The sequence below is a fragment of the Myodes glareolus genome, chromosome 1, assembly GCF_982192425.1.
Source record: "Myodes glareolus chromosome 1, mMyoGla1.1, whole genome shotgun sequence".
Taxonomy (NCBI): Eukaryota; Metazoa; Chordata; class Mammalia; order Rodentia; family Cricetidae; genus Myodes; species Myodes glareolus.
In genome coordinates, this window is record NC_142026.1 from 4,166,768 (window position 1) to 4,238,856 (window position 72,089).

At 40.1% G+C, this 72,089-nt stretch overlaps 1 pseudogene; it reads left to right on the forward strand.

Annotated features, from left to right (window-relative positions):
- The first annotated feature begins 39,719 nt into the window (after positions 1 to 39,719).
- Positions 39,720 to 40,790, forward strand: LOC146896202 (heterogeneous nuclear ribonucleoproteins C1/C2 pseudogene; annotated as a pseudogene).
- Positions 40,791 to 72,089: the final 31,299 nt, after the last annotated feature.

Genomic DNA, 72,089 nt, shown 5'->3' on the forward strand with positions numbered 1-72,089 from the left:
TCTCCAGCGTAGGAAATAAGAGCTCTTTGTTGCTTTGGCCCAGTGACTTTTTGCTAAGCAATGACTACAGCAGTATAAATCTAACGCAAGGATGCAGATGTGGCTATTACTGCTGATAATCTTAAAGGCAGCAATTCTCGCCTGTAATCAAGAAATCCTGGGCTCCAGCCCTTGGCTGTTGATGACAATGAAGTGGTTTTGTGATGGATTCAATTCTGCCACTGTGGTTCTTTTTCTTTAGATTTCCAAGCTACACCTTCAGATATCAAAACAATGCTAACTGCTAACTGCTTTGCATCTATATTTTATGACTTTTTTGAGTATTTTCATTAATATTTTATTATGAACTTATGAGTTTTAGTTTAATTATATATTTTGTAAGGCTTTCAGCATTCTTGAATGTGACTTTCTCACGTACTGAGAAGATTTTGAAGCTGTACTCTCCCAGACTTTTAGCCGGTGAGGAGAAGTGTGCGACATTCCTTAACCATGACAACTCATGTATTAAATGCACTTTACAGTTTACATAGCATTTTGTAGATCTCATCCTACTTTATTCTAGCAACATCTCTGAGCATAAACCTAGACTTGGGTTAAGACGAGTTTGGCATAGACTCTAAGTGAACGCTGGAATCACACAAACCTCTAGATTATACAGTGAAAACCTTTCAGAGACACTGTTCTGGTTTGGTTTCCTATTGCTTTGATAAAATATCCTGATAAAAAGAAATTTATACTTCTAGTACTAATTTTTGTTCTACTTTCATTTCTGTAATACAATACTCTGATAGAAAACAAGTTAGGAGAGAAAAAAGTTTGGCCACCTTGCAATTCCAGCTTCCAGCCCATCGTTGTAGGGAAGTCAAGGCAGAAGCGTGGGGCAGGTAGACACCCCACAGCTGGAGCAGAAGGGGCTAAGTGCAGCTGTGCTCAGACTCAAGCTAGTTTTCTCTGCTCTCACACAGCCCAGCATCTCCAACTATGCAGTGCTATTCCTGACTTTCAGGCCAGTTCTTCCCACATCAACTAGGTCAATCCAGACAATCCCCACTGGACAAGAAGATCTAGATAATTCTTTACTGAAACACCTTCCCAGGTGAGGCTAATTTTATCAAGTTGGCAACACTCTCACAGGTATCTTAAAGATTAAAAAAGAAGCGAATCAAAAACCAACTTCAAAACTGCAAGGATTAACCTATTTGGGTAACAAAGAATCTCCCTCTTTACTTTGTCCCTTCATTGCCTGCTTGGGATTTACAGACCTAATGTTACAACTATGAAAATGAAGATCCATCACATCTTCGTTTATTCTGGAAGTTCAAGTCTGAGTCCTTCAAGCTCCATGAAACAATGTCTAGTCCCACAATCAAAAACAAGACAGGGGTGTTAAGTGCTGAGTTTAGAAAATAGTCAATGATAAGAGATACATTTCTTAAGGACTTGGGAACGTGAAGTGAAGAGATATGACTTTACAAGCATACAAAGCTCTCTGTGGCCTTTCAGTCCATTCCCTCAAAAGGGAATTTCTTCTGGTTTGATGGTTTGTTGTGATAACACGATGATCAAAAGGAAGCTAGGAAGGGAAGGACTGAACGCAGTTTACTTACACCGTAGCTCACATCATCAGGGGACTTCAGGAAGAAACTCAAGCAAGAACCGAAACAGAAACCAAGACAACCCTACTCCACCAATTAGCAATAAGAAATGACCCATTCCCCACCCCGGGACACACATGCCCAGGCCAATGGGATACAGAGACTTCTTCTATTAAATTGCCGCCTTCTCAGGTGACTTGAGGTTGACAATAAAAACTAATCAAGGAAGAAGCTAAGTTTAAGATTTTTGTTTTGTTTTGTTTTTGGCTTTGGGAATGAGCACAGAACAATGCTGGTGATGTCTGGAAATTTTTTGTGGCAACTGTTATGCTCAGTTTATGGAGTCCCCCCAAAACCAACTAGGAGACCTGTTATCATTTACAAAGAGGTAGGAGATCTGAGGCCTGTCCCAAGAGGGGCAGTGGTCCCCCAAGGAGAACTGGAGGTCTTGGCTGGTGAGAGACCACAGCAGGTGAGAGATAAACAGTAACCATGCAGAGGGAGCTAGGGTATTATAGGCCCATATTTCTATAAGGTATGGCAGCCAGGCTCTCAAGCCATAGTTCACAACTGAAGTGGTCACATAACCTTCCAGACAGGCTGTTGCTACCCTAACAAAAGATCAAGATGGTGTTTTGCTCCTTTCTTTGTAATTTGGAGGATGCCTGAATAGAGATGCTAATTCAAGCCTAGATGACTGAGTTAGCATACTGACCAGGAAGACTGACAGCAAGCACACAGGTAGATGTGGATGTGACTAAAAGCCATTCACCTGGTTACCTAGGAGACAGAATGCTAATGAATTTCCCCTCAGTTTATGTTTAAGGTTGTTTGGAGAATAAAGCAGAGGCATTTTCAGAATGTAAACTCAGGATTTCATGAGGGATCACGGAAAATCTTCCTCTCGATAAAGCCATGTGAGATATATGTCTTTATTCCTGCACCTCCATGCCGGTCCAGAGAAATAATTTATGGTCTGGTCTGCCACCGGACCACAACATAATGGTGTCCAACATGGGGCTGATCTGTGAACCCCCCTGCAACAAAACAAAACAAAACAAAAACAGGAAGAAGTACAGGGGAGAATGTGAGGAACCCATGAGGGACCCATGAGAAAAAAGTTTCACCACAGGTTTATACATGAGTAATGAGTTTTCAGAAATAGATTTTAAAGAAGTATAGAGAAGAAGGATAAAATTTAAATCAGGAGTAAAAATTTGTATATAATGAGTTATATATAAATATGGGATAAGAAAAAAGTATTCAGTTATATATGTTGATAGCTAAAAGACGTTAGAGTGGAGCAGAAACAATGGCAGAGATATTTAGAATCTGTAAACATGATAGATGCAGAAATACAACTTTTATTGCTTGCTAAACAGATAGGAGAAGTGAAGGAATCGCCTAGGTTACCGCGAGATTGAGGCACCAAGTGAAGATGCAGTAGCAGCCAAATCTAACCCAGCTGTGGGGAAAGGCAAGGAGGAGCAGGAGCAGAGTTCAGAGAGTGAATTTAACCCCACACAGTCAGCAGCCAGGGGAGAACAGAGGAGAGGATTCAGAAATTCTCTTATTTTATGATTACAAGTTAGAATAAAAAAGATAGTTAAAAATCATTACAGCTATGCCCACCAGAGCTTGTGATGGCAGGTCGCAAAGGCAGAGAGACTGTGTCCTGCCTCCTGCCATGCGGTTTGGCTTCAGCCAGAAGCTGAAAGACAGGTTTGCATAAAAGGTAGCCTCAGAGAACTGCAGCTTCCGGACAATTGAAAAATAAACAAGCAGGTTAATTATGCTTCTTTTACATTCCACAGTCTTGCTTCTTTGTCAAAAGACTGCTGATTGTAAGCATGTGAATTCATATCCAAGGCGAATTGATATCAATTCCTTTGATCTTCATATCCGGTTTTAATTTTTTTTTCAGGACTGTGGTCCTGTAGTAAAGTTCTAATGTCAGAGATGGTGATGCATTCAGAAGTTCCTTGATTGTATAGGATTTTAATATTGTTTAGGCTATTTTGAGTTTTTATCTTTCTTATAAAGTTGAGGATTGTTCTTTCGAGGTCTGTAAAGAATTTTGTTATAATTTTAATGAGCGTTTGCATTAAATCTGTAGATTGATTTCAGTAAGATTGTCATTTTTACTATGTTCTATTTTCCCTAGAAAAAAAGAGATCTTTCCATTTTCTGATGTGTTAAATTTCTTTCTTAAAAGATTTAAAGTTCTTATCGTACAGGTTTTTCCATTTGTGTGGTTAGAGTTACTCCAAGATATTTTATGGTATTTATGGCTATTGTAAAGGATGATGTCTCTCATTTATCATTGGTGTAAAAAAAGGAGCATTTTGGGTTGTTTTCAGTTTCTGTCTATGACGAAGTAATTCTGCTGTAAACATAGTTGAGCACATGTCTTTATGGTATGGTTGAGCATCTTTTGTACATAGGTTCAAAAGGGGTATTGCTGAGTTTTAAGGTAGATTGTTGCCTAATTTTCTGAGAATTCATCATACTAGTGTTCTGGTTTTGCTGCGGGATCCCGGTGGCAGACAGTGGGACCTGGGAAGGTGCAAGTTCCCGGGCGAGTGGTGTAGGCAGGCGGTAGGTGGGAGACACAGATGTTGCCAGTCTCTGGGGCTGCTGGGTCCCAAAAGTACTGTGCATGAGACCACATGCAGGTCTCCATGTGACTGCGGCTGGCAGGCGAGAGAGATAAAGATGGATAAACATACCATACAGAGTAAAATTAGACATTTATTAAATGGGTTATGGAGGGGAAGGAAAAATGGGAGGAGAGAGAGAGAGAGAGAGAGAGAGAGAGAGAGAGAGAGAGAGAGAGAGAGAGAAGAAAAGAAAAGAGAGAGAAGGGAACAGAGAGAGAGCCAAGATGGCAAGGGAGGGAGAGAGGCTGCCGGGAGTGGGCGTGGCTTGTTTCTTAAAGAGACAGCATTACAACTAGGGTCCAAAGCAGCTGTACCACTTTGCACTTTCACCAGCAGTGGAGGTTTTTTGTTTTTTGTTTTCCTTTACCCCACATTCTCTTCAGTATAAGTTGTTAGCAGTATTTTGAATCTTGGTCATTCTTACAAGAATAAAATGAAATCTCAGAGTTTTGATTTGCATTTCTCTAATGGCTAAAGGATGTTATGCTTGAGCATCTTTTGAGTGTCTTTCAGTCATTTTAAGTTCATCTGTTGAGAGTTTTCAGTTTAGGTCTGTACCACATAATTTTATTGGATTATTTGTTCTATTGATTACTAACTTCCTGAGTTCTTTTTATGTTTTTAAAGTCGATTAATAATAATATCTTTTCCCATTCTATAGGCTGATATTGTGTCTTGTTGACTATGTCCTTCATTATACAGAAGTTTCTCAGTGCAGGAGATCTCATTAATTGTTTCTCTCAATGTTTGTGCCACTGAGGCTGTGTTTGAGATGTACCAATGCAATCATGTACTTCTAATTTTTTCTTCTGTGAGGTTCAATATGGTTGGTTTTATGTTGAAGTCTTTGATTAATTTAAACTTCAGTTGTGTGCATAGAGATAAACGTGGATCTGTTTTCATTCTTCTACATGTTGATGTCTAATTAGGCCAGCATCATTAGTGGAATATGCTTTCTTCCAGTTTCCTATTAGCTAGGCAGATTTGCAACTTAAGAGGAGGACAGTTTACAAACTTTTAATTAGATATACAATGGTTAAAACCTTAGTTATAATATTCTTATGGGAGATATTGAGCAATGAGCCAATTTTCAATAGAGAGCTTATAGAAGTTGCCAAACAGGTACTCAAGCAGGTGAAGTATGGATCATTCAGGTAGAGTATACAATAATCAGCAAGTAGAATATATTAATTATGATTCAGCTATAGCAGGTATGTGTATTAAGTACAAAACCTACTCTACAACAGTTTTATAAAAAAAAAAACCAAAATGCTTTTAATGACTGCACCTTACCAGTTTTGCCAGTTAAGATATTAAACTTTTAATTTAAAATAGTAGCTTGTCTAATACAAAAAAACAGGATGAAATCTAGGAGACAGTTTAGCAGAGAATTGACTGTTATCGATATTTCTTATATTAAACAATAGATTAATTGATAATTTTAAGATAGTGACTCTTGGACAATTTTGTTTGCTCAATTCAAAAGCCAGAGTAGTAATCTTTTCCCAGATGATTGTTGTGTGATTCACACAACTATAATTTGCTAATATTATAGCTTAAGATTCCTTAAAGAATGTTATACTAAGTTTTACAAATGGCTCTTCCAATGGAAGAGCTGCACATATGGTTAATAATAAAAAAAATTATGGAACATGACATTGCTCCTTAAAAACAACTTAAGAGAAAAAAAGATGTAGACTCACAGACAGATCTGCCATGATGGCACCAAGGTGACCTTGCTAAGGCAAGGTACAAAAGCCCTTGCAAAGAATTATAAAAAGACCTGGCCTATATTAATTTGGGGTTGAGGATGTGTTTGTTCTTTATTCACAAAAAGAAAATAAAGCTGGATGAGGAGATTGCATATACAGTAAAGGAGTGGCAGACCTGATGATATCTTAGCTGCAAATGCCCCATAGAGGAGTTCACGAGAGAAGTTGGAGAGGAATCCATGGTCCAGTCTTCCCCGCCCCCACAGAGAGGAGTGCCTGATCCTGGACCTGCTACCACCACTCTACACTGCAAGGTGCCATGCTGTGCTGAGGAACAGTTGCTGAGCTGCTTCCAGGCTGGGGACACAGACCCAGGGGCTCTGCTGAGACGACCTGACCACAGTGACTACAGTTTTCTGCAGTTTAAATCTTGTTTGCTTTGGAGCTGAATATCTGACTATTTTAATCTTTGAGACTCATTTTGATTAAAATATTGAACCTAAGAACTAAAATCTAAGTTTTCCCCCTTCAGAAAAGAAAGACTCAAACTAATAAATGACTGAAAGCCCTCTTCACTTAAGAAGGGGGCAGACTAAGGGCTTAACTGCTACTCAGAGACTGAAACTGGTATTCCTCTTACCCATCACAAGAGCTTTTCTTGTCTTTTGATTAATGTGGATTTAAGAAAATTGTGATATTTTTGATTGTTGATTTATTGTTAAATATGGTATTGACCTGATAGTGTTTAATTGTGGATTTATTGTTAATAATGGTATTGACCTGATAATATATGTAACTGGTTATAAATGTTGAAAAAGGTTTACACACCCTGTAAATGTTTGGGTTTAATGCATATTTTAAAAATTTTAGATTTTGATACAATGTAGAGAATTTAAGAGGTACTCTAAATTAGCTAAAAAACATTTTCAACTCATGCAATCCTCTTCTCCTTTAAATAGGAGCCGATAGTCTTTAGGAGGCCAGCAGATTACAATGAGACTGAGTCCTGTGTAAAAGCAAAGAGCCTTTATTCTCACACAAGTTTGCACATTCAGACTCTCCAGTGTATTGGAGCGATTGGAGAGTCCAGAGCTCAGTTAGAATTGGGTTTTTATAGTAGCAAATGTGGGGGTGAGGGATTTCTAAAGTTCAGGACCTCTAATTGACTGACATTTGTCTAGGGGTGTCCTGATGAAAGTCCATGGGTGTGTGCTCTCAGGTGATCTACAATGGTTAAACATTAGGAATTTCCTTTGGATGGTCTGTTCCTGGGTGGTCTCTGTTTGTGGTCTTTCTTGGAATCAGGTATTGCCTTAGGGTGAACTACTGAGACTCAGGCCTCTATTGAGCTTGTCATGGCTGGGTCCTACAGCAACCATTCCTCAGCTTGTTATGTCATACCACCTTTGGGAGCAACCATGGAAACTTAGACAATAAATAAACGTCTGAAATTAAATGACAACATAGTCTGAGGTACTATTTAGTGATAGGTAACCTATCACTAAACACAAAGGGATGTGACGTTGGCTCCAAATGAACTAGATAGCCTTGAATAAGGAGGGTGCCAGCAGCTCACTCATTCCACGATGCTTGTTCCTTGACCCAAATGGAGCTTTTTCAGCTACAGAGTTGTGTGACAAAGCTGTGTTGTTGCATTCTCAGAGGTGAAAAGAGATGCTGCAAAGTGTCTGGAAGATATCCAGATGGTTGAAAACTAATTCTAAAATCAGCTTTTTATGAGTTAGAAAAAATAAATTTGACAATACAGCATGGATAATTCCTAGTCCTAACCAGTAATTGAAGATAGGGCACCTACCAATAAATCTAAGAATAATTTGCAGGAGCTAAGTCAATGAAAGTAAAATCTACTGAAGGAGACTGGAATAAATGGAGGGTTATGCACTATTCCTGGATGGAAGTCATTAAAATGTTAAAGTTTGATTCTTCCCAAATTAGTCCTAAATTCATCATGATTCTAATCAAAATTCTACTTATTTTTATGGAATCTAACAAGCATGCTCTAAATTTTCATGGAAATGAATAGGGACAAAAATAACTAATACTTAAGCAAAAAGGAACAAAGAGGTATTGCTTGGACAGATTGGGGACCATACTATAACTATAATGATTAAAATGGTGTGATTTTTAGCACATAAAATTATTTTTAAAATCAGTGAGACAGCAGCACTACAGAAAGAAAATCACGTCTCTATTAGAATTTAGTACATGACAAAGGAGGTATTAATCCGTGTAAATTATGACTGTATTCAACAATTAGTCATAGGCATCTCAAGAACTGTAACTTAAACAAGCAGCGAATAATTTTCTTCTTGTAACAGCAAGTCAAGGATCTAAGTCCTGGGTTGAGTAAAGCCTTGGGTGATTCATTCTTTGTTCATTTTTCTAATCTAGCCCTTTGTCTAAATTCTGGCCTCAAGCACAGTGTGCCTATGCACCCTGCTGCTGCCTCTGTCTCCTTCAAGGACAAGCGCAAAAAGAAGAGCACTTATGTATTGCTTGTAGACCTCTTACGAAATCAAAGCAGGACTCAGACTTCCACTACCTATTCAGGGGTCAGAACTGTCCTGCTGCCCCTCGAGCAATGAGGAAGGATGAGATGGAGAGAGGTTGTGGAATTGATAATCTAAGCTTGGTCAAGCATAGTTGTGTGGAGGAACAAGTTTGAGAAACCTCTGACACAACATGGTGACTATTTCATTCTGGAAAGTTAATGAATATAGATTATATCTATCTATCTATCTATCTTCTATCTATCTATCTACTATATATATATATATATATATATATATATATATATATATATATATACTGTTAACACTAAAATACCCACAAGTATGTAAAGTAATTGAAAAGTTTCTACATCCCAATAAGTCTCTCCACTGTCACAATTATCCATACCAGACCAAATCAAACCAAATTAGAAAAAGCCCAGGTTTAATGGATACAGCACATGTTTGTTCTCTGCAGGGCAATTTAAATACCCTGTGGGAGCGGTCTTGAGCATCTCTGGGGAGGGGTCATCATTTGGCAGGCCTTCTCAGGGGCAGAGTCTGTACTGAGAAACCTCCCAGAGGAGGGGACTTGGAGGAGAACTTATACAGGAACATTCCAGACTTTGATAAATGGATACCAGGGGCTGGGGTGTGGCTTCTGTCTAAACATTCTAGGCTCTTTAGATATATGGATGCCAAGGGCTAGGGTGAAGCTTCCATCCAAACAGCAATGTATCTTTATTTGTTAATTGTAGCCATTCTTTAATATATATATATTATATATGTATATGTATGTATGTATTTCTAACAACATGCTATATATTATAAATATAAACAACTTTTTATTTAAGTATAGATAAAGTATTAAAAGAAAATGAAAGTTCGTGTAGATTTTCAGTTTGACACATTGCCATAATAAACAAAGTGTCTTTGTCTTTCTCATGGAAAGGAAAGGGAGCTTAACTGGGTGAGTACTTAGGAACATTTGGTCCAGAAGGTCAGATTCATAGATGTGTGATCAATGTAGTCATGGGGATTTCATGGTTGGTTTAATGCCCTTCTAGGGATTTCCTAAAAATCTTAGTACTTTATCTTTGTAAGTTTTATAATTAGGAGAAGTGAGGCACATGAAACTTATACACAATCCAAGGAGAGATGTACATTGTACACACTCACTAGTCCACACTGCTTCATTGGTTTGCGGTATTCACGACACTCGAATAGCAAAGAATTTTGGTGGACTCTTGGTGTATGGATGTCAGTGAGATTTAAAGCTAGTTGCGTCTAGGTATGAGCAAGTGTGAACACTGGAAACCTTGAGACTTTGCTTTCTAGTAAGCCAGAACTTAACTCCAAACAAGAAAAGAAGATGACAGTGCTGAAGGAAGGCAAATGGCCTCCAAGCTGCGCTACCGTTTCTTACTAACTTCATTCTTCTTAGCTCTAGGTCAGTGGTCCTGAACATGTGGCTTGCGACCCTTTGGGAAATTGAATGAGCCTTTACAGGAGTCACCACAGACCATTGGAGAACATAGATATTTACATTATGAATCATAACAGTAGCAAAATTACAGTTATGAAGTAGCAATGAAAATAATTTTATGTTTGGGGAGGTCACCTTAACATGAGGAACTGACCTAAAAGATCACATTAGGAAGGTTGAGGACCACTCTTCTTGGTAAATTTTAAGACTTTTCTATTATAATCCCATAAAGGAAGATAAAACATCCCAAGTTCAGTTTTCTTTATTGGCAGACTGTAAGGAAAGAGAGATGGTAAAGATGTTCATATATCAAAGTGTGAAATAAAAGCAGCTGCAGACGATAACGTGGGTTAGTGACAGGACACATGCATAGCATGTGTGAGGCCCAAGGTTCAACTCCCAGGATGCCATGTGGAGCTTCCACTCTTTTGGTAAGAATGAACTACATTTGAATACAGAAGTTTGGGCATGTAAATTGTGTGTACTTACAATTACTTTGTATGTAGCACAGAGTTATTAACATGTCAAGGACCATATCTATGATCAAAAAAGACTTGAGAGGCTCCTCAGCTATCCCTTTTGACTAAAGAAATCTCTGACAAATCAGTAGCTAACCATAAAGCTTTGCTCAAGGAATATAAGTATGAACAAAGTCTCAAGAGATCTGTACTAAAGCATCAAGCATATAGACATGCATAACAGAAGGTCCTCAAAGAGAGGGAGACATGTTGAGAAATAATAGCTGAAAACTACCCCAATTTGATTAAAAATATTAATGTATACATCCAAGAAGTTCAATAAATCCCACGCAGGAAAAACTCAGATTCTGAGGTGGACAGTGCAGCCAACCTATCTAAAGTCAAAGGAGAGCAGAGACAGCATGAGAGCGGCCACTCTTCGCAGCCAAGGAGCCCTGCATAAATGTGTTTAAACCGAGAAACCAGAAACAGTGAAAGATTATTTCAATAAAAATGTTCATATCGAAAAATCAGCTTTTAATTATTTCTTTATTTTTTTAGATTATAACATAATTACATCATTTCCTCCTTCCTTTTCCTCCATACATAACCTCCCATATACCATAACTACTCTTCCTTGTTCTTTTTCAACTTCATGGCCTTTTCTTTCATTATTATTGATACAAATGTGTATTATATGTAACTAGATACATTTCTACATCCGTAAGTGCCTCCTGCTCAGTCTCTATAATGTTACCTGTATCAATGTTGTCAGAGCTTGCCATTTGGTTTTGGAGACTCAACTGTGGGGGCTCTTCCCTGGGGAAGACTCTCCCACTCTCAACATTCCTTAGCTGCCTCTAGTTCTTTGCACAGGGTGAGGCCTCGTTGGTCTTTCCCCTGTCCATGTTAGCTCATTGTTGTTGTTCTTGTTTGGATTGTGTTTAGGTAATCATGCAAGTGAGAATTTGTGTGTAGCTTCTGACAATCATAGAACACAATCTCACTACAAACTCTGAGATTCTCGGGGTCTTACAGACTTTCTCTTCTACAATGATTCCTTAGGGGTGAGGGTTGCTTTGTAGATGTATCAGTTCGGACTGGGCCCCACATGACCACATTTTGATTGGTTGTGTTTGTTTGTAATGGTCTATTTCTGTTGCAAAGAGAATTTTCTTTGATGAGGGGTGAGTACTATACTTATGGTCATAAAGACAAATATTTAGAATGTAAGGATTGTACTTGTTTAGTAAAGTGGTGTTTGCAGAGTCTCCTCCAAGATCCATGACTTCACTAAGGTAGTTGGCTAGGTTTCTGGTACCAGGCATCGCTTCCCTCTTGCTGGTCTTAAGTTCAATTAGAGAGCTGCTGGTTACCGCTAAGATATGTGTATCACCATTGCAACCTTCAGGTTACTATGCTATGCTGGTCACTGTTGTCACCCATAGGCATCATAGCTGGATAGGACTGTTGGTTGCCTCCCTCCATTGGAAGCTTGTATGGTGCTCTCTGGTACCATGTAAGATAGTTCTTAAGTAGGAGGCTTTGACGTCAGTTCCAGCTCAGTGGCCTCGGGGGCCTGCATCTGAAGCCCAGTGTCTCCAGCAATAGGTACTTACTTTCCACATTTGGGAGGAGCCATAGAATTAGCAATATCCTGTACTATTTTAGGAGTCTCTTAGACAACCCTGACTAACAGCTTGAAAGAGGGCTCGTTGGCCCTGGTGATGGGGTTTTTGCTAGATGGTCTTTGCCTCTTGGAGGAAGCATTATTGGCCAAGATGGGAAAATTTCGTAAAAAGTTATAGGAAGCATACTGTTACATAACTACCTAAAAATAAAATAATAACTTCTTTTTCTCACCAAATCCAGCTGGACTGGGATTGAATGAGCATGGGATCAAACTGGACCCTCTGAATATGGCTGACAGTTGGGGCAGACTGAGAAGCCAATGATAATGGCTGTGGGATTTGTCTCTACTGCATGTACTGGCTTTTTGGGATCCTATTCTATTTGGATGCACACCTTCCTAAGCCTGGATGTAGTGGGGAGGACCATGGACTTCCCACAGGGCAGACAGAGTACCTTGCCCTCTCTCAGGACTGGTGGGGGAGGAGGAGGGTATGTGGAGGAGCAGGAGGGAAGTGGAGGAGGGGAGGAAGTGGAAATTTTGATTGGTATTATTTATAAAGTAATAAAATAAAAATGAAAACAAAAAATAAAATTATTCTTTTTTATTTTATGTGTATGGGTGCTTTGTTTGCATGTATGTTCATGTAACCCAATAAATTCAGTGACCACAGCAGACAGAAGAGAATGTCAGAGCCTCTGGAACTGAAGCTACACATGATAGTTAGCTGTCATGGAGGTACTTGGAACTGAACATGGGTACTCTGCAAAAGTAATAATGAAAGAAGAATTCTAGATTTTTTTAAAAAGTAAAAACTGAATATATAATTACCTCACTTTTGTAACTTTTCACTCATATATTAGTGAAGAAAAATTACATAAACCAATAAATTTGTGTAGATGAACATATAGATTATAATGGTGTATTTTTCATAACAATAACAGTAAAAGACACTTTATAGGAATGTAGTTTTTAATGTACTATTAAGATTAAGTTGTAATTAATCCAAACTAGACATTTTACAATTAAAATATTAATTGTAACTTTTAGGGTAACTACTAAGAAAATAATCCAAAAATATATGACAAAGAAAATGACAAGGAAATTTAAATGATACATAGATAATATTCATTTAATTCAGAAGAAGACAATAATGGAGTAAGAGAGGAATAAAAAGATGTCATATACATGGAGAACAGTTAAAAACAATGGGTTTAAGTCTTATTTTACCATTGATAGTAAGTGTGAATAATCATTTTGTTCAAAAAACAATGATCAACAAAAACATTTTTAAAATTGCATTATTTAACTATATATTATCTGTTAGAAACAGACTTTAGATTATGAGATATGAAAGATTGAAAATAAATTTTAAAAGTATGCCATATGTATTAGTATAAAGCCCTAGAATAACTATGCTTGCATCATACCAAGTACATTTGACAAAAAGTTAAAAGAAAACATTTTACAATGATAAAGAATCATTTTATATAGAATATATAATAATTAAAACCATATGCACCTAACATAGACTCAAAATACATGAGACAAAATTATTTCAGAATAGAAGGGAAGAAAACCACAACTCAGCAATAATAATAGAAGATTTCAATATGCCACTCCTGATAACGGATGACACTTGACAAATAACAAGATGGTAGAACGCTTGGGAAAAGTTTTGCCAGCCGTTCCCAACAGAGAGCGCTAGAACAGCCAACATCAGAAGCAACGCTTTCCTCTAGTGTTCCCAGAACAAAGTTCAGTATAGAACATAGAGTCGTCCATAGAACAAGTCTCAGCCAACTTCAAGTGATTTCAATATTACAGAGAACATTCCCTCAATTGCCATGGAATTAAGGTAGAAACAAACATAAAAAATGGAGAAAATGGGAGAAATTCCCAAATATCTGAAAATTCAGCATATATTCCCCAAAACTAACAGAGCAAAGAAAAAAAGCATGGAAAATTAGAAAATAGTTTGAGTCAAACAAAAATGAAAATATAGCCATCAAAAACATTTGGAAACCTTTCTCTCCCTAAGTTGTTTGAAACTTTAAGAATGCATCTAGGTATAATTTGAAAAACATCCATTTTTTTCTTTTTTAAGATTAAAAACGATTATGTGTATATATGTGTGTCAGTATGAGGGTATGTGGATGTAATTTAAGGTTCCAGTAGTGGCTGGAAGAGGGCACCAGATCCTCAGGAACAGTAGCTATAGGTGGTTGTCACTGCCCTATATGGTGCTGAAAATCAAATTTGGGTATAAGCAGTGTGTGTTCTTAACCTCAGAGCCATTTCTACAGCCGCTCTCACTCTCTTCTTAACTGCTTCCTGTAACTGTTCAAATCCAGAAGTCCCCAAAAGTTGAGAAAATTTGTCAGTCACACAAATAATCACTCAATAAAGCCCAGATTCAAATTCCTATATTGTGAGACCCATCAAATATTCCTTCTTCTTTGATCATACTTCACAACAAACAACGCTTTTTTTACTGCCACAAAGTACAGTTGCAAATTTATTTTATCAAATCCACCAGAACGTTAGCTCATAAAGTGTGAGGGCTTTCTCTTCGTTCTCAGGAAGCATTGCTATGGTGCTCTGAATAGCTAATTATGAAAACATATTAGGCATTCATTCCATCAAAGGCATCAGGCGGTAGAGATAAACGGTGAAACAGGCATTTTCTCTTCCAATGAGGAGGTGAGTCACAGTCTAATAGATGCTCAATAAATTCCTCACTGATTAAGCAAATGGATTGTGAAACCAGAACAGGCTTGTTCTGTCTAGTTAACAGCACAAGATTTACCTAAATACTTTAAAAAACATATTTAAAATTGTAACTTTTAGTGAAAGCTGAACAGACACCAACATTTCCAGCTATGTACTGAGATCTCTAATGGTCACTGGCAAACTTCTATTTTTCAGAACAAACATATCTGAAATCACATTCAATAAAACTTAACACCCAGGCCATTGCTTTTCACTGACAAATGAGATCACATGTTTCCAAGTTCATGGAAAAATAAACTTAAAAGAGAGTTTATTTGTAACATATTGATAGCAGTAGCTGCAGCAGCAGCAGCAGCAGCAGCAGCAGCAATGGCAGCAGCAATGGTAGCAGCAGCAGCAGCAGCAGGAATGGTAGCAGCAGCAGCAGCAGCAGCAGCAGCAGCAGCAGCAATGGTAGCAGCAATGGTAGCAGCATCAGCAGCAGCAGCAGCAATGGTAGCAGCAATGGTAGCAGCATCAGCAGCAGCAGCAGCAGCAGCAGCAGCAGCAGCAATGGTAGCAGCAATGGTAGCAGCATCAGCAGCAGCAGCAGCAGCAGCAGCAGCAGCAGCAGCAGCAATGGCAGCAGCAATGGTAGCAGCAGCAGCAGCAGCAGCAGCAGCAGCAGCAGCAGCAGCAGCAGCAGTAGCAGCAGTAGCAGCTGCAAGAAAACGCCTCCATAGCTTACAGGGTAAATTCAAAGATGGACATGTTCACATGAAGGAAGAAATTTACAGAAAATAGATCTGATATGGGAAGTTCTTCTGTATATGTGTTGCTTTTATTGGTTAATGAATTAAGTTGTTTTGGCCAGTGGCTTAGCAGAATAGAGCAAGGTGGGAGTTCCCAGCAGACAGAGGAGGAGAGAGTAGGCAGAGTCAGAGAGAAGCCATGTAGCCCCACCAGAGACAGACACCAGGGATGAAACTTTACCTGATAAGCCACATCCATGTGGCCATACACAGATTAATAGAAATGGGTGAATTTAGATATAAGAGTAAGCCAGAAATATGCTTAAGCTATTGGCCAAATAGTACTGCAAATAATTTAATTTCTGTGTGATTATTTCTGTTCTGGGCAGCTGGGAATGAACACATGGGAATGGACATCACTCTGCAGGAGAGATGAATCACGTCCATATATCTTTTAAACATCAGTGGAAACTAGAGCTTCTCTCTCTCTCTCTCTCTCTCTCTCTCTCTCTCTCTCTCTCTCTCCCACACACACACACACACACACAGAAGAAGTTGTGCTCAACGCAGCCAGGAAGCAAATGATTTGCTACATTGTGGCTATGATGGTGTTCTGAGGTGCAGCTTTGGGGAGACACTGTACATGGCTTAAGTCTAGATGCTTTATAGGCTTCTCTGTTTAAATAAAAAGACAATCTCAGAGATAAAAGTTGAAGCCTGGAGAGAAGGGTTCAAGAATCAATTCTGCATGCAGACAGGGTCTAAATAAGCATTTTATTGTCAATTATGGCTTCGGTCACTGAATTCAGATGTTTCCCAAATCCTTTTATTAAAGTTTTATTTCTATTTCTTTTATGTATATGAGTCTTTGCCTGCATGAATATGTGTGCACTACAGATGTACAATGCCCACACAGGTCAGTGTGGCATTAAGTCCCCCAGAGCGGGAGGTAAAGGCAGTTGTGATCATCCGTGTGGTTGCTGGAAACCAAACTTAGGGACAGTATGTGCTCAAACAGTGGAGCCGTCTCTCCAGTTCCATCAGGTCTTCATGTTGGTCTTGTTCATGTATCCTTAGTGACTGTTTATGCTGGATAGTTTTATGGCAAGTTGGCACATGCTGAAGTCACCTGAGAGAAGGGAATCTCAATGAAGAAAATGCCTACATAAGATGATCTGTATGCAAGTCTGTAAGACATTTTCTTAATTAGTGGTTGATATGGTATTGAAGGGTCCAACTCACTGTGGGTGGTACCATCCCTGGGCTGGTGTTCCTACGTTCTATAGAAAATCAGGCTGAGAAAGCTGTGAGAAACAAGTCAGTAAGCAGCACCCATCCATGGCCTTTATATCAGTTCCTGCCTTCAGGTTCCTGCCCTGTTTGAGTTCCTGTCCTGATTTCCTTTGATGATGAGCAGTCATGTGGAAGTGTAAGCCAAATAAACCTTTGCTGTGGGACAATGGTCGGTACCCTGTCACTTGTATTTTAAATAAACGCTTATTGGCCAGTAGCCAGGCAGGAAGCATAGGCAGGGTGACCAGGCAGGAAGTAAAGGTGGGGTAACAAGAATTCTGGGAAGAGAGAAGCTTCAGTTTGCAGTCGTCACTTGGACGGAAAGGAAGCCAGACACAGAGCAAGCAAGATGTGACTGCCTCGCTGATAAAGGTACCAAGCAACATGGCTAACACAGCTAACACAGGCAAGAATTATGGGCTAATATAAGCTGTAAGAATTAATCAACAAGAAGCTGGAGCTACTAGGCCAACCAGTTTATAATTAATGTAGACCTCTGTGTATTTCTTTGGGACTGAACAGCTGCAGGACCAGGTGGGACAGAAACCTCGGTCAACAAACCTTTTCCTTGCAAGTTGCTTTTTGGTCATAATATTTCATCACAGCAATGAGAACCCTAACTAAGACACTGTTTAAATCGGGAATATAGCAGTTACATTGCTAAGTTGAAAAAGAAAAAACAGACAAAGAAACAACCTCTCCAAATATTTTAGTAGGTTACTCTAGCTAAGATTTCGTCCTCATTCATGAAACTTACCTGTCAAGCTCTGCTGGCCTCCATGCTAGAAGAATGCTCTAGGGCAGTGGTTCTCAACCTGAGGGTTGAGGCCTCCTTAGGGTGAACGGCAGGGTCACATATCAGATCTTCTGCATTTCAGATATTTACGTTAAAATTCATAACAGTGGTAAAATTTCAGTTATGAAGTAGCAATGAAAATAATTTTGTGATTGGGGGTCACCACAGCATGAGGAACTGTTTAAAGGGTTGAAGAATTAGAAAGGCTGAGAAGCACTGCTCCAGGGGATTAAGCTCTTGGAATTCTGTGATCTGACCCAAAGCGATCAGATGAATTCTGATCACAACTTACTGGACATAAGTAGTCATGTGACCCCACTGACTTCAAGGTCAGAAAGTGCTGTCCTGCTGGGCACCAAGCACCAGAAAGGCAGAAATCCTCAGTGAACAGCAGGATGACCTTGGTGATAAGCAAGATGAAAATCCAGGCAGAATAGAAATCCCTGCAGCTTTAGTGGATCTGTGCCTCTGCACCATCAAGGCTGAGGCAGTAAACGTTTAACCCCTGGTGTGCGGCTGGACCATATCATCATGCTGCGGAGACTGATCGGATCACTTGATGGTTTTGCTCAGGCCTGTTGATTCAGCCTGTTATTCCTCTTTCAGCAGGCTGTTCAGAATCAGGGCTGGGAGCGCCACTGATTGCAGAGTCCACCATGCAGATGAGCTGGGGCTGAGCAATCAGCTCAAGTGGAAACTGCAGGAACAGCCACTCCTCAATAGACTCTTCCACAATGGGATGTGGCGTTTAATGTGATTTAATGCCTGTAAGGCAGGGCTGCCAGTGTGAACACCTTGAGGGGACAGATAGGCAGGTAGCAGAATTACCTGAAGAGGCCAGGGTAAGAAGCCAGAGCACTGGGTGGAAAGCAGAGCTCACAACATCACCTCACTAATGCAATGTCTCTGGGTTCTTACGTAAAACCTTGAATTTGAACAACCCCCCCAATAAAAGGAAAGTGCATTTTCAAAAATCATGCCATGAACTTAAAATTTCACCTTATGAACCAAATGAAGCATATCCATAAGCAGAATTCCGCCTACAGGCTACCAATTTGCACCCTCTGCTGAAAAGGTTTGAGTTATTAACATAGATCCCATGAGGCTGATTATTCCTGCCAAGCGCTGTGCTCACGCTTCAGGTAGCTGCCACAGGGTTAATGATGGAGGTGCATGCGCTGCTGCGGGCTGTGTGCGGATGCTCTGCCGCGTTTGGATTATCCAAATAGATGAAAGGAGGGCGTAAAGCTCACTTCGGTGAATAAACCTTTCAGAGAAACATCACTAAGAAATGTGAAGGCTTGCTTCCCTAACCACTCCCTCCTTCTAAATACTGGCCAGAGTGGAAAGGTCCACGCAAGACCAGACAGCACTCACAACGAAACCTCAGCTCCCCAGACTGCAGAGGGATGAGTTTTTTTCATTCAACGGACTTCTTTAGGGGTCAAGTTCAGCAACACGCGGGTAGAGCTCAGTGACTTCAGATTACAGACTTCGGGGCTAAATGCACGGGTTAGTATTTGATCTAATATGTCTCCTATAGGTCATGTTTTGAACACTTGTCCTCCAGTTGGTGGCCTTATTTGGGGATATGGTAGAACTTCCAGGTGGCAGATCCTGGAGATGATGGCAGTAGGTCTACGCTGCAGGAAGGCCTTGGAAGCATCCAGTCTGGCTCCTGGTCTACCTTGGTGTGAACAGCTTTTGCCTCTTGCTCCCACTGCCACACATGAGACATTGCACTGTGTTCTCTTTATTAGAATGGACAGAAATCTCCAAATCATGGGCCAAAACGAACCATTTTTTCCTTCCTGTCAGACATTTTTGGGCTTGGTGATGCAAATCTAACAAATACATACCCTTCACAAACTATGTGACTACAGTCAGGTTACACAATTCCTCTCTGTTCCATTTCTTTAAGAAAAAAAAATCACAGTAACATTTTAAACTAACTAATTTCGTGTATGTGGGAGGAGAGACACTCACATGCCTCTGGAGGGTGGAGGACAACTCTCTGCTTCGATCCCGTGGAATTCAGCAATGAACCCGAGTCCTGAACATTGGGCCAAGCACTGTTAGCCGCCAAGCCATCTCACCTTCTGGGTCACTTACCTTGACCCTAAATTTGCTGGGAGGATCAAAGATGCCAGCGATATAAGCAAAGAACTTTGAAGCATGACTGGCACAAAGCTAACATTGAGTAGAATTATTTAAGATTGTTCCATAACACTTATCTACGGACTCCAAGAATTCCTGCTTGTCTACTCTTGACTGAGAGAAAGCATTTTCGTGTTCTCCCAGCAGGCTCTGCCCCCCCGACAGCTATTTTCTGAGCACCACTCAGTGTCTTTCACACCAGAGGAATGTCCTTCAGTGCAGTCATACTTTGCCAGGATTGTCTTTCATTGCCGGGAACTTTCATTTCTATTTTACAATACAGTTCTGGTCAGTCTTTGGGGCACCCAAATTTTGCTCTTGTTTCCCACACCTTACTCCTCAGAAGATAACTTTAGAAACCTCTTGAGCACACAGCAATCACCGAGTGCAGTAAACAGTAAGTCCTTTGCAGGGGCCTTTTGGGTCCTGTGGCATGTTGGTCATCTGTAGCCATGGAAACAACTGATGAAGTGCACTGGCCATTGGAATGCTTTGAACTTGTGCTGCTAGGGGCCAAGTCTGCTAATCGCTTCTCACTAGCCTTTCCCCGGTCCTTTCAGAGAAAGTTTGAGCTGAGTGCATTGCTACAACTTTACCTTGCACGTTAATGATGCCATGCAGATGTTCACCTGAAGAGATTAGACTGGAATGTTGTGTGTGCCATTCAGGAGTTCTTAAAAGAAAGGTGGGTACCAATCTTTCGACTTTTCCTCTGTCATGATACCTTGATATGGGTACGATGGCTGGTGCATCAGCAGCTGTTATGAGTTGTGAGACTTATAGCAACAATTCTTTAAATATAGGCTGAGGAAACAGGAGGCTTGTCCAGAAAAATCCACTGGAGTCTCCTTTTTCTAATCACAAATATATTCTTTATGAATTCTTTACTACATTTGAACCAAACAATACTATGCAACAAAGTATATTTAGTAGCATATATAATATTCAAATTGTTTGCTACTAAACCAGATGGAAGTTGGTAAAAATATAAAATAGTGTTACTCCTCTCAATAATTTGTGCTGTAAAATACTATTATTTTTTATGCATCTATTTTTGTTCCCATGGTATGGATATAAATGATTTTAAATGAATTAAACATGTAGAAACATCTCAGTTTTAATTTCTAATGTGGAAAACTTCATAAGGAAAAGTTCTTTGTTGGACAGGCTTGGTAATTTTTAAATGGGAGAAGATAAAATGATCCTGAAATCAACAATCTTGAAAAGTGGCCTTTTCAAGTCCACTTATATAGAGTAAAAGTCCCATATATAGAGTATAAAAGTGCCACATTAATCTCAACGTCCTTTCTGTGTGAAAATTCTACACTTATGCAATATGCAGACCACATCCTTGGGATGTTCTCTTGTATAAAGTCTAGCTTACCCTTTTTAAGAGATACTTTCCTGCCTTCTGTGAACTGAAATGAGGTCATGGCTTAGAGCAAACAAAACAATTAGAGGCTAAAGTGATTTGTGAATCTTCCTTTGCTGAGGGCACCAGTTTGCACAGGACACTCATGTGTCCTTCCTGGCCTTTTATACCTGCACTGTCACAGAAGACTCGACGGTCAGCATCCACTTCCCTCTTCCTGACACCATACCTGGTTCTAAGGGAGCAGAATGAACCCCAGTGGAGTTGTCCTGCTGCAGCTAGGGTGGGAATGGGAGACTCTAGTGTTTCTGAGAATCAGGCCCCCTCACTTGGCTGCCAGGAGCTGCTTGGCAGAGTGCCCAAGATGGGGCTCTGGGGAGTGGGTGGAGTAGGGGCCAGCTCTGCTGCTGGTGAAGTTGGTCTCAGTCTCCTAGGCACCGCCTGTGTTTCCTGCACCACAAAAGAAACATAGGAATCCCAGCAGCTGGTCACTGCCGGGAAGTAAGGGACACAGATTCTAGTACTGTGGGAAAGGCAAGGGCAGCCGATGGAGTCCCTCCCGTTCTCAGCACAAGCCCAGAGAGGATGTGGTGATCAGAGCAAGAGCTTTCTGTGAGATGAGATCCCCTTTCTGTGCCCACAATGAGGGACAACGGGAAGCCATAGAAACCACACACAGCATAGCACCGTAGCATAAGACACTGTCGAGTGCTGCGGGCTTTCTGTCAGGGGGTGAACCTGCTGCATCTAAAATCCAGTTTGCTTCAGAATCTAAACCTGGTTTTGTGTTAATTGCTCAATAAAGCTGATCTGTATTTTGTCCTAGCTGCAAGTCATTTTTTAAAAAGTACTTCATATTTCAATTACAAGTCTTTTGAGAACAGTATGGCCATGTACTTCCTTTGAAAACACACCTTAAAATACATCACGTGACTGTGGTCCTCCAGTGAAGATTTCTTCTTTCTTTACACCTCCATAGAGAAATAGCTGCCTCTACTGTTCACTGTTGTGCCTCCACGACCTTCTGCTCTTATGCGGGGACAGGACAGACCATGCCCTTGCTTCTGGAATCTCTCCATCCTGGTTTGATCAAAGGAACAAATTCTGCTGAGAGACTCAAACAGTTTGGACAGAAGTTAATTTAGCAACACAAAGACTGTGTTCCTAAGAGAGATTGTGGCGGCTGTGCAGAAGAGGGAGCATCCCATTGGGTTCTGCATTATAGATTTCTAAAGATGTTTTTGTAGATATTTATGAGGTGGGTGGCATGTTCATGGAGTAAGGTAATACTTTTCCCCTCCAAAATCTTGGGGAACTGTACAGGATCTCCCTTTAGGATTTATCTTTTTATAATCTGCTAGAAAAGTCTATGGGAAGGAGAGATCAGAATCACAATGTATACAATATTGTAACAAAGTCAGGATCTTGTGATGATTTAGACTCTTGACCAATGCCCATGTGTGGGAAAGTGCTCTGAGACCTTGGCCTTATGGAGCAGAAACAATTAAGTACGACTTCAGTAATGTTTAACCACAAAGCAGCATTCTCACCAGGATACATAACTACCAAGACAGTTACCATTTTCCTTGTCTGCTTCATAGCTAACTCAGTATCTTGCTGCTTGCCAACAGTGAGAGGATAAACCATTCTTCCTCCACAGAAACCATTTTTACAAGGCCCTTCTCTTAGTCTAATGCCATAAGCAATTGTCCCAAAGAGATTAAGTTGTTATAAAGTAACAAGAACTCAGTGTTCAAGTGCAAGGGGTTTAACTGAATTCAGCTTATTTTGAGAAAGACCGCAGGAACTGAAGAATCATCAGTGTGCCTGAACTGCTCAGTTATGTGAATCTACTTTCAAAGTTTATCTGGGTGGCTGATTTCTTCTTAGGTCCCCACAGAAACTAGTCCTCATGTGAGTTAAAGACATCCCACCATGGGGCACAACCCTCAACGCTGAGGCCCACTTTCTTTTCTGCTCCAGCCTCTGAACTGAGTCTCAGATGGTAATGTGTGCTGTTCTGGGTTGTGTTGGTTTCTAACTGCTGGTTAGTTAGCTCCTTGTCAACTTGACAGAAGCTAGGTTCTTTTCAGAAGAGAGAATCTCAAATGAGAAAATACTTTCATATGATTGGCTTGTGGGCAAGTCTGTAGGGACAATTTCTTGCTTAATTATTAGTGTCAGAGAGCCCAGCCCACCGTGGGCACTACCACCCCTGGGCAGGCTGGCCTTGGCTGTATAAGACGATAACTGAACAAGCCCCAGGGGACAAAATGGGTAAACAGTGTTCTTCCATTTTCTGCTTTGGTTCCTGACTTCGGGTTCCTGCCCCAAATTTCTGCCTTGGCTTTTTTTCAGCGATACAGTAAGCTATAAGAAAACAAATCCCCTTCCTTCCCTAGGTAACTTTTGATGATGGCGTTTATCAGAGAAAAAAAAGGCAAAGCAAGACACTGACAATTCATCCCTCCCAGAGGGCCAGTAGTGTCCAGGCCATAAAGCATGTGTGTCGGTGAGGGAAGAAGGGCCAGGGTAGTCTCCAGCAAGAGGTATGGAGCTGTGTGAGTTATTTTACAAAGTCTTCATTGAGACCATATTTTGTATGTACATTTTTCTCTTCCCTTAAAAACAAACAAACAAAAAACAGAAATTATTTCTGGCCCAGGGTTAAATATTTTGAACTGGGATTTAAAAGATCGAGATAAAGTAAAAAGAGAATACTCTCAGGTTCCTGCTGAACCCTGGCCTCCTGCTCTTCTCAGCAGGACTGGTCCTTGATCCTTCTCCCAGAAAAGGCACTTCCAGAAGGGACTCCTTTTACTGCTAGACTCTCGGATCCATGCACAGTTCAATGTGTTGATCTCCATAGTTGCAGTCAGACCTGGAAGATATTAGTAACAGTGCTGCAGGCTAGATAAAGTTTGATATCAGACCAGAGGAACAGTTGGTGTAAGGGTGCCTGTGCTTCTCAAGTCTGGCAGACAACACAATTGCCGCACTGTGCATTAGATACTATCAGGAATAATTTCTGATTTCCTAGAAATGCTCCTGGAGAAGCAGAATAAGCCCAGTTTTGAAAAGTAATGTATGCAGGTGTGTGTAGGAGTGAGCAGTTGATGATGCCAGGAATTATTTTCAAACTATTATATATATGTATATATATATATATAATGTATGTAATACATATAATAGTTTGAAAAACATATATCACACACATACATACATGTATAATGTATAAATGAACCTTGGCTGTTGAAGATGGAAGTATAAAAATGAAATAATTTGTAAATCTACATAGTAAATAAAAAGATGTTCTATTTTCTCAAAATATTGTTTTTTATTTACAATAGCAACTTATTGTAGTTGTATTATAGTTTGCAGTTTTGTAGTTAGACTGCTTTAGCTATTACAAAAATGCTTATCCTTTGGCTATAGTAAATTTCAAACAGACTGAGATACAGAATGGATTTCTATCTAAATCTGATGATTGTGAATAATTAACCTTTGACCAGAATAGGAGCATGATGAGGTTAATTACAACTGTTAGCAGAGTGACATTCCAACTGCTCTGTATTCATGTACACAGTCCTGACATGGGCACTGGCAGTTGTCCCATCCACCCTATAGGTGAGCCCCAGGACTGAGCAGAGGTGCCTGTTCCCACACAACTTCCAGGCCATAGCATCTATGAACAGGACAACCAGTGTGGGCAACACAGGACAAAGAGCAAAGACTCAAAGAGAGACACAGCTAAGAGGGGAACAAAAGAAGTAGTGATCTCTTCAGCCAGTCATTGGAGAAAGGACATAAGGCAGGATTCAAAGGGCAACAGGTCAGCTAGGATGCTGGCAAGGAAGGTGTGGCACACTCAGCAGGTGGCAACGAAGAAAAGGTGGCCTAAGAAACCAGCAGTGGGGGAGCCACCTACTATGATACAACTACAAGAACCCTTCGCATCCCCTGGGACTAAGAGTGCCAAGCGGAAGGGTTGCCTCTGGAATCCAGAGAAAGTCTCTATGGTGGATGGTAGAAGATGAAGCTGTAGCTACCATAACAGATGACCTAATAGGTGACTCTCCTCCACTGCCTTCTGATTGTCTGTTGTGTGATATTTTCATTGTGTTTTGACTAATACAACTTACTTGGAGTCAGAGGGCAAAGCCAGCCACTAGCTGACCATAGAGGTTTGGAGGACTGAGGGCAGGTAGCGTACAGAAAGCAGTAAGGCAGGCGGAGGGAGGATCTCGGCCCATTTTGGGCTGAGTAACAGAAAAGGTAGGAAGTCACTGGTGGCCACTCCCCTGCTTTTCTGGTCTTTCAGGTTCTTACTCCCATATCTGACTTCCTATTTTTTTTATTGATAAACATTAATTAGATTAACACTTCAGTTGTCAAGCCTAAGGTAAAGAGAGGGACCAAAAAGTAAAACTGACGAGTCTAGGCACAAACAGGGCAGAGACAGTTATCATGAAAAACAGTATTCAGAAATGTACAGAGCTAGGGATGACCCTTGTAACAGGAAGAGGGAAAGAGGATGGGAAAGTTTCTATAGAACACTATAGAAAAGCAGAGGGCAAGCTAGGCAGAGGGAAGAGCATAATCCAAACAGAAAGCAGCCTCACATCTCAGAAATTCTTTATTGTGTGTGCATGCTCCCCCAACCCTAGATTTTGGTTTCTTGGAGGCAGCAATGGGGTTAGAGTCATATTAGAACATGGGAAAGTACTCAGGTAAAATATATAATGGTAGTTATTTATTGACTGATTCACAGACAGGGTAAAATTTGTATTTGTATTCTTTTTATCAGAGAAGCCTACTCCTATTAGAACTAGCTATGGCTAGCTCATCTTTGAATGAAGAGATCCAAGGTCAATTGCAAAGGCGTGTGTGTGTGTGTGTGTGTGTGTGTGTGTGTGTGTGTGCGCGCGTGCATGCGTGTGCGTGTGTGTGTGTTGCATGAATGTGAATGTTTAGTTTTGTGAGCTGATATGCCCACATGTGGAGGTCAGACCAGGGCAGTAAATGTCTTACTTTATTTTTTCCCTCTATTGCCTTAAGGCAGGATGTGTCAGCAAACAGGAAGCTCCCTGTTTTAGTTAGACTGACTGGCCAGCAAGCTCTCAGGATCTGTTCCTCAATGCTGAGTTATAGGCATAAGCAACCATGCCTGAGTTTTATGTGCATGTTGGGGATTTGAACATGGGTCTTCATGCTGGCAAAGCAAGTGCCCTTACTTACTGAATCAACTCCTTGGCCCCAAATAAAGTATTTTATGTAGTGATCTCAAATATGGTGGTTGTAGAACATCTTTCAGGAGTTAACATACTAATAGCTTTGATATACACTAATTAAGTAATGGCAAAAATTTATTCTGAATTTACATCTGTTTATAATTTATTAATGAAAGCATCTGCATTCATTTAAAATAGTCATATTATTACATAGTTATCGTAGGATGCTTGGAGTCCATATGAATCTCAGAACTCTTTACAATTCCAATTAGTTATAAATGACAGATACTCTACTCAAATTAGCATGAGCGAAAAGAGAATTAATTAATTAATTAAACATTTGAGAGTCGGCATGGGTTTAAAATAAGGCCTGAACCAGCCTTTCAGACAGTGTCGCCAGGTCCGTACATTTACTGGCTCCTCTGCCTGCAGCCTCTCAGGTGGCTTCTCCTGCTTTTGGTTGGCACTGGCCGTGACCCAGTTCAAAAATCATCCCCAACCACAGTAGTATTGAGGGAGGAAGAAACTGGACTGGTCAATGAAGATCAGGTGACGACCATATGAGGAAAAGTCGAGGTGAGGAGTATAATTAGAGATGGATAATTTAAAAAGCCAGGTAAATAGCGGCAAGTGGGTCCTGATGCAATCCAGAAACTGCAAACAATAATCTCCTTTCTCCTTCTTTTTCCTTAAGTCTCTATATATATTTCTTGAGTTGAGCTAGACAGGCTAGTGAACTACAAAGCCTAAGTCTACAATCTTTTACATGGTTGCTTTTTGCAGTGCTCACATATATCTTCAAAAAATAATAGACAGTTATTATAATTAGCACTTTACCTGTCCAGCATATATCATTTGGAAAATATTTACTGAATAATTAAAATGAGCCAGATAAAGTGGTGAATATGAACCTAACCTCTTAAGTGATTTTTGTTTTTACTTAGCAATATCTAGGATTTAATTCTAAAACATTAAATAACATTGCAATTACTAGAAAGAAGCAGCCATGTCTACAATTAATCTGTTGGTGTTACTGCTATTGCAGACAAAATAATTCAATTTTTATAAGGGAAAAGGTGATCTTTATGTCCATTTTAACAACTTTATGATCTTAGAAGAATTCTCCGTTATCCATAAAGTATTGAAGAGATTCTTTTTAGTGCTGAACAATTGTGTTGCATTCTATCACAGTCGGGAGGAAATCTTAAAACAAAGTGATTTCTTACAACTATGAATTGCATATTTTGTTCATAAGTTATAATATTTGAATTTTAAGGCCTTAATATATTTTTTGAATTTATAGAAAAGACTGTGCTGCTGACCTTTTTAATATTCTGTTCTCTCATTGGCTACCAGCCCCAACCTTTCTTCTATATTCCTAGCAATTGTTTGAGGAGGAGGAGGAGTGGAAATGCCAGCCAGTCAGAAACTAGAATATTGAAAAGGTCAGCATCATACAGCTTCCAGCTATAATTCATAAAGACATTAAACTTCCAATATTTCATCTCAGGACCAAGACTGTAATGAGAGCAGGAAATGGCACACCACTAATTCATCTTCATGACAAATATTGTAATGAGAAAGAAAATACAGAAACTACAAATATTTGGCTACCGATTTAAAAGTATCTTATATCCTTTATAACATAATGAGAGTAAATTTATCCTTCCTAAAGCTGAGTCCTCTCACTAAATACTGATTGCCTTTTAAATGAATAGAATTCGTTTGAGCTTATTGCAATTAGGCTTAATCCTCCAGAGAGCTACTAATATAACCAGGTTAGAGTAAATAAATATAAAATATTTTTATTACGGAAATATAAATGAACTGAAACTTTATTTTGTGTAATATTTCACTGTCATTAAAGTAGTTGAACTAATTACAATTTTCTTGTCATGTTAAATTGAGTTATTCAATTTTTACTTTGTTGTCAATGTAGCCCCCACAAAAAGTAGGGTTCTTTTGTGATGTTCTTCCATGTGATAGCAGTTTCACTGTATAACTATTAGGAACAGAAATAAGGACTAAGAGACTCAGGTACAGAGCGATCACAGGCAGCAAATCTGATACCTAGCAGGCCAGGAGTTAGAAACAGGTGAGGAAGGCTCTATCTGCATCTTGGGATCCGTGTCTCCTGGCAGTCAGAATGTTCTTTTGTGGTTGCAATTATGTTCCCTACATATCAGAAACGAAGGCATAGAGCATTCTCTCACATGTGTGTACTTAGGAAGAGTCTGAAACCCCTCAAGAGGGGTATAACATGATTAAAGAGGGGGAAAGAGTCAACAAAAGTGTCACCTTAGTTTATGAAAATCCCACCTATCTCATAAAAATTCATAAAACTACTACAGTGCCAACAGAGAAGCACGTTTAATCTCAGCACTTGGTAGGCAGAGGCAAGTGAATCTTTGTAAGGTTGTAGCCAGCTTTATCTACCTGGTTAGGCCAACACAGTGAGATGAGGCCTTGTATAAAAGGAAAAGAAAATAATGAAAAATAAAATCCTGGACTCAGTGAGTAAATCAGCTTGCTGTGCAAGATTGACAAAATGAATTTCGTACCTGGAGTTCACATGAAGGAGGAAGGAGAGAACCACTGGGACCTATATAGTGTACACAAATATATATTATATAACTAATATATAATATGTTTATGTTTGTTTTATATATAATCAACAACACAGAATGCACTTAGCTGTTCCCCACCTTGTAGCAGTCTTTCCAGTTTTTTTGGAGTATTGACTTTACTGAATAAACTATTGCTCTCACTATTTAAGCCTCTTGTCTAATTTTTTTTCTTCTAGGAGATAAGAACAAAGAGATACCTCATAACAAATCCATTCAGATCAGGTGAGAAGCCCACAGGCACTCAACATAATTATGCATTTTCATTGTTGCTGCTTTTTTCATGTGCCTCTGGGAAGTGGGAGGCAGGAACACCAGAGTCTCACAGAGATGCAGACACCAACTGAGATGTTTTGTTGCATAGAGAACCTGTAAAAGCATCAACAGGAAGAGAGAACAAGTGTGGCCAAAGACCAGCAACAGCAGAGATTTGCTATATCCCTCCAGGTAGAAGAGGAAGAGAGAGAGGGAGATGGAGAGGGAGAGGGAGAGGGAGAGGGAGAGGGAGAGGGAGAGGGGGGGTTGTCACCAGGTCCAGTAGTGCTGGGGCTCTGACCTCTCTGGCCTAGGAGCAGACAGCAGGAGTTCAATCACTTAGGTATAAAGCTGCAGAGAAGCATTGCTACAAGGTAGGCAGAGAACTGGGAAGGGATGCAGTATTTTGCTCATGCTGCCTGCCTAGAAAGTCTAGCGACTAGGCACCAGGTCAGCGTCCTCAGCCCAGAGCAGGATAGAAAAGGAAATGGAAGGGCAGGGATGCAGGTGAACAGGAAACAGGAGAAAAAGTGATGTGGAGATTGGCTGGAGGCCATGTTTAAAGACTCTCATAAGTAGAAGGAGATAAAAATGGGTGGAGCAGGAATAAGATGTAGAGTTGGAAGATAAAGGAAATGATAACCCAATAGAGACTGCAACTTTGTAGAATTTTAACAAAGCCTTTCTCTTTTTTCTGTTTGGGCAACATTCTTAAATGATGTTTAAAAAAGTATTAAATCTAATAAGCCCATTCAAGAACAGAGTAAATAGAGAATCTCCTAGAATGTTCATTTTGAAGTGGGAGGCGATGCTGACAGATTGTGAACTCCCCCACTTCATTCTATTTCTCAAAGCAACAACAAATATCTCCTGTAAAGTATGTCATTCAGTGGTCTTCGTTTCTCAGCCACATGGAGAGGGATCCAACTAGGGTGTTGAGTGACTTGTTAGCAAGAGTGTGATCACTGCCTGCCTTTTCCCATAGCTTATTTACTACTAACACATATCATCTTGTGGTGCTAATGAGAGCCTTTCACCCACTGGATCTTAGAGTGCTTTATGAACTAGAAATACAGGAGTAGCTAAAACAGAGCTCTCTCTGGGGTGGAATAAGACAGCTGTTTGCCTTGCAGAAATGCTATACAACAGCCTGAGTGCAAACCAGGGAAGGGTGCTCAATCTAATTGAAACTGCAAGAAGAATTTAAGTTGATGGACTAATAGCTAAGGCTGGCATGTGTTTAAAACAGGACTTGTTCTATTCCTTCCTGGCAGATTTTATTGAATAGACCCTGTTGTTTCCACTTAAGAGATGAGGAATCTGAACCTCACAGGCACAAACTGTACTTGAGAGAATGTGATTGCGTTGCATGCCTCCTGAGTTTCTGGTTGCTATTTATCTTTTGAGTCACATGGCAATCAGAACATTCAGCTACAAAGCAATAACTTAGGATGAATGTGAGAGAAAGGGCACACCCATGGTGTGCACATATTTTGCAGAAATTGGGCTACCCTGGGAAGGTCGCCATGTGATCTTGACTCAACTTGACTTTCCCTAGTTTGTGAACTCAGTCAAGTTACATGAGCTGGAGGTGACAGAGATGCATCACATTTTCATGCCTTTGAGAATCAGTGGATCCTGAGTCAATGAAACTTAAACTGATTAGTGTGCAGCGGGTTTCTCCTGTCCAACACTTCTTTCATGCAGGAACGTCACATTAATTGGTTCTTAATTGAACAACGTGCTTCCAATTTTCAAAACCCAGCAGTATATAAAATGGAAGATGCCAGACTCTTGCTTTGTGGAATAGGAAGTCAAAGGCACAGTGCACAGGGATTAACTCTCAAGCAGTTTGGAAGCTGATACAAACACTTCACAGGGCCTGGTGAGGCACAGCTCTTCAGGTTTTCAGGTTTACGTTGAAAGGCAGACTAAATCTGCTTGTTAGGAAGACAGTACAAACCTGAAGCACAAGAGGGTGATGAAAACTTCCCCAGCTCCTTGACTTCTGAAAACTGCTGAATGCAGCTGCATTCTGTGTATGGTTAATCACCCCATTCCCTCTTCAAATAAATAACCTGATCTTAACTTGTCTTCTTCAAACAAGATACCTTGGATGGTAATTGCTTGAGTCCTAGATAGGAAAGTTCCTTTTTCCTCAATTAAATATAGCCCAAAATGTCTGCATTCCACCTGAAATTGAAATTTTGTTTGTTCTTGTTTTTTCTTGGGAAATGTGCCATCTACAGGCAAGTTCATGTTTCTGTTTTGAAGAAATCTTAAACAGAGTCTGTGTTCTGAATTCATATGAGAAAAGCCAGAGATGGGGGTGGGGGTAGGAGTAGGCTCCTTGCAACATAAAGAAGTTGTCAAGTTTCTGAGTTTCGCTTGTCCACAAGTTTGTGGTCCTGTGAGTGGAGGGAGTTAAGCGGAGTTCTTTAGGACTGAAAGGCTGGTTATCTGTCTTCCTTGAATGTATCTGTGTCATGCTTGTTCATCTCACAAGTGAGAGAAAGGTTTTTATTTTTGTTGTTGCATGCTTAAACATGGAACATTCATCAAAGATGGACTTTTTCTTCCTCTTGAATCAGATACAGAAATTACAGCCTGTCTCCCCCTTGTATCATAAACTCTGGTTCCACATAGCACTTAGTAATTGATATTGCTATAGACAGATACTTCTCTGGGGATGCCCTGATCCCATGGTTACTATAAAAAAAGATAGAAGTGAGGAGAAAGACCATGAGGCAATGCCATTTTAACCACAGCATCTCTGATAATTCATGCCATGATGATAGTAACATACTTTAGATTCTAATACATCGAGATTGTGAGAAAATCCCCTTTATATCAATGATAAATCAGACACTAATATTGCTTCTCATTAGTAAAGAATCCTGTGGAATTACCTCTTTTGAAGACAGAATCTGGAATAAAGATCAACCAGAGGTGTGGGTAAGAAAAACATGGGAATGGATGTCAAGCTGTCGAACTCTGGCAATCCCCAGCTGTGAAGGCCACTGGCTCTCCATCCTTGTGGCAGTTTACCATGCTGATCACACATCTTCAGGCTAATTGCTCACATCCCATCAACATCCATCCTTTCTGCTTTAACAAGAACTCCTTAAACATCCCTGGGACTGAACTTGGCATGGGAGCAAGTATGGCAGCATTGCTTCCAAAATGATAAATGTTTCCCTGGGTATAAACTCAAGAATAAGCTAAACATTTGACAAAGAAGAATGCCTTTGGCAGCTCTGCTCAGTCTGTCTAAGAAACTGACACTATAGAGTACAGGAGCAAAGCCCAGGTAATGACAGCTACAAAAAGTTTCTGTAAGCACAGTAATCAGGCCTGTGTCAGCTGGCCCCTTCTTTCCTGATCTCGTGCCTGGACAGCTGGTAGAATCTGACCCATGAGATATTTTTCAACATCTAGGACAAATAGTCAGCAGGGCAGACACTTGCTGCTGCTGTGAGTGGTTAAAAGGAAGATGAAAAGGCAAGAAATGGTTTCCACCTTGAGGGGACCACTCATTGCATAAGGAATATTAAAACATGTAGGACTTCTTCCCATTGCTTATCCAGCAAGAATTTTGTCACTATTTTATGCAGGTGGCTTTGTTTGATTTAGCTCTGTAGTTATAAACCTTAGATCTGTGGTTAAGAACCCTTAGATCTGTGGTTAAGGAAGTTATGAGTTTGTTGTATCTGGGCTTCTTTGGGGGAATCAAAAGGATCCAATGATCTCTACTGAGTAACTGTTTCCACACCCCAATATTTTACCTATAACATAGAGGTATAAAACATCAGATAAGATTGTTACTATTCAATCTGGTAATCAACTCAACTTGCTCACTGACTTAGAAATTCTTCTTTCTTTGTGTTGGCCCCTGAAGGGATTATCACTGTGCTCTCCCCGAGGAGCACGCCAGTGAAGGAACAGGTCACATACATGTCACTTGCTGTAAGAAGGACAATGAACTTGACAAAATCAGGACAAAGAATGAAGGCCTTTCTAGAAGGACTCATCTCATGGGAGCTGCTGGCATTTGAGCCAGGCCTAAAAGAATGTGGGCATATAAACCGGGAAAGATGAAATGTTCACAATACAGATGGGAAATACTACAATGAAGAGGGTGTTAGGTGGAATGCTTAGTGGACTTGGCCACAGTGAGCTTGCCTGTACACGAACTGGAAAGTTGTTGACTGTCCTGCTTTAGTGTTTATAAAGTGTTTTTGTGCACTCAATTCTAAAGAAGTAGTGGAGGCAAAAAGGGAGACGAAAAGGCCTGGATTGATGTTCTAGTGCCTTGGGAGAACGACCCGAACCCGCTGTCTCAGTTATTTCTGCTATAAAATTAGTATAATTATAACACTTATCACAGAGGTTGGTCCTCTGAAGTCAATGAATTTACTTACCGCTATATAGAATAAGGCCTAGGATGTAGTTGGTATTTAACTGATATTATATTTTTATTGTCATTTTCACATGATGTTTTGCAGATAAAAATTGCTACTATTAGAAACCATACTAGAACCTGGAAAAGATCTCAAGTTCACACATAACTTTGACACCTTGTGTTTCATCCATAGTTCAGTGGTTCTCAAGGAGGGTGTGATGCACACACAAACACAAACACACCTTTTTAAAGTTATTATTTGGGTAGTTAACTGGCAGCTAGTGAGTAAAGGCCAACCATATGGCTAAACCATGTAGCACAGGAAAGTCACACACACACCCCAAACAAAGAAACACTCATCCCAGGATCTCAGTAGTGCTGTGGTTTTGAACCTGGGTACAAAACTGTCTCTTAAAGGGGTATTCATGTTTAAATACCTCAAAAGCATTTCTTTCTGAAGAAAATACCTTATGGAAAACAACCCTGGTGTGGGAGAATTGTCTGTATTCTGTCAATCATTTTAATAAAACGCTGATTGGCCAGGCAGGCAGTATAGGCGGGAAAGCCAGACAGGAAGTAGGGGTGGAGCAAAGAGACTGGGAGTATTCTGGAAGCAGAAGCTCCCTCCACCACTCCTGCGCAGACCACCAAAGAGGCAGCATGTAACTTGCCCCACTGGAAAAGGTACCAAGCCATATGGCTAACATAGATGAGAATAATGGGTTAATATAAGCTATAAGAGTTAACAAGAAACCTGAGCTAATGGGCCAATCAGTTTATAATCTTATGGAGTTCTGTGTGTGATTTTTCTTTGGGGTTTGCCAGCTGTGGGGTACTGGGTGGGACAGAAACCCCAACAAGCCGGCCCCTCATATTATACAACCCCAGCAAGGGGAAAGTAGTGGAGAGAGGGAAGAAGACTTGTTTATTGATGAGATGTACTGGGAGTTTTCCTCCTGAAAACAATGGGCGGCAAAATATGGAGGAAAAGGAGTCAGTCTGAAATTCTCCAAAGTGGTTTAGCAAAGGAGAAAACAAAACAAAGCAGCCACAAAAACTCACCCACAATGAGCAAATCAATCAATCAATCAATACATAACATATATTTGTTGCCTATTAGGTGCATCCAATCTTTTCATCTGATACAGTTCATACTGAGAACAGCGTAATATATTCTTTTAAATTGATAAATAATTTTGTGCAGTAAACAGTTTGTGTTGGGTCGCATTCACAGCTGCCCTTGGCTGCACATGGTCCAGGGGTCACAGGTTTTCCATGTGTAGAACTTTTAAAGCGCTCTCTCTCTCTCTCTCTCTCTCTCTCTCTCTCACACACACACACACACACACACACACACACACAGAGAGAGAGAGAGAGAGAGAGAGAGAGAGAGAGAGAGAGTCAAGAAGAAGTAAATTATCTACTTAACTATTGAATGTGTCCCTCTCTGCTAGTTAGTCACCATTCAATCTGTAAATGTTACTTCTTTCATCAACTGTGCTGTGATGATTTTTTCTCTTTACATGGACATTAGATCAGGTACTAAAACTCATTAGTTTCTACTATAAATAACCATGGACATCAAATACTTCATTGTTTGAATTAGTCACCGTAGTTTAGAGAAATGAAATCTAGTAGAAGCTGTGGTTTCACGGCTTCTGTAGGCCACTCTCATCTTCCACCAGTCTCAGTGCTATAACTCAATTTGCAAGCACATTAAGGATGTCTTGAAGCCCTGGCCTCCACAGCACCACCTCAGTGAACTGATTGACCTTGCTGCAGTGTTATAAACACAGAGGCATCTAAGAAATGCTGCCACTTAGAGCCTGGCAGTTCTGTTGTTCTGAGTCTTAGTGGGTAGAGCAGAAAAGCATTTTGCTTGTTCATCTCCCACCACCAGTCCTGGCTCTGCTGCTGGAAACACTGGAATGGCTGGTTTGTAATCACAATAAGAGCTATGAAAGCACCATGCATGTGATACTTTCCAACACATTTGAGTGCATTACCTTATTGTGTCCTCATACTTATACATTGAGCTTGGAGTGGCTGTTCTTCTAAAGTGATGTATCTGTACAGGAAAGAACACAACACTACATACAAATGTCAAACAAAAAGGGCTTCCAAGTTCAATGTCACTCAGCAGGGGGTGAACTAGTGTGGTATAAGGTCTTAGCCTGAGTTCCTTTTTGAAGCAGAACCTGAGACACAGATTTGACTTGGATTTCCTTGATAGACGATCCAAGGAGGGACTAGGAGAGGAGTTAAAACCAGACAGGAGTGGGAGACAAAAAGGAGTTTGGGGGAGTTTAGTCATGGTGGGGAGCTCTGGGAGACAGTGTGGACGGATCCCCCAGAAGATGCATTTTAGTTCTACTGCTATTACATAACCCTAATGATGGGTATTCTTTCCTTTCAGGGCGAGGGGGTAGTAACTTGAGCATTCTGTTCAAATGAGGGAAAATATCCCAGAGTTTCAGGAGCTTTTTCAGGACACTGAGGCATGTCATGACATCAGAACCCAAGGGCGCTGGTATCTTGTGTCTTCAAAATCACCCAATGCCACCTGCAGCATACAGTGCCAAACCTGCTCAATGAAAAGACAGAGGTGAGCTGTGCAGCCTTGCCTTCTCTCCAGTGTCTTCTCTGATGTAACCGTGCTTTTTATCCTTCAGTTACAATGGACCCCTCTCCTGTCAGCACTGAGGATTACACCTTTGCACGGATTCTTCTCACTTAGTGACAAGGCACCTTCCCTCTTCAGAGTCTCCTTTTAGATTACAGGTTTATACCAAGGCATATATGACTGGCAACTTAAAACATCTCACTTCTTAAGAGGCAAAGCAGGTTTGCACCCTGATTAACAGTGGTCTTCAAAGATAGTTCTAGGCCTGTGTATCTGGGTTGACCCATGTGACTTAAGACTTTTAATCAGCAGACAATTTTTAAAGATAGTAATTATAACCTTAGATTTTAACTAAAAATGGAAAATGCTTCTTCCAAGCTGCCCTGGTGAAGGACTTGGCAGAGTGGAGTCCAAGTTGCCCCACCCCCACCCACACACAAGGCATCTCTCTCCAGTTAGCGACACCCCTCTCATCCTTTCACGTAGTAGAGTCTAGTAGAGTCCTCATTCCAGCCATCCCCTGCTTCTCCAGGGTTTTGAATCTACGATGCATGATCTATAGCACACTGGAGAATGGAGAGACGATTCTTAGAGATCTCTGCCTTTGACTGCAACCCTCGATCAGTGCTCTGGAAACTATACTATCTAGCATGTAATTTTCTTAGCACTCTCCCAACCTCCCACCTTCATAAGACAGTATGATTTTTGAAAAGATCTTTGTATGAAAAATGGCCCCAACAATTATAGAAGCTTACATTTACTCTTCATTAAATTGTCCGAGCTAGTATTTGAACTTTAAATCCTCTAAAAGAGAAGCAAATCTGGGCTTGAAGTAGAAATGGCCAGAATAAAGAACAGGGAAGACATTTAGATAATCTCATCTGTGTGCGCGAAGTCACAGCTAGACCCAGCTTCCCATTGTCTCCAAGCTGGGAGCCACCTGTTCGTCGTGACTGTCTGACGGTCGGAATGAGAAGCCGAGTTTAATTAAGTTACATGTGTGGGAGGAACATGCTTTGCAGCAGAGTTAGATTATTAATGGACTCCTATATTGAATTGTTCACATTTTTGAAAGGCTAATTACAATATAATTTTAGTTTTGAAATATTGCTTTGCCGAGGGTGGGAGTTGTGTCATGTATTGTTAACTGCTAGTCTTTCCTTTCGGATCCTGAGGGAAATACTGGTTTGGCTATGATAGTCGTTAATACGAAGTTGTTATGTTTCTCATGTTTGATTGAATTTCCAGAAAAGAAAAATATGCCTCACAATTGTTAAATACGAAAGACTGTGGTGAAATTTCCTAGAGTTTTCCCGAACTTTCCTATGAATAATGTCAATGGTGGATACAGTTTTGGTAAGCAAAGTTTCACAGTTTTGGGTGTCGCTTGAGGCCCATGGTTTTGTCAGCCATCTAATTTCAACATCTCCTGGGGGGGAAATTACAATTTTGAAATCCATTTTACTCTTACCTGGTTATAAATGCTTAAGTAGGGTGCTAGTCGATTATAATGGGAATCACATGGTTTTTAGATTCACCTACCTAAGTTAGAGTTCTAGTATCCAAAGATGTGTTTGCTTTGTGTTCCAAACTGAGATCAACACACATGCCTTCGATTCCCAGGACTTCTAGTGAAATACCATGGTCTTTTCAGTGACATTTCAGTTTCACCAAACCAAAGAGCTTACGGAAAGGAAATGAACAGTGAGTAGCTACCACTTTCTACCACCCTAAGGAGCATGAGAGAAAGCTGTTATTCAAGCTTCACCTACTCAAAGCAGTCTTCCCCTGGACCAAGGCTAGTCTGGAGCTGGACCAGTGAGAGTTATCATCTCTCTCAGAGCGACTCAGAGGTCCAGCAACCCCATCACTAGGCCAACATTGCAACGGCCGGCTGCGCACCATGCAATAATTCAAGTCTCAATTTCCTGCTATTAAATGGTGTCATACTTGATTATACTAATCATTTTTTTTTCTGAAGGAAGTACTAGAACAAGAAAGGCCTTGTATGCGTAGAACGGTGGTTCTCAATCTGTGGGTCATGACCATCAGAAAAAACATATTTCTGCTGGTCTTAGAAATCCCCAACCATAAATTTATTTTTATTGCTACTTCATAACTGTAATTTTGCTACCAAGTCTCAGTTTCTAAAACCATTGGAAGTATGTGTTTTCTGATGGTCATGACCCACAGGTTGAGAACTGCTGGCCTAGCAGCTGACCAATTTCTCAGGTTAATTTTCTTGTTTGCCTACAGCCACAGTTTCTCCTTTCATGTGAGTAGAAAAACCGACATGTTCAGTGCCCAGCAATGAGCTGAAATCCTGACACATCATCCTTTGTGTGTTCAGTTCCGCCAAGTCCTATTACTATTGGATCAAATGAGGGACCCACAGAATTCAAAAGAACATGAGGTGATCTCTGCTCCTGTTCAAATCTAGAAGTGTCTGTGTATGTCTTTGAGCCTGTGGCAGGAGCCCAGTCTAGTTTCTTCTCATCTCCAGCATGTTCGAATAATACACGGTTGTTTTAATATATGGACAGCGCCGAGCTGTAATCTACTGCTATTTCACCCAACAATTGCAACTCTACAGTTGCCCACCTGCTTCCCTAGCAGTGGCCTGGCCGCTCAGGCCGCAGCCTGGCAGGAATCCTGTTCCCTGCAGACACTGGCTCTGTTGCTGTCTCTAAAAGTAGCTTTAATTAAACCTCTATCATTTTATTAATAAAGAAGACTCAACATTCAAAGGCTGGAGTAAAAACCTGAGAGCTCAGAGAGGCCAGGTTGTAACCTAACCTCCATGCTGGCCTCTCCGAAAGACTGATGCTTCCACTTTGCCAAGCCAAAATAAGCTGTGTCATTCCAAACACCACCCTACTACTTCCAGTGTCTCCCTTTCTCTCCCAATGCCCTCTGAGACTGTAAGATTACTTTTTGTCAACAACTTGCTAATACAGCCTCCTCAACCAAGGTTAATTTAATTTAATTAACACAAATGCACACTCAGGGTTCACAGTGTGATCAAATACCCCCCAACAATACCCTTCATCTGTCCCTACACCTAGCGTCACACTACTTCATCGCACATCTTCGCTCTAAGTTTAACCTAGATTTCTGCTATTAAGTCTAGGGGCTACTATCTTGAATGCCACAATCTCACATTTTGAAGTCCTGAAAGATCAAAACTCCTGTGGTCTAAAATCCCAAAAGATTCTTGAAAATATAATTCTAGAAAAAATCATTTAAACAATTCTTTAAAAGGCATTTTGTGAAGAGACGGAGACCATACAATATGTGCTGTCTACTTGTCTGTCTACTTCAGTGTCTTGGCGTAGAACTTCAGGAAGAGAGGCAGTCTTTTCTCTCTTTCCTTCCTCTTGTGATATTTTATTTTTAAATCTACAGGTACATTTTCAGCTTTCTGAGAAACCTTTTTATAAAAGGAGAAGGCCATCAATGTTACCAACAAGACAGATCCTCGATTCATGAGTCTCTATGTATTCATTGGGAATCTCAACACTCTAGCTGTGTTCAAGAAGTCTAATGTGGTGTCAGTCTTTTCAGAGTGTGGCAAAATTGTGGGTTGCTCTGCGCACAAGGGCTTTGACTTTGTCTACTATATTAATGAGAGAATGCTTGAGCTGCAGTAGCTAGAGAGAATGGCAGAATGATTGTTGCCCAGGGTTTAGATACTAAACTGACTACAGAGCAAAGTGTAAACCGAGGAAAACAAGTGTGAAATGACCTGCAGCAGAGATGTCCCAGTCGGTACCAGACAGTCAGTACACCCTTCTCCATCCCCTCTACCCTTTTCTTCACGTGACTTGGACTATGGCTTTCAATGAGTTTATTATGACAGAGTGTACAGGTATCACCACGTGTTCCTCCTCCTCCCATTGTTCAAACTGTGGTGCCTTCTGAATGACAGCATGTGTTGGCAAACACCTCATGAAGGGGCAAAAGTGGATTCAATTCAGAGAGAGGACAATGGGGAGCTTCTTCTAAGTCTGGAAAGCTGAAAGGTGATTACCTTCAAGGTGCTAAGAAGGAGCCGACTCAGATAAAACCAAAGTGGATTCTCTGCTGGAAAACCTGGAAATAAAAGAAAAAGAACAATACAAACAAGCAGCCTTGTCCTTCTTGTCCCCAAGAGACATGAAGATTGAAATGTGTGAAGAGGAACGGAGTAGCACGTCTACGAAGAAAGATGGGAGTGGCGTGAAGGTGGAGGCTGAGGCAGGTGTAGCGGACGCTTCTGAGGACAGTGACCTGCTGGATGATGACAACAATGAAGGTTGGGGATGACCAGCAGGAGTTGATCGAGGATGATGATAAAGAGGCTAAGGAAGAAGAAAGAAACAGCGCCAACAGACAGGATGACTCTTAAGCACACAGTGGAGTTTAGACTCTTGTCCCACTATTCATTTACTGGGCACTTGTGAGAGATCAAAGTAATGGCAGACCCTCCGCCTGGTATCTTCAACTCATTCTCACTGCCCCCCCATCCTTCCTGTGTTCATTCATTTATAACTGTCCTGTGCCTAGTTCCTTTTTTACTTCCTTTGTTGCTTCTAGGTAGTTTTGTTAAGTCTTATTCTGTAAGTTTTGCTTTTAATTTTGATAACTCTGGGATTTAATAATAAAGATGTATAGTTTTTACCAACTGTCTCCAAAATAGTCTCTTGCTATGCAGAGAATACAGTTCTGCCCATTAATATGGTTGCAGTATGAAGAAGAAAAGACATCCCACATTAGCTCAGAATTGAGTATAATAGAGGGTTATTTCTTTAGGGGTAGACTCACAGATCACAATTCTCTGTTGGAACTGAACCCCACAGCCAGAAAAGAGGCTGGATGCATGCTTTACACTTAGCATATATAGTATAAGAGGCCACACTCAAGTGGGCGGGTAACTTAAAGGCTACTTATAGTAGAAATTCCTGCAGTACCTTCCATTTTCCTTTAAATAAGAAAGTTCTAAGTCTAATATAAAGTTATATACAATAAGAACAAATATTAGGTATAATATATATATATATATATATATATAAAATTAGGTATAAAAATTACAACCAGCATAAACAATATCAAGCAAGAAACATGTAATAAATGTTTCAATAATTATCCTATTCTAATGAGTTTAAGTCTTATATAATAAATAACTTGGCCAAGTCATGAGAGGAAAGTCACTACAACTATCTAGTCTTCAACCCCAAAGAAGATCTGAGAAGGGAAATAACATTACTTGAGTAAGCAGGAAGTGCAATCAAGCAACGGAAAAAATGTGCAACAAATGACAGAGACAACTACAATCTGGGCAATCACCCAAAGTCTCATTTGTAACATTGAAGCAAGCAACTTTGGCTAAGACCTAGAGTAACTGACAGACCATTTTCAGAGGCAGAAAAGTTTTCAAAGCCACCTTACCCTGTCTTGGCAAGATTTGACAGTCTTTTTTCTTGTTATCTTGCTTGTCCTGTCCAGATAGCGTGCATCTTATCAGTGGTCAATGCACTGGTAGTTCCTTGCCCCAGGACCAGTTTTGTCAAGAAGAAAACAAGCTCTAAGTGGGTTGTCTTCAGTGCTCAACATTCTTTCGGGAATAGCTAGGCACTGCCAGGAGCAATTATGCCTTATGCCAACAGAACCCTAAATTATTTAAATGCCATATTCTACAGCTTTTAGAAGTGGTTGGAGATTACCTATCTATGCAGAATACAAACTCTGTATATCTAAAGAACCTGATTAGTCTAACTATAAGTATGACAAACATGGATGACTATTGACCTATGAATTTTAATACTTATATAACTTAAAGACTAAGACTTCATATTAGAATATTAAACAATCTTTAAAGAACTGTGCAACAAATGAGGACAATGATCTCAAAATGTAAGCAATGTTTAAGTATCTTGATTTCTACCTCTACTTGAAGTAGAAATGTATGTCGCAATATGATAAATATATTCTAAAATTGTATCAATATACAAAATGTCTTAGGCAGAGGTAGAAACATGTATGCATACAATATGACAAAATAACTTTGCCTAGATATACCAATATTGTAGACAAAATAGGAACATATTCAATATAATTTAAGCTTGTATGAATATACAAGAATATATACCAATGTAAATTGCCTGTCAATAATAGCTCAAAAGTGAGTATTAATGTGAGTAAGCTCACACTAATCTATTATTCCATCCAATTTCCTTTCTTTTTTTCAAAGAGATCCCTGATTCTACATAATTTCCCCAACCCCCAACTCTATACAAATTATAATCAGCCCCTAAATGATGTCCCTAACCCTGAGGACAAACTGTTGGGAGAGGGAATGTTGTCTTATAGAATTATTTCCAGCTCTCATGGGGGCAATTTTTTTTCTATGGGATCCTGTGAAAGTAAAATGATGGTTAAGTTCTGAGATTACTGTCTGGTATAATTGCAAATAGTCTCTGAGTATTTGGTATGGTTTTTCTGAGATTCCTATTTGGAGTTCTGGCCAGAATATTGTAAAAAAGTGCACCATTTCAGCTAACCAAGTTGGAACCATCTTGAGCAGCTGGTACCTAAAACAGGTCTTATAGTAGCGCTATCAGCATTATGACATCATATCAACCAGGTGGAGTTGTTGTTGTGGGACCCTATCTTCTTCCTGGAAAAGTGGAAGCTTACTGCATGAAAATTCATTGTTCATTGTGGAAAACTTAAACATTATTTATAAAGACATATACATACTTATATATTCAAAAAAGTATGATAGAGACAAAAATAGATATAAAAAGTAATTTTTTTCTAAATTCTTTCTTCTTTCTGTTCCATACCAGATGGCTCTTGACATGAGACAGAAACTAGGAATTTTTTTAACAACATGTGTGGATTTAGAGGACAGAGCCATTGTCCAGCTCCAAAGTCATTCATATATATATATATGTTTTGATCACCTGTCCTCACAAGTCATATTCCTTTTTCTTGATGATCCTTATTGGATAGTTATTTTTCCTTCTGTCGGCATCCAAACATCCAGGGTCTCTTGAATTTTTGAAGATACATATTTTTCTGTAAAGACAAGAGCAGAACCCTGCTCCAACCCTACATGGTTTCCTTACCATCTGCATGGGTGTCACCATTGTGGATGAACTGTCATTTGTCATTTCTCTTTCTCAAGAGATTTCTCTTTTTCAAAGTGAATCTTTACTAATTGTGATGGTATCCATAGTTTTTCTTCTCTTGCAGAAACAAGAGCAAAACATCTTACCCAACATAACACATCTCTTGGCTTCCATTGTGAGGTCAACACATCGTTGAAATACACTGGTTGATTTAATTCAGAAGACTTTTCTATTATCCAATGTCTCTCTGCTGTTGTTGTCCCTTTCTCATTAGCATTAAGAAAATTCAAGGTTAATAAAAAATTATGTAATCTATTTCTGGGATTTTCCATCCTTTTCTGTTTGTTAACATATCCTTTATAGTTAAGTTTGATCTTTCTACAGCTACCTGACTTGTAGGGTTGTCTGGTATACCTGCAATATGATTTATATTATAATAAGCAAAAAAATGTTTTGTTTTCTTAGAGACCTATGCTGAAGCATTATCTGTCTTTATTTGTGCAGGTATACCCATGATGGCCAGAAACTCTAATAAATGTGTGAATACTGAATCAGCCATTTCTGAGTTTAAGACAGTTGCCCACTAAAAACTTGAATAAGTGTCAATGGTCTGAGATAGATATTTTAATTTGGAAAATTTTGCAAAGTGGAACACATCCATCTGCCAGATTTCATTCCTTTGGATACTCTTTGGGTTAGTCCCTGCAGGTAACAGTATTTGGTTATAAAAAGAGTAAGTAGGACATCTCTTTATAATCTCCTTAGCTTGTTGCCATGTAACAGAAAACTCTTTCTTTAAACCTTTGCTATTGACGTGATGTTTCTTTTGGAATTATGAGACCTTCAACACATTTCCAATCAGTAATTATTTAATTTCTGCATTACCTTGTGCTAGAGGACCTGGCAGACCTGTATGGGATTGAATGTGTGTTGTATATATATGGGACAAAGCCTATTCCTGATCATGTCTTGAATCTGTATGAATAATGAAGTCAATTCTGTGTTGTAGGGTATAAATTCAGTGGTTTCAATATGCAAGACAACTCTTTCTGCATATTGTGAATCAGTAACTATATTGAGAGGTTCTTTAGAATCCCTTAGTACCACAGGAATAGCATCTAATTCTGCCTCTGGACAGAATTATAAGGGCTTTCTTCCACCTTACTTAAATCTTCTGATTTGTAACCTGCCTTCCCTGATTTATTTGTATTAGTATAAAATGTACAGGTTTCAGGTTTTGGAGCATCATTATACAATTCGAGAAAGAATTCAAGAAGTTCTCTTTATAAGGTTAAGTCTATCACTTTTGGGATAATTGCTATTAACTTCTCCCAAAAAATTAGCACAAGCTCTTTATCATGGTTCATTGCTTTCCCATAACTTTTTTTTACTTCATTAGTAGTAAAAGGCACTATGATCTGTGCTGGGTCTAAACCTACTAATTGACGAAGTCTCAATTTACCTTTTATAATTAACTCAGTGATTTGGTTTATGTGGCAAAATGATCCATTCTAAGATAATATTGTTCCTGTGCATTAAAATTTCTGTAGGAGAAATTCTAGGAGGCAATATGACTAGAATATAATTAAGATTTAGATTCACCCTATCTACATGTGCCTCCTGTAATTTCCCCTCAACAATCGTAATTCCTTTTTCGCTTCAGCTCTTAATTCCCTGGGACTATTCAAATTCATCACCACCTAAGGTTTTGCTTAAATGAATTATTAAATCAGTGTTATCCTAATAGTTGATCGTAGACTGAAAATGCCTCCTAACAATCTTTGAAAGTCATTAAGAGTCCGCAACTGGTCTCTCCTAATTTGTGCCTTTTGTGTTCTAATTTTCTGGAAAACTATTCTATAACCTAGATAATTGACAGAATCTCCTCTCTGTATTTTTTTTCTGGAGTAATTGTAAACCCCATTTTGGCAAAACTTTTTTTACTTCTTCAAACATTCTTTCTAAAGTATCTATGTTTGAATCAGATAGCAAAATGTCATCTATATAATGGAAAATTATAGATTTAGGAAATTTTTTACTTATTTTTTCCAATGGCTCACTTACAAACTATTGGCATAAGGTGGGACTATGGAGTATTCCCTGTGGAAAGACTGATATCTCCTAGTATGCTGAGAATTATTATAAGTAAGCCCTGTGAAGGCAAATTTTTCTCTATCCTTTTCTTGTAAAGGTATAGTGAAGAAATAATCTTTTAAATCAATAACTATGAGAGGCCATCCTTTTAGTAGTAGAAAAGGCAGAGGAATTCCAGATGGTAGAGGGCCCATAGGATAAATTACCTTGTTGACAGCTCTTAGATCTGTCACCATTCTATATTTGCCAGACTTTTTTTAAACAACAAATACAGGAGAATTCCAAGGGCTGATTGATTATTCAATATGGTGAGCATCTAGTTGCTCCTGTACCAGCTGTTCCAAAGCCTGCAGTTTGTCTTCTGTTAATGGCCATTGTTTATCCCATATTGATTTCTTAGTATACCATTTTAAAGGTACGGGTATTGGTACTTCTAAAGGTTTGCTAGTTGTTTTATGTTTTTGTACAGTCTGAATGACTGGTGACCTTTGTGTATAGTACCTTATAACATCCTTCCAAGAATTATGAGGTTCTGGGACTGCAGGAATGTTAATCTGGGTATTTCATTGCTGCAGCAGGTCATGACCCCATAAATTCACTGCAATATTAGCCACATATGGCCTCAGCTTTCCTCTCTGTCCTTCTAGTCCTATGTATTTAACCCATCTTGTGCTTTGTTTCTCTTGATAAAGCATTATAATTCCTAGTAAATGAATATCTGCCCCTAGAAAAGGCCAATTTGGATGCCAAGATTTTGAAGTAATGATACTCATGTCTGCACACACGTCTATCAAACTCACAATTATACCGCCATTTATACGCACTCTTTGCTTTGGTCTCTGATCATTTATAAAAGTGTGCAAGAGTATATGTTTCCTATTTAATATTCCCTATTAGAATTTTTTATTTATCCTCCATGTTTTTCCATCATTTAGAACAGTATTTTTTTTTCTGAAAACTCTAGATTTTTTTAAAATTTTCTTGGTGAGACAAGTCCTCCACAGTGACTGGGAATGACTGGATCACTTTTGACTTGGGGGCCTGCGAGAAGCCCCCCCAAGGAGTTTCCCAATGGTATACGGTTGCCTTGTCTGTCTTTTGTTGATCTGCATTTATTGATCCAATGTCAGCCTTTGCCACACCTTCTACATATACCTGAAGACTGAGTCCTCCTATCTTTGTCATTTCCAGAGGAGATATTATTCCTAGGAATTCCTTGTCTACAACCCCTTCTCAGATGTGTCATATTCTACCACAAATAAAACATGTGGCATCTTGATGTTTTCTCATTCCTTTTGAAATTGCCTCTCCTACCCAAGATTCAGTATTATAGTCAAATGTCTCAGTTGGTATTTTCAAAAGTCAGAGATTCAATAAGTACTACTCTTGCATCTGGGTCTGTTATTCTTATTTGTACAGCCTTAGTTATCTTTGTAAAAGTCACTAAATGGTTCTTTTGGGCCTTGTTTAACCCTGGTATATCATTTGTTTTCCTGATTCTTAAATCCTGTCCCAAGCAGTTAAGTTTGCTTTGTGGCATAGGGACAAGATTTGTTCATCTTAAAGATTTTAAGCCTGTGAGTCAGCATAAGTGCCCTCACCAAGAATTTGATCTTGGGAAGTCTCAAGGCCTTTGGGCTTTCTCTGTTGTTCTAAAGTTTTAGCATCTTCACTGAACTATCAGTTGAGGCCCATCATCCAGGACTGCTGAAACTAACTGAAGCCAGTCATGTGGCATGGCTTTAATGCTAGAAGTCCATGTATTTACCATCACCCTAACAAATGGGGACCCCAAGCCGGAAGTTACAATTGCTTGCTTAATTTTTTTTTATATCATTCATTCCTATAGATATCCATCTACCTTCTTTGGATCCTTTTGGGCCTTTAGAACTTGATGCTTTACTATAATAGATTACAGGGTAGGAAGCTAAAAGCCTGGGTAAGCCACCTCTGACAGCTACTGGCGATGTTGAATCCTGTCCTTGTGCCTTCTTTCCCTGCTCATCAGCTCCAATAATTTCCTTAGTTATTTCAAATCTTTTTACTACTGTCTTTTGTAAAGCATGAACTTCCTGGCTTATATATATTTCTAGTGATTTCATAGAGGCACCTAGTCTCTGGTCCTCATTCTGCACATGTTATTCCAAGGTCTGAAGTTTATCCTTTAAAGATAACACCTCATCCTTGAATAATATTTGGATAGCATGCAGATTGCCATTCTGGAGAGATAGTCTATCTGCTAACCTATCATAACATTTTAATAAGTTTTGATTGTCAAATTCAATAGTATACTTTCAGATAATTTCTCAGTATCCTTTGACATGGATTCAGTATTGTCTGTCAAATTAATGTTACTCATTTCAATAGTATTAATGTTTTTAGGTAACTTTTGATTTTCAATGATATTAATCCTGTCAGCTAGCTGTTTATTATTAGTCTGTAAAGACTATATCATTTCTAAAAGATGATTCAGTCTTTTGACTTGATTTGTCCTTCCCCTTCATCATCCCCAACTCCACTCCTAGCTAGCACAAACTAGACCCCTGACTGACCTGCCTGAGGAACTGTGGTGCATCTACTATCTCTGGTAAAAGTCAAGGGTGTGGGGCAGCTTCCAGGTACCTGCTTGCACCAGACTGACATGTACCTTCTTGGTTACTGTTGGTACAATCTTTGCCTTATGTTGCTAGCATAAAGTCTGATTTCCCCAAGGCTATACTTGTTTGCCACACAGAATACATGGAGTTGCTAGGTGATGTACTTCAACATGTAGAATCCATGGGGGAGCCCTGACTGCTCTTCATTTGGCACGGCTCTGAATTAGTATTGAGCCAGGTGATTCAGGTCAGAAGATTAGAGCCCTATCTCCAGGTGCAGAGGTGTGGATGTTTGGCTGAGTGTAAAAGAGATGAGATTAAAGAGATAAGAGGAACGATGTACGGGTTACACATCCCGGCGCCCTGTGGAAAGCTGTCTGCTCAGGAGACACTTCTGTGAGTGCAGACTCCCCTTCCCGAGCTGCTGCCTTTTGTGATTAGTTTTCCTGCAGGCCAGTGCTTTCCCTGCCCTGCTCTCAAAAAGAGGCTTCTGTGCTTTTTAAAATTTTACCCCCTTCTCATAAGATCTTTCCCAATTGTGAGTTTAAAATCAATTTTCTTCTGTTTGCATCCTCCAGATGACACATTTATTTGTTTGTTTGTTTGTTTGCTTGTTTAGGAACAGGGTTTCATAAAGCAAGAGTTGGTTTTGGATTTGTAATGCAGCTAAAGATGGTGTTGAATTCTTGATTCTCCTGCTTCTGTTTCCTTAGGGGTGGATATGCACTACATACCCAACTTCCAGTTTATACATGAATCCATGTATTGAATTATCATACTTCACAAATATGTATAACAACTACATGTACAGGCACGTATGTATGTATGTATCCAAGTTAGGTGATGCTAAAGGCTTCCCTTCCCTTCTTTATTACCCAGATTCCTTACTACCCCTAAATACTTTAATACACAGATTGGAATATTCCTCCTTCTTTTATTGAAAAATCATAAATTTTATTAGTATACAAATTCATACAAAGCATGTTTCAAATTTTTAAAGATGTTGGCACTCTTATAGTTCAATTATTTTTGCAAGCTTGAATGAAATAAATCATTAAAAATTCCCATATATCATACCCACAATATTGTTCTAAAAACAAACAGAAAAACAAACCTGTCAAACCTTTGAGAGACAGGAGTCTGTCTTAAGAATTGAACAGATGACCATTTCAGAACCAGTCTTTGTGGATGTGACCCAGAGCAGGGCTGCACCTTTGCTCTAACAGCCGTCCATTGTGGTCCCATGTTAGGACGGCAAACCTTATTTTAAGAGACAACAGGACGTTCATGATGATCGCCAGCCACATTTTCACTTCTACCTGCTTGTTTTCTTCACCTGCTATGTGTACATGCATGAAATGTTGTGCTCCCCAGAGCACTGCTCATGCAGAGCCATGTGTGTGGTGGAGTTCAGACAGATATATTCTCCCCTCTTAACTGTTTACTGTTTGTTTCCCCAAGTCCCCCTGGCCAAGTGGCACATACACGGCCTCCAAGGATTCTGTGGCTTGATTTAGTTTGCAGGCTCTTATTTGTATGCACAGCGCCACCACTCTATATTACAGGGGCAGGGCTATGACTTCTATAAATTATGAAATTGCCTGCAAAGCCCGATGGCCTGTTAGTGAATGTGAGCTCCCTCAACATTAATCCACACCAGGCTGCAGTCAGCAAAGCCCTGGCTCACTTCTGCCTGCAAGTCAGGTTTGCTGAGCCCGACAAGTGTGGAAGATGGATCACAGAGCAGGGGACACAGCTCTGGTAGGATGCAGAGGACAGGGGTGACTTTAGTCTGAAGCAACTCGAGAAAGACTCAGCAGAATATCTCGAAGTGGACCTTGACAAATGAGAAGCAGAAGCAGAGGCCAGACCTTTCTGGCGCGGAATAATGAGAGATAGTGTGGCAAAGACTTCATTGGGGGAGCGGGGGTGGGGCGAGAGGTAAAGCGGTTCCTGGCCTCGAAAGCATAGGGTTCTGGGAGGCAGAAACTGGCTGATTAAGAACAGTGTGATGTGTGCATCTGACCTGAGAATGGCGTATGACTGCATGCATGTATACATGCACCTACATGGATAAACAGACAACACCAGCCAGGAATGAGACCAGCTTCTGTTCACAGTTAATCCATTTGTTGATGGTGACATCCTTCTTAAAGTTTTTCATAAATCTTGAGGTGAAGTTTTAAGTTTGCTATAGACATGATGCATGGGTTTTGCTGAAAGTAAGTCTAAGAGTACTGAATTCCATAAAGACAAGGATCAAATGCACAATCCACACCTCCACCTGTCTTAGTTAGGGTTTCTATTGCTGTGAAGAGATACCACAATATATATATATATATATATATATATATATATATATATATATATATATATATCTTATAAAAGAAAACATTTTATTGGGGCTGGCTTATCTTCAACTGTAGTTGGTTTCTGTAATGTTGGAGATTAGTGCTTCAATATGCATACAAGAACCAGTCACATGATAAGCTTCAGAGGTTTAGTCCATTATCACCATGGTGGGACATGGCAGAGGGCAGACAGACATGGTGCTGGAGAAGGAGTTGGGGGTTCTACATCTGGATCTGTAGGCAGTAGAAGGAAGCTGGGTGGAGTTGAGCATATATGAGACACCCAAGCCCGCCTCCACAGTGACACACTTCCTCCAAAAAAGGACACACCTCCTAATAGTGTCACTCCCTATGGGCCAAGCACTCAAACACAAGAGTCTGTTGGGACCATTCCTAGTCATGCCACCACAGCTCCTGTTTTCCAACTCTGTCCCTTACATGGAACCACTGAAAGCCAGAGGATCAGGAGAGTTCTCTTGGACCTGCTTTGAAGCCTTCCTCAAAAGCCTCTCTTTCACCGAGGAATATGGTGTGAGTTAGTGTAGGTCCTATTTGCTGACAAACAACCCAAACTGTTCTTTCTATAGCAGCACTGCCTTTAGAGGAGCCCCAGTGGCTGTCCCCAGGGTTTACTATATGGAGTCTGGACTTACACCCTCAGCCGCGTTCTCATACCAAGGCTTCCACCGTTCGCCTCATCCACTCTTGGCTTTGCCAGAGTGTTGTTCTGTCTGGCATACTGTGCTATGCCCAGCCACCATCTCCCTGCATTCTTCTTGTCTTTCCACTCTGACGCCTACCTCTCTCCTCACTTCCTTCTGAAGCATCAATACTTCTCAACCCAGCAGCCCTCTGTCCTCCCCAAAATGCACAGGGAGCCACGTGATTTAGCACTTACTATTTTCTAATTATTTTGAGAGTGTTCATCGTATGTCTTACTATTAAAGGGAAAAAAAATCTCTACAGCAGGGAGAGCTTGCCTTGAGGGCTCTTTTGGACCCATGGAAGGTAGTGTGATGTTGAATTCTCTGGAGAAAGAGAACTATGAACAAATAAGTAGGACTTGGCCAGACATGCAGAGACTTAACTGTCACCTAAGTACTTTTCTTACTATTATTTGGTATATAGGGCTTTTTTTTTTTGGTTTTTGTTTAGTTATTTTATAATCACTCTCTTTTATGTGGTCATTAAAATAAAAGTGAAATTACCTTCAGGGCAAGGTAACTACCAGTCCAGGCAAATTAACTGTACCTTTCCTTTCAGATATAAGATTTTTTTTCTTTTAAATGTGGCTTGGGAATTTAGAAAGATATTTTCATCCTTAAATTTTTTTTAATTAAAAAAAAAAGGCAGTCCCCAGAGGCATAACAGGTAAATTAAATCCTACCTAAGGTTTGAAGTCCCCTTGATTTTGACTTTAAACATTTAACCCATATGCCATTTTAGCAAATCATGAATTGCATTCTTTTTCTCATTTCAGGGTAGGGGGAAAAGCAGGAAAAGGGTAAATCTACTGGCGTATGGCAGACGGAGGTCAGGCTCTTACATAGATTTTCAGCTTTAAGACAGAACAAATGGCCTGCAAGATTACAAAGAAAACAAATTCAGAGCGGTAACCTTTTGAGAACTGCCAAATTGCTGGAGAGATGGAAATGGGGTTGCATTTGGGAAATTATGCAGTGTTGTGTTTCTCGGAGAAATGTACAGCACGGAGGGTTCTACATGTTTTCTTTCCAAAGTCTATTTTTAATATTCACAGTAGCAGCAACTGAAACAAATCGGACTATATGTAGAGCCTCCAGGAAATGGTAAGCGGCAGTGGCGGTGCCGAGGCTGCGGAGGGGCCTGCTGGAAATAGAGGCTGTGCCGAAGCAAGTATATTTTTGAAATATCAAACAGACACATTCAGCTTGGATGCTGAAGATCACTGAGCAGGGTGAGAAGAAAATGGAAAATTTGCCCAGAAAAAGTCTGAGAGAAATCACAGCAAATGGCAGGCTGAGTTCTCAGTAGTAAAAAAAAAAAGGAATATATCAAAGAAAATGTCTTTCTGCATATCACGAAAACAGCAACATTTCCAGCATATGCTGCGACTTTGCTTTTTCATTTGGCAGGCCATTTGTGGCTGGCTATGGGTGGGGCTGCTTTCTAAGCGCGTCTCAGCCAAGTAGAATGAATGCTCAGGCGATTTTTCCTGACCTTATGTGCATTTGCTTTTTCTTCTTGCCTTGTGCATCTTGGCCTGGTGTTTGTTCTCAGATGGTGTTCCACACAGGGTTGTGTTGGAGACATATCGTGTAATTCCATTTAGGAGAAACATCCGTTTCTGAAATACATTCCCTTGTTGATTTCCTTTGTTTTGTCATAGACAGGAGAGCAAGCCATGACAGGGTAAGTAGCATAAGAATAAAAAAGAGACAAACAACAACAATAAAGTCTCAATTCTAACATCTACGAGTTTTCTAGGCTTTGAAACACACACACACACACACAAACACACTCACGCACGCACACACACACACACGCACACACGCGCACGCACACACACACACCTTTTCCCCTAAGGGTTCTATGAGGGTCTATATTATTTTAGAGGTTTTCTTTATATTCATATTTATTTTCCTGACCCACATATTTGTATATGAGGACAACACTCCAGCTTTACTTGATTTTCTGTGTCTTAGGAGACCATACCTTGTGGAACTGTTTTCCTTTTGCATTACAGCTGAGTTGTTATTGAATTTCCATTACTGTCTACACCAGTGGTTCTCAGCATATGGGTCTCAACACTTTGGGGTGGAATGGCCCTTTCACAGAGGTTGTCTAAGACCATCCAAAAACCATGGATCTTTACATTATGGTTTATAACAGTAGCAAAATTACACTTATAAAGTAACTACCAAAATAATTTTATGGTTGGTCTCAATACAACATGAGGCACCGTATAAGGGGTCAAAGCGTTAGGAAGGTTGAGAAGCACTGGTCTAAACCAATGACAAAACATGTTGATATCATCTGCTTCCTTCTTGTTTGGTTATTTTCTATGAGGTAGTTTTTCTAGATTGAAATTTCTACCTGAAAGAGAAATGAACTATGGTTCAGAAGCTCTTCAGCTCTACTCAACAGCTTTCTCAAGCTTAATGATTTGCTTTCCAACAGCCTCTGAAATATCTCTACTCTTCCCATCATCTATAAAGTTAACTGTCTTATTTATTTTGCTGACTTAAGAAAGCCATTGGATACATTTTTATTCATATTTCTAAATATTCTACAGTGCTGGCATTATTATATGATTATTTATTGAATTTATTTTTTTACCATATTATCACTTGGCTCATTTCTTTTGGAATTTTATTAACTTGATACGCTTGTGAATTTTACCAGTTTTTATAATAGAGACTAGAGTGAAAAAATTGAAAGCTTGGCTCTGGAAGCAGACGTTTATTAAGGAGTATGTGGGTAAACTGTGCTGGGTGTGCCAACTTTGATTCCAGCACAGGAAGGAAAGACAGTTGGACCTTTGTGAATTTAAGGCCAGCCTGGTTTACATAGTGTGTTCCTGGACAGTTGGGACAAGGTAGAGAGACCACGTCTCAAAAAAATCAACCAAACAAGCAAAAATAAAACCCCAAAAACCTGTAAGTTTTTCAATCATTCTATACCTCAGTTTTCTGCTCTGAACAATGGGATCATAGGTGAGCCAGTCTCACAGAGGACTAAATGGGTCAATTGACAGAAACTGATGGAAATGATGGCACCTTGTAAGTATGGACATTTGTTTATCATATGACCATTTTTTAATTTTACAACTATTTTTGCATTCTGTGACTTTCTTTTTGTTATTTAATTGATTGGTGTGTGTTGATATACCTAACTAGGTCATTTTATTAGCAGGGAAAATGTAGCCTTATGGTAACTCTGTAACTGCTTGGAACCTGTTGATTCTATGCACGGATTAAGGGAGAGATGGCATTACAAATATTTAACAACTGATTCACAAATAATTAAAATATTTAGTAGTTTGAAAGAATCAAAAATCAAAACGAAGTCCTCACTAATCTGAACAAATCAGAACTTGGAAGCCACCAATAAGAATACTTTGAATAGCATCAAGGACATGTATATCAAGACTATATTGAGATTACACCTAATTTCTGTCAGCATGGCTACCAGTAAACTGGCCTAATTATATATACCGCTCCCGGATATACATCCAAAAGGCTCAAAATGAACATACCACAGAGATACTTGCACTTCCATGTTTATTATGGTATATTATTCACAATAGCCATATTATAGAATCCACTTAGTGTCTGTCAATAATAGAATGGACTGAGGAGATAGCTCTCTGGATATGAGCGTTTACTATGCAGGTACAAGGCTCTGAGCTCAAATCTTAAACATCCACATAAAGACTGGGCATGGTTGCATCTCTCTGTAACCCCATCATTGAGGGAGAGAGGCAGATATATACTGATAGCTGGATGCTGGGCAGCCTAACTGAAACAATGGTCAAATAGCAAACACACACTCACACACTCACACACTCACACACTCACACACTCACACACACACACACACACACACACACACACACACACACGCCAGAGCCAGAGGGGGGAGGGAGAGAGGAAGAGAGGGAGGGAAGAAGGGAGAAAGAGAATGCGATTCACAAGGAAATTTTATTTAATCATAAAGAAGCACGAGATTATTTCATTTCCTAGAAAAGTAACACAGCTAGAGCTTATTGTATTAAGTGAAATAAACCAACCTCAGAAAGACTTCTAATTTGTGATCCTAGAATTTTTGCAGATATGTAAAACCACTGATGTATAAAAGTGACATGGAAATAGGAGACTGAAGAAAGGAAAGAAGGGACAAACTGAAAATATATGGTATCTGTGGATGAACCAACACTTTGTGCAATAGACATATAAAAATAAATAAATTTAGAAATAAAGTATAATTAAATAGAAACAAATGCTGAAAGAGTTGTATGGAAAAAATAGATCTTTTATACACTACTGGTGGGACAATAAACCAGTGAAACTCTCCCCAATAAAAGCTGATCAATCACATAATCCAGCTGTATATACTCTGCCTGTATATACACCAGGCTGTCACTGTCAGCACACCACAGAGACACATGTTTATCCATGTTCGCTGCAGCACTATTTGCAATAAACAGGTTAGAAAAGCACATAGATATCCATCAACAGATTAATGAAAAGATAAAGAAAATGCGGCATGCATACTCAATGGAGTTTTACTCAGTCATAAGAAAGAACAAAATTATGTCACTTGCTGGAGAACAAATCAGACTGGAGATCACTGTGTGAAGCAAAGTAAGCTAAATGCAAAAAGACAAACATTACATATTTTATCTCATATGTGAAACCAGAGTATGCACACACACCCACATGTATACACACACACACACACACACACACACACACACACACGACATGAAAATAGACCACTTGGAGAGAAGAAATGAAGGGCAATGAGGAATCTCAATGTGATTCTTGAGTTTGTACTGATAATGATAATGACAAGGTATTGCCAGGAGAAAATACAATTAAGGTTATTTTAGAAACTTCAAATTAAGTAATGTAATGTATGTGTATAAATTATAGGAGCCATGAGATAGTGATTCAAATAGTACCTTTACAATGTAAACTGCCTTTACTAAAATATAAGGAAGCCCGTGGAACCCACCCAGCATTACAATAAATAGTGAGATGTGTTAGGGAATCCCTGGATGCTTAGAATGAACGCCCTTATCTAGGCACAGCTGCAATTTCTGGGTATTAGTGGTGCGTTCAGGAACGAAAGGAACCAGTCCACTCACTGCTATGGGCAAAATTCCACCATAGCAAGTACCCGTTCTGTACAATTGTTTCTCTCAGAGTAGTGAAAAAATGTTTTTAAGCCTTCTCTAATACCATGAATGCTCCATATCCCCTTTATTCTTCTATCTCCTAATTAGACTTATATCAAATTTCAACTCCTTGGCCTGAGCTGAAATGGCTCAGTAAGTAATGGTGCGTGCTGCCAAACCTGATTTCAGTTCCCAGGATCTGCACGGTGGGGTGATGGTGGTGGTAGAGAACGGCCTCCTGATCTCTAACCACATGTACACAAAATAAAGATAATGTGATAAAATATAAGTTTCTCTTCTTACTAGTTATGTGCCACTAATCACAGTGCTTAGAAAACATAAATAATAAGAGAGGCACATGTGCACGTCACAGTAGCCTAGTCCAGAGATAAGCAATGTAAAGAATGATGTGGTTCACTCATCAGATTTTCAGTATTATGCCTCATACTTTTTAACTTTCAAACATGTGTTCCATTTTATTCATTTTGTTCTAATATTTATTATTTTTATGGGTGTGTATGCATCATGTATGTAGAGAGAGGGGAGTATGTGTGCCATGGTGTGCATGAGGAGGTCAGAGGGCAAATTTGTGGAATTGGTTCTCTTCTTTCACTCTTGTCTGAATTCTAACGGTATAACTTAGGTCTTCCAGGCTTCTGTGGCAGTCTTTACCATCTGGCCCTGAGTAATACCCTCGTATTTATCACTAAGACATGATGGCTGAGCATGTGTTGGGTGAGATCAGACACATAGAAAAGTTGCCTTAAGAGACACAGCAAAGGAAGGAAATTTAAGCCCTAGCAATGACTAGTCAGTAGATAGGGTTAACATATTTTTTCAAATTATTTATTATTTATTTTTACAGTATGTGTGTATACCTTTGTGCATTTATTTGTACCATATAAAGACCAGAGAAAGGCACTGGATCCCCTGGAACTGGAGTTACAGGTCATTGTGAGTTACCAAACGAATGCTGAGACCCAAACCTGGGTCCTCTGCAAGAGCAGCAAGTACTCTCAACCATGGAGCCATCTCCCCAGCCCTGGAGTTACCATATTTAAAGAAAAGAATATGCTAGCAATATAGGATACTCAGTCTAAGTCAAGAAAAAAAATCTGGAAAAGGAATTTGAGAAGCAGCATTTTGGAGTCCCTGTTAGTCTTGGGGAGGAGTGTCACATCAATCTGTATTTGCAAGCACTTCTTGTTATCTGCAAGTAGCAGGCAAGATATATAAACACAGAGTTGAACCTAGGATCCATTCTCAGCATTACCACTCACTGGTAAATTCAGGCAAAACACACGATTCCTTTGGTCTTATTTACTGTCTTATATAAAATGAGATGATGAAAATGGCATTGATCTCATAGATAACAAAATTAAGTGAATATATAGAAAAACTCAGAACAAACTGCCTCTTTCAGAAGGACGCCAGGAGATTAAAGCAAGAAAAGCCTGTAGAATGTGAGTAATACATAATTAAGTACTCGATAAATGTTAGCTACGACTTCTGGATGTCATTAATCACTAATACCCTTATGCTCTGATGACAAAGTGGTGAATGTGATCTTCTGATTATCAAACATCTTTCTTTGTAGATTTGTCTAACAGAACAAGATATATAATCTGAGGAAATGACTATCTAGCTTAAGAAGGTACTATGATACTAGAAAGAAAGAAAGCAAAAAGAAAGGAAGGAAGGAAGGAAGGAAGGAAGGAAGGAAGGAAGGAAGGAAGGAAGGAAGGAAAGAAGGAAGATTGATTGATTTTGTGTTTGCATAGTTTTGTTGAGCCTGATCAGTGTGGTTCTTTCTGAGGAATATTGCAGGACTGAAATGAAGTGCTGGCTTTGGATAGAAGTGAGTCCATCAAGATACCCCATCCATGTGCAGGCTTTGCATCAGATGGGAAAAAAAAAACTAGAGCAAGTAGCAGGCATTTTCTGGAGGAACTTACTCATGAAATGAAATCTCTGCAGAGGCAAATGGAGGCGAGTTTATTTGTTAGTCCTGAGTCCTGCAGGTTATGTCAGCTGCACACCGACAAAAGGCTGAGGCCGTGCAACATTATCTTTCAAGCCGAGAACCAAATAAATGCACAGTGATGTGCATCCTCAGGGCCTTACTATTGGCGTTTGCTGCAGCTTCAGGGAACTGCTTATTTCAGTAAAGATATTGTAGCCACAAAAATGTATATTGCTTTTTTGCTCTATTAATACTACTTAAATAATTTATTTTGTGCATTATCCATTATGTTCAGTGAGTGACAATAATTTGATAAGCATGGTAGTATAAATATCCAGAAAGCACCCCGTGGGTTGTCAGGGCCCAACAAAAGGTCAGTGAATCTGCTAGAGACTTGCTGGGAACAGTGAGAAATCCTTCTCAGAGACTCTTGTTGGAAACCCCCACGGGCAGATATGTTTCTCCTGGTCTTATTAGTTTAATATTTAATAATATTTCAGAATTCATTGCTTTTACAAGAAGCCTCCATTAGAAAAGATCCTCTTTCTCTAAGCTGTAATTTTTTCCCCACAGAATTCTATCGTTTGAGACAAATGTTGGAACAATGATGTCAGAGTTGGGTCACAACTTGCAGCTGGACTTTTCGGCCCAGCGCCCTACAGCCTAGGCAGGCGGGCACCACTGCGATAAACAGGTGTGTGTGTGTGTGTGTGTGTGTGTGTGTGTGTGTGTGTAGAAATGGGAGATAAGGAGAAGCAGAGTGGTTCACTCAATGTGTAGAGAAGCGGAACTGGAGATGGTCCGGCAGTGAGGACAGGTTGATACGGGCGGCCTGCTGGGGCTATGTGATGTCCAGGCCTGCTGCAGTTCCAGTTTGCGATGATGCCCGTGGCTCGTGTTACCATCAAAAGCTGTGAGTATGCCTGTGGTATGTGATGTCACCTGAGGCCACACTCCCACTAGGGCCATACTGATCTGAGTGTCCTGCACTGCCACCGGAGGCAATGATGACGTGCCGGCCCACGCTGTAGCTCTAAGGCCATTATCTAGGTCTCTGCTCCTATGTTGATGTCTATGGCCCGTGTTACCGCTGGCAGCAATGGGATAGCTGGCTCTTTGCTAACTGCCTCAGCAGGAGAACTGTACCCTCCTCCCCAGGAGAACTGGCCCCAGTGGGGTGGGGGATGGAGAGTCAGCCCCTTACCCGAGTTTGGTGGTCCCAGTGAAAACCCTGACTGACTAACTCAGCTACCACCCAGGCCCACATCCAGGCTTCGAGTTGGCCCACCCCAACATCTATCCTATCTATGATCTGCTTGAGCGCATGAAGGGACTGGTTGTGGGGAACCATAGCCACAGGATCTCCATGACTCCCGCAACAGGAAGAGAGACGTTTCAGTGAGGGTCCAGTATTGTTGGTGTACCAGATATCTGAGACCTTGAACAAAGCTAACAACTCCTTGCAATGAACATTTGCAAGTAAAGCTGTTAAAGAAAAAGGATATACTTTGTGACACACCACAGCTACCAAGGCCATTACAAAATAATTATGTGATGGAGATGTGGGAAAGACAGAGGAGCAAATATTTGTTTTTGTTTTTCTGTTTTGTGGGGGAAACTACAAGGGTGGAGGGCAGACATAGAAGGACTGAGAAGTAAATAGGATGAGCGTGCACAATGTGAAATTCCCAAAGAACCAATAAAAGAACAGTGTTGATTTAAAAAAAAATAAATTGGAAAAAATGGCAGCCAGACTCCAGAGAAATTGTTGAATGTCAACTCTGATCTTCAAACAATGGGAAAGGACTCAGTTTTAGGTAATAAAAATTAGCTCAAGGGTCTGAGGAGTTAAAGTGCTGTTCTTTCTGCACATAAAGCAAGAGCTGGCATTCTTTCACACCTTCAAAGTCAGCTGGCAGATCTCCCAGGGGTAGTTCTCCCTCTAGGTTAAACTTCCACGTGTCGGTTGTCCTTTTAGGAGATGGCTTTTAGATTCTATCTGGCTTTGGCTTAAGATATGCCTAGAGGATGCTCTAAGAGTGCCATTCTAGTTTTGATTTAGTATTAATCCCCAAATATGGCTAGCATATTTTAAACTATCCACGAGCATCTAATTAGGGCTATGGATTCGCAAACCAAGACTGGGCACTGCAATCTTCACTACAGAGTACATCAAGTATAGGACCCCCAAAGAAATGACTGTCTCAGTGTATAGATAGCCAAAGTTGACACGTGACTGCTTTTCTACCAAAAGGTTCTTGGAAGGGGATCCATGTTCTTGTGCAACATGCACAAGACAAAAGCCCCCATGACCCTGTCATTCTGGGAATATAACAATGTCTTGGGACTTTTAAAAGCTGTCAGAATACAAGAGTTAAACTTACAGGACAATAAAAATAAGAAAATATATTGTAACTGCCAACACCTATTTCCTTGTCAGAGCACATATAGCAAAATTCTGTTTATTCTTACGGAGAAAGAAGTCTTCCAGGCATAAGGGCATAAGTAAACAAGAAACCGGACATGTTAATCAAAAGAATTATAGCAATTGAAATTTGAGTACAAAATTGCACCATTCATAATTTTACAATTAAGTGATGTGTATTATTATTCATACTTGGGAGGACATAGAATTTTTCTTATTTTGGACACATCAAATACCAACAACCTTGTGTGCAACAACACAGAAGAAGGTTGGATGAGGCTTAAAACCTGCTCATTATAGTGAGCATGAGGACTCAACAAATAGATTGTCACTTCATGACACCTAAGTACGGACTTAGGTGTGGAATAAATGATCAACACTCCTGAAAGTGCAGCAAAAAGAAACACATGAATTCTCAAAAAGTTAAACACCCATGTTTCAGGGTTACCTTGTAAAACAAACATTAGCTTAGTCAGCCTCCACTGTGGAGCATGTGTTCTCACACAGATGACATAGAGTGCTATGGTAAAGATTTTCTTAAGGCTTTGTGCTTAATAATCTTTGAATTTTTCTTTGAAGTCATTGGTAGATACAATGATTTTTCAAATATTATTCCAAACTAATGGAGTAAGAAAAATAACCCTATGATGGGAGTCCTAGGATTCTCTGCCGACACAGACAAGACTGTTTATCAAGCATGTGCAATGTGGTGTTTCCACCAATCTCTGCTGTTTCTTCATTACAGAGAACAAATTTTCTCAGTCACCTCCATGCTCTTCCTCAGTTTCTCCTGTGACAAATGTCTCTTGAAGTCTTAATTTCAAGTGTGATTATCAAAAATGAACCAAAGATGTGCGACATTACTGTGTCACCCTGAACAGTTCTGAAGTCAATGTCTTTCAAAGCCCAATTTTAGACGACTTATATCAGTGTCCTTGCAAAAATCTCATGAAATTCAACTCCTCCAGACTGAGGAGGCTTTTGCAACAAGATTTCCAAGTGATTGTTCTGTATTCTAGATATTAAAAACCAACAACAGCAAGAAACCATGTTTTATTCTTAGGAGTTTTGCACAGTTATACAATGTATTGTGGTTGTATCTCTCCCCTGTCCCTCTTTCCAATTCTTCTTGGATCCCATTATCACAACATTCATCTTCCAACTCCACTTCTCTCCCTCCTCCTCCTCCCTCCTCCCTTTTTTTTAAAATAACACATTGAGTACAGTCAATGCTGCCATATGTGCATAGGTGCAGGGCCATGTACTGGAGCATGGACAACATAGAAGGGCCCATGCCCTTCAAGAAAATTCTTCCTCCCGCTGTAGCCATCAACTGCCAAGAGCTCCTTAGCTAAGGATGGGGCCTTGCAAGTCCCTCCCCAATCTATGCTGATTCCAGCTTTCTCTCATGCAGGCAACTACAGATGTAATGGGTTTGTGTGTGCAGTGGTCCTGTCACGTCTCAGAAGAGACTGTTTCACAGCAATTATACACTAATCCTTAAAGGAATTCACCCTGAAAGGAATTCACCTGTGCCTTAACCTGTCCTGGCATATTAACAGGTTACTTTTGGCTGCTCAATCAGAATCATTTGGCAGAACTTTAAAGCCATTTGAACATCGTCTGAGAGCCCAATTTGGTTGACTTGAGGTCCACGCAGCACCGATTTCCTAATGTTCCCATGTTATTCTAATCAATAAGCAGAGTAGATATTCAGAGCAGCGTTCATTTGTTATGTTATCAAAAGATGGAAGCTACTCAAGGTACATCAATAAATGAATGGATGAGCGAAGCACTGTTCATGCAGATGGCAGAATATTACCCAACTACAAAAAGGAATGGAATTGTGTTATGTTCTAAGGCATGGACGAATCTAAAAACACTGTGATAAGTGAAATAAGCCATATAGAAAAGGATAAAAATTGTGTGGTTTCACTTATGTGAAGTATCTAGAGCAGGTACTTTTTTCTAATTTATTTTAAATACCAACCATGGTCCCTCCCTCTTCCTGTTCACTCCTTTCACTTCCTGTCTACCTGCTGCTCTCCATCCACTCCTCCTCCATTCAGAATGGGTGGTCCTCTCATGGGAGTCAACAAAGCATGGCATATCAAGTTAAGGAAGGACTAAGTTCCTTCCCTTGCATCAAGGCTAGGCAAGGCATCCCTCCAAGGGAAAAAGTTCCAAAAAGTCAGTTCATGCCCTCTTGATCCCACTGCCAGTCGGCCCACAGACCAAGCTACACAGGTGTCACTCACATGTAGAGTCATAGGTTGGTCCCATGTAGGCTCCCTAGCTATTGATCCAGAGAGTCTGTGAGTTCCCACTAGCTCAGGTCAGCTGTCTCTGTGGGTTCCCGTCATGATCTTGACACCCCTTGTGTTGGGTGAGGCTGCCTGTTCATTCCCCAGCTTCCCAGACTCCTGAAATAATCACTTAGAAACTATATTAATTAAAACGCTTCTTGGTCAATAGCTTAAGCGTATTGCTAGCTAACTCTTATATAGACTAACTTATTTCCATTATTTTATATTTTACTACGAGGCTTGTGGCCTACAGGTAAGGTTCTGGCTGACAGCTTATGTCTTTCTCCTTTGGCTGTTCCATAGTATCTCTGTGATTCCACCTTCTTTCTCCCAGCATTCAGTTTAGTTTTCCCCGCCTAGCTCTACTCTGCCCTATCACAGGCCAAGGAGTTTCTTTATTCATTTACCAACAGAAACAACACAAAGACAGAAGGACCTCCCACACCCCATTGTTTGTATAATCTCTCCTCCTTCTTTTTGACTGGACTCCCAGAGCTCGGCCTGGTGCTTGGCTGTGGATCTGCATCTACTTCCATCTGTTACTGGATGAAGATGGAGTAGACACTTTTATCCAGACAGAGTGTAATGGAGATTCTCAGAGCTGGAAATGGGGAGATACGGAATTAGTGTATAATGGCAACCAAGTTTCTTGTTCTGGTAGAAATATACAGTAGTGACAGCTCCACAATATTTGAGTGTGCCTAATGCCACTGAATTGGACACTAAAAATTAATTACATTTATAAACTTTATGTTATGCGCATTTTCCCACAAATCTGTATTTAGAAAGGTCTGGGAAGACGACTCAGTGGCGAAGGTCGCATGCAAGTCTTGCAAAGGACTAGAGTTTGGTTGCCAGTACCCACGTGAAGTAGCTCATAACCACCTATAATTCCAGCCCCTGGGTAATCTAATGCCTCTGGTCTCATATACATGTGCACAACACACATGCATGTAATTAGAAAAATAAAATAATCTTTAAAATGTGTATCTTTAGAAAAGACAGTTATAATTGGCCCAGCCGGTTTCTTCTCTCATCACCTCCTGTCTTTTGCGCCTGCCATAACTTCAAATAAATGACACCCAATTCCCTGAACACATCATTTGGATCCGTATACCCGTGTTTTTTCCCACATGCTGTTCTTCCTTTCTGCAGAGTAGTCTCCCTTGCCAAGGATACTTGCCAAGTTCCAGCTCATCCTTGGAGGCTGCGGCGTCAGAGTCGCCTGAAGAGGATTTAAAAACTCAAGATGCCGGGACCCTCCATAGGCCAGGGAAGTCAGACTATTTCAGAGGTAAAAACACGGCAACCGCGATTTTCTCAGTGTTCCCCAGTGGTAATAATGTAACTTTTCCTTGCAGCTCAAGTGGTCTGCCCGCCCGCAATTCTGACAACATCCGGGAACTTCTAGAAACCCCAAATCTCAGACTCAGCTCTTGCTGCTGACCGAGAATCTGCGTTGGTAACCACACCAATAAAAGCATTCAAAGAACACACTCAAGCCTCCTCTCAGGATCGTCTCTGCAGCACAGTAGTCGGGAGAATGTCCTTGCATGAAAACAAGTCTCTATTTGGTGCTGGGGTTGAGGCTCACTCAGTAAAGAGGTTGAATTGCAAGCACCAGGACCTGAGTTCAATCCCTAGAACTCACAACAAAAGCTACACACAGTGGCACAAGCACTTGTCAGTCAAACACTGGAAAGGTGGAGCCGGCGTACTTGGTGAGCTCTAGGTCAGTGAGAGACCTCAAAACAAGCAAAAAGGTGATCAGTGTCATTTTCTACTGTACTGTATGCATATGTATACATACATACAAATATGCCTCCCCATATGGAATACATATGTTTGTATACTGTATACGTGTCACATTGTTAAAGAGTTTTGAGAAACAATTAGGAACAATTGGTTTTTTCACCTTGTCAAAAATTACCATAAAATTATTGAATTATTTTGACTTTGAAAAGCGAAGGGTCACCTTTTAAGTTGATTGGTTTTTTTTTTTTGCATTTCAAAAGCAAAGTATGGGAACAATAAAACCACCCCCTTGTTGAGTAACAAATATAAGTCAAAACCCTCAACCATGGCATGCCCAGTCCCAGAGAGTCCCACAGGGTGATTTTCTTTATGAAGTCCCTAAAGCTCAAACACCAGAAGGAAGTTGACTGCCCAGCTGGTCCCTAAACATCTGGCTTCTCTGTCTTATTTTACAGCTCGTGAAAAAGCCAAAACCTCTTATATCAAGACACCCCAAGTGTCTCTTAACTTTGCTCTCTCTTTTTCCATTTACTACTTTTCAGCACCTCTTTCTCTCTGTCAGTGAGGGACCGCCTCTCACTGCTTCTGTGACTTCTTCCTTCTTTGTCCAAGCCTGTGTTCCTCTCCCTGATGACCTTGTCAATCAACAGGAACAGAAGTACACTGTCACCCTTTGTTCTGTTGATCAAATGCGTTTTCTTTTCTAAAACTCACTGTCATTTACTTAGAACAATTCTTCAACAGGTGTGTAGGGTTTTGATCATCCTCTGCTGATAGGTCCTGAAGGGGGTTGGAGGTTAAAAGATAACTTGAAAGCTTAAAACAAGGATATTTTACTTTTTCTCCTCTTTGGATTTGTTTTGTGGGTAAAAAAGAGATTTTAAATTGAAATTAACTGGGGTTTTTTATCTGTAATTATAAACTTCATCCTCTTTGACCACTGGCCTGAAGATCACATCTTCTTATCACTTTCTTTTATTTGCCCATCTTTTTTGGAAATACAACAAAATATGCATCCAGTTCACAAGCAGGCATTTTTCTTTTAAAAGCTGTTTTGTTTGTTTTTAATACAGAACATTTCGCAAACTTTCTAAGGATAAACAATAGGAACATTAACCTAAACAAAATGTCAAGACTGAAAAACTCCAAATTTAATATAGAACAATAATTCCTTTGCTGAAATAGAATTTGAACAGAGAAGAAATAACCCTATGATATGTGGCCTAGAACACACAAACAAAGATTATGACAATATTTTATGATAGCACCGTGAGGTCAAACAGAATAAAATTACTTCAGGGTTGTGCATCCACAACATCAAAATAGCAAACTGGCTATGATAATTCTACCTGAACAGTAATAGAGGTGACACGAAATGTCCCCTTTTAGGTGTCTCTCTGACTGCCTTTCTTGCTGTCAGCCATATCCCACTCTGAAGAGTTGCCTTCATGGCGTGGGAGATCACTGGCTTGATAGGTCTAGAATGTTCTTTATTGGGCTCCACAAATTCCTCAGGCTCAAGTGTTCTATGATGGCAAGTCCTCCTGGTGGTCATGTTAAAACCTCACCATTCCTGTATTTAGAGGCAAGTATAGGTGCTTGTCAGGCTCACACTGAACCCAAGGGTGCACTCTCCTATGCAGCCTTCCCCTTCCACTCCATGTTTGAATAAAGAGGATATAAACCAGGGCTGTGGCAACCAGGGCACCACGCAGACTAGCGCAGGTTATGCACTGCATCAGAGCACGGCATCCCAAGGAAGCACCATTCCCATTTCAGCAATGAGAGTCTGTCTGCTCATTTTGACATTTTTCCAGCAGTAAGGAGTCTTGCTGCCATGAAATCAATATATTATGACACTTTCTGACTAATAGAATCAAAGTATATTGAGGAAAAATCCTGTTTCTAAGTGACACGTAAGTGCCACATAGGTTGGTATTGGCCCTGATGTCAACCCGTTTGATGACAGGCATGCAGGGAGTCTGAGTAATGCCATTCTGCGGAGAGGGAGATGAAGCCATGCGGTGTGAGGAAAAGTGCCTTTTGTCCACAGGCAGTTGTGGCTGGTGAATTTCTCACTCCTGTCTTTTCTCCAGAGAGTTGACCATACCCCCAGGAACATGTTCCAAGGCCTGATAGCAAAATCCTTCCTTTATACCACATTGAAATAATTCTGTAGCTCAGAATTATCTGAAAGAATTGTTCAGTTGTTAATTTTTGCTTTCCCTAAAATGACCAGTTGGAACAAGCTACTCAAAGAGAAGTTATTCTCAGATCATTGAGAGATGGCTCAGTCGTGAAAGTGGTTTCCATAACAGTTTGGAGAACTGAGTTCAGATTCCCTGCACTACTGTAGTAATCCAGGCCCAGCTGTGTCTTTATAATCCCAGGGTTGGCAGTGAAGACAAGAGGGTTCCTGGAGCTCCCTAGCCAGCTACTCTGGTTGAATTGGTGAACTCCTGGTTCAGTGAGAGACACCATCTAAAGAAAACATAAGGTGAAGAAGTAGTGAAGAAGGAACCAATCATAGATCTCTGCCCTCTGCATGCATGCACACGTACAATTGGACCAACAAGCCTAAATGTATGCACACACACCTATGTGTGTACACACACATATACCCCCATAAAGTTAAAGGTACACTTAGCATGTTAGTTCATGTAGACAAAACCCCTGCAGAAAGAGGGGTTTATAGAAACTGTAGCTGGGAAGAAACTTGGGGCATACATTGGCAATCAATGTATTTACTTTACTGAAGGCTAACAGCAATGCCTAGGAGTGAGAGTTAAGAGGAACATATCCTTTGGATTGCTATGAATAGATAAATCTTAGTATCTAACAAATTATGAAAAAGAACTTATCCTGACGAGTAAGGATGCTGGTACTGGTGACGAGATTAAAAATGAGCATGAAATTTGTTTATCTCCCCCTTTCAGTGATGGGCATATAACGCCATCCTTGAGATAGCAGAATAAAGGAAGTCTTTCAACTAAATCTCTGATAAGAAATTGCAGAACACTGTGCACTTCAAATTCTTTTTATAATTATAAGTCTCAGTGCTTTCCAAGGCATATTGTTTGTGCTCAGTTGCATGTAATAGCCAGAGTTTGCCACGTGAATGTAATTCAGTTATGGGATTGTAAGCTTCCTGAGCTATAATGGTTCTAATAATAATAACTGCATATTTCTAGAGGGCTTTGCTTGAAAATCAAGTTCAGAGAATTCTCTCGCTCTTTTTGTGAGATAAGTGTGGTGCCAATGTTGTGCATGGGAAGATGAAATCTTCCAACCTTTACTCACCAATACCATATACACTCATGGCAGAGCCAAACGAGCTGTGCCTCCCCTGGCATCGCTGAAAAGCTTATTTTAAAATGCCATATGTTGCTATGATTCATGCTGTGTTTTTAATGATTATTGCACATGCAAGCAAAATGCTGTATTAGTTTTATATTCATGTAGCTCCTTATTATCACAAACACATGTGATGAGAGACAGGAACAATATCAGGGTGCCAGAGATGCGAAGAGTAGCAGAAAAGTTCACTAATCTACAATCTCATCTTTACACCCAATTGAACTTAAGTCATTCAAGACAAACGACAGTATTCATCTTTCATCTTAATAGCTGTTAGATGGGAGATCCTACGAGGAGAATAAAACCCATGAACCCACCTGTGCCTCACCTTTAAAGAATATATGGTCATTTCCCAAAGAGCTGTGGAATAAATAGAAAGCAATCAATGGTATATAGGAATTGTGAGCATCTTAAAGTGGCATCCACGTGTCGTTTTCAAATGTACCATACTTTGGAATTTCTAGGAGGTCTTCTTAAAACACAGGTTCCTGGGGTTTACTTTGTATCCCATCCAGTAGGTCTAAAGTGAAGCCCAAGAATGCCCAGTTCCTGGGCAGTGCTAATTGCTCTCGGTGCCCAGGACATGTTGAGAACTGCTTCACCAAATGGTAAGGAATAAATATGTGTGTTCTGGAATGCAAGTGCTGGGCCTGAATCCTGTCTTTGCTCCGTGCCTGGTAAGTCTTTAACAAGACTTCTTATTGCCTCAGACTGATCAACAGAAAGCTGCAACATGGTTTACCACACATGCTACTGTGAGAGAGACAATGCTTATAGAACAATGTCACAACGCCTGGCTCACAGTGAGGGTTAGTTATCCAGGACACTTTCTATTACTAGCTCCCAAATATCAGTCCTTGAACAAGAACTAGAATGGCAAAAATCATATGTATATCATTACCATATATTTAAATTATGAATAGATATATAAATATAAAGCTCTGAAATATTTTGTGGGAACAAGTTTGCTTTATGAGAGAACAGTCCCCCAGTTTTTGTTGCTGGAATACACTGAGATCTATAAGTATCCTGACACTAAAGATGGGCAGTCATTTTCTTGAGTGATCAGCAGAACCAGGATTGTGACTTTCTTCAACTAGTATTTGAAGGGGAAATAGAGAAAATAAAAAGAAGTGAATTGATATCGAAGATTCAAAAAGATCCCCCAGGGTGTGTCATCCAGTACTGGGAGCACTGTGACCTCAGAGAGACTGGGGCAATCAGTAAGGATGGAACCCACTCGAGGGAGTGCAGCCACTGTGATTCGGAGCAAATAGGGTCACGTGCAGGAATAGAATACAGCTGTGTAGTGTTTGACTCAATGTAGTGGAATAAGAGGCCCCAGTGCCCATTGGACTCCACTAATGGGGGGTACGTGATGCAGCAGCAACAACACCCACACTGCTACTGCACCCTTCAGACAAACTATGTTAGGACCCATTCTGAGGATTTCGGCACGAGAGCTCTGTCCTCATCACTTGACTGACCTTTGCTTTTTAAAGTGGAAGTTTTAAGATGAGTCATGATGTAAAATTCAAAAACCCATCTTGCTCTGCTAGGGTGGGATATGTAGATTGTCCTCCAGACTTTGGGGAAGGACCTTAAGTAGCAATTCCATGCTCCTCTCTTCCCAGCATTGGCCCAGGGTCACATCTCCAGGCACAGTGGATTTTGTTACGTGTATTTCTCCAAGATAAAATTGAAAATTTCTGTGAACAGTTTGACATGACTTTGTTAGCCTTAATTATCCACTTTCTCACATTGTTAAAATAGAAAAACGAGTCCAAACATTTTGAGGAAATATATTAGGAACTATTCAAATGTTTTTTAATGGGGGTCGGCAATTGGGAACTTAAGGAGCAAGTAAGAGCTAGAAAAACCCTGGTGCTCACAGACAGATAATAACCAATTATTTTGATGCTGAATTCAGTACTGCCATGTTGAGCAAGACACAAAGGCAACCCAAAGACCACAGACTGACATTCCTCAAGATCAGCAGTTACAGTAATTAAGAGTAAAAGACCTTGTCTTCCCAAAAGACATCATGAAATGAAGACCTGACAGTGCATCATGTATTTGGGAGGTGATCCTAGAAAGCTCAGTCACAGTATGAAATGAGACAATGAAAGCCAATAAAGAAGATGGAAGTAATGGATCACTGACACCCAGTCTCAGAACCAGAAGCATCTGCGGGGAGCCTGGCCCAGCAATGTCCCCTCATAGATCTAGGATTTTCATCCAGCATAAGATAAAAAGAGGCCACGACAGGATGTGTCACAGAGGCAGATGACAGCCCCAGTGGCCAGTCACCAGAACCACTGCCAGGCTGGGGCTGGGACCACACTGCTGATATACTCTTCCCTGCCTGTGATTAAGGGGAGCTGAAGATGCTAAAGGAAACATACATTTGGAGATGAGGGACTGCTCTTCGGTAAACTTCTTGACAGTTTTGCTGACGCATAAAGGTAAACCACAGACTGCTGCGACACAATCAACCAAACCCCACTTCCTCCTCACCTTCCCGACACCCACCTTATCTCCTTTTAGTACAATTCCCCTGCGTCTCTACTTAATACCCTCCTAGTGAGTGCTTCTTAGAGGATCCAAACTAACACATTCATTGCCATCCATTACTCCTGGGTGGATGGGACGCATTGGGCACAACTCCTCGAACATCAGTGTGACCTCTGAACTGTTGCCATAGGCTTCCAGGCTCAGCAGATGCCACCAGGCAGAGGAGGGGCATCTTCGAGGAAACTGTGCTTGGCTGGCTCCTGGTGAGCACACAGAGAGGGTGACCATGTGATAAATTCTGTAATCTGGACTCAAGTGAATAAACAGACTGTTGAGCTCCATGACTGTGTCCAGGAGAAAAGAAGGGCTTTGGGCCATGATGCTTTCAATCCTCTGGCAAAAAGAGTAAGCACTTTACGTTACTGGAGGTGTTCTGATTTTTTCCTTGCCCAGTGATCTGAATAAATAAAATAGTCTTATTTACTTTCTCATCATATTCTAATTTGGTTGGTTGCTACTGATTAAGAAGAGAACCAGTTTGTGTTCAGATCATGCACATATTCCTGTGAAAAAAGTGTGAAGATTCTCTGAATAAAAGCTCTGAGGACTGAATCCTATAGTAGCCATGTAATGCTGTTATCTTCCTTTCTACTCAGCACCCTGAGGACAAAGCGCCATATGTATAATAGGTGTGGTGCTGAGAGTTGGATTCCTTATGTGGTCATAAACATGATCAGAATGAGATAATTATATGAAAGCACCGTGGTAAACTATAAAAGGCAAAAAGGAGTTATTCTGAGCTCTTTGTAACCTGTGGTTCACAGGGAGCATGTGGAGGTCAGTCCTCAGGTGCAGAAGACCTGGGAAGAAAAAAGCTCCCTCGGCTCTTGTTGCAGCATCAAAATGTTGCATCTGTCCTCTGAACGCATGCCCCACTCTATTAGCTTACTTTAAATACAGCTTAAAGCTTTGATGATATTGAGATGATGAAAGCAATCTTTGCCTAGTGAGAAAACATTCTATTCCATATGTTAGATGATACACCATTTGTTGTGATTCCAACATCCTTGAATGTGCTACATATATTTGTAATTTAATAAACCCCTCTGCCTGTGGGATATTATAGTGAAATTTCAAGTGCTCCATTAAGAATATAGCTGATCTATTCTCCAGCCTAACATAGCTGCAAATGCAGAAAAATTATTGATGCTACATGATAAAAATGAAGAAACATGAAACCTTAAGAAAAATGGAGAATCTAATGTAAAAGAATGGAAAAGGCAGAGATAAAATCAGGACAGTGAGTGATCCAGCGGCATGCACTAATATATCTTTTGTCCCTTCTCTTCTTAAACTGAATAATAGAGGTAGGTTAGAATTTGCATTGGCGTGAATCACACAGATGCAGCGATAGGAAGCAGAAGACACATATATTATCTGGTCAATTTTAACAGATACAGTTCAAC